Source organism: Opisthocomus hoazin, chromosome 31, assembly GCF_030867145.1.
Source record: "Opisthocomus hoazin isolate bOpiHoa1 chromosome 31, bOpiHoa1.hap1, whole genome shotgun sequence".
Taxonomy (NCBI): domain Eukaryota; kingdom Metazoa; phylum Chordata; class Aves; order Opisthocomiformes; family Opisthocomidae; genus Opisthocomus; species Opisthocomus hoazin.
The window spans coordinates 2,582,543-2,649,220 of NC_134444.1; positions in this window are offsets into that span (position 1 = coordinate 2,582,543).

Here is a 66,678-nt window from a genome sequence, read left to right on the forward strand (position 1 = left end):
GCCAGAAAAAAAAGGAGGCCGCGAAGGGGTGGGAGGCTGCAGAGGGGTGGGAGGCCGGGGGTAAGAGTAGAGGCCAGGAAAAAAAGGAGGCCGGGAAGGGGTGGGAGGCTGCAGAGGGGTGGGAGGCAATGGGCCAGAGTAGAGGCCAGGAAGAAAAAGAAGGACAGGAAGGGGTGGGAGTCTGCAGAGGGTTGGGAGGCAATGGGCGAGAGTAAAGGTTAGGAAATAAAGGAGGCCGGGAAGGGGTGGGAGGCCGGTGAGATGCGAGTAGGGGCCAGAAAGTCTCTTTTCTTCTCGCTTCTTCCCTGTATTTATCTTTCTTTTCTGCCTTCTTTATTCCTCTAATTCAAGTTCTATCTCGATCCCTGTGTTCTCCTTCCACTCATCATATTCTAGCCTTTTCTCTGTCCTATTCTTGCATATAGTGTGCAGTGGAGGATTCTTGTCTAGGAAGCGACGTCTCGTATGAGCTCTAAGACACCCACATGCATTTTGGTGCTGGGCACCAATGACGCACAGGAGCAGTGCCATGGGCAGATGAGGCTGAGCAACAGCTTTCCAGGCTAGCTCTTTCTGCCTGCCAGCTATCTGCAGACGTTCGCATTTTCAGAGCAGGGCTGCCGGAGGCCCCCTGCACGGACCCCCAAAACTACATTTGAAGTTTGAGGGAGCAAGACAAGCAAGCAGCCCCAGTCTCTGTGCCTCTGTGCGAGCAGTGCCATGGGCAGATGAGGCTGAGCAACAGCTTTCCAGGCTAGCTCTTTCTGCCTGCCAGCTATCTGCAGACGTTCGCATTTTCAGAGCAGGACTGCGAATGGAGCCCAACAGGGACCCCCTATCCCCGCTCTACGTTTGAGGTTTACCGCCCCCCAATGCTGTCCTGCTCTCTGTCCCTTTCCTCTCTCTGTTATTCTGTCCTGTTCCCTGTGTCTGTTTTTTAATTCCTCCCTCTCTGTCCCTCAGCCCAGTGCTTTTTTTTCCCTTCTTCTTCTTTGCTGCCCAGCCGAGGCTTTTCCCCCTGCGTGTCTGTTCTGCTCCCCTGTCTGTTATTTTTGCCTGTCTTTCACTTTATCCTACCTCCCTGTCCCCTTTTTCTCTCTCATTATCACCTTGTCTCGCTCCCTGTCCCTGTCTTTCTCTGACAATTTGTCCTGCTCCTTGTCCTTCTCTCCATTTGCTGTTATTTCCCGTTCTTCTTCTGACCTTTCCTTCCTTCTTTTTCTATCCTACTGCCCCAGTGCCTCTTTTGCCACCGCTGTCCTGCTCCCTGGCCCTTGTTTCCTCTCACTGTTCCTCTGTCCTGCTTCCTGTCCCCGGTTTTTCTCTTTCTCTATCCTGCTGCCTGTCTGGTCTTTTCTTAGTGTACATCCCTGTCCAGCCGGCTCTCCCTTTTTGCCTTTCTCTCCTTCTCTGTCCTGCTTCCCGGCCCGTTCTTGTCTTCCTCTCTCTCTGTCCTCTAGCCCCTTGCTGGTTTGTGTTGGGATTCCAACCCTAACCACCCCCTTCTTCGTCTGACCCTTTCTTTGTTTCTTAGTACCTTTTTTCCTGTTGCCTGTCCTTTTTCTCTCTCTGTCAGTGTGTCCTGCACTGCGTGGGACGGGGGTGGGAGGCTGAAAAACGGTGGGAAGCTGATGGGGGGGGATTCAGGCTGGAAAGAGGTAGGAGGTTGCAGAGGGGTTGGAAGCTGAATGAAGTAGAGGCCAGAAAAATGAGAGGTGGGGGCTGACGAGGGGTGGGAGGCTGGAGGTGTGGCCAAGGAGGGGGGAGTAGAGGCCAGCAGTAAAAGGAGGCCGGGAAGGGGTGGGAGGCTGCAGAGGGGAGGGAGGCCAGAGTCAAGAGTAGAGGTCAGCAAAAAAAGGAGGCCGGGAAGGGGTGGGAGGCTGCAGAGGGGTGGGAGGCAATGGGCGAGAGTAGAGGCCAGGAAGAAAAAGGAGGTAGAGAAGGGGTGGGAGGCTGCAGAGTGGTGGGAGGCCGGGGGCGAGAGTAGAGGCCAGGAAAAAAAGGAGGCCGGGAAGGGGTGGGAGGCTGCAGAGGGGAGGGAGGCAATGGGCGAGAGTAGAGGCCAGGAAGAAAAAAGGTGCCAGGAAGGGGTGGGAGGCTGCAGAGGGGTGGGAGGCCGGGGGCAAGAGTAGAGGCCAGGAAGAAAAAAGAGGCCGGGAAGGGGTGGGAGGCTGCAGAGAGGTGGGAGGCCAAGGGCGACAGTAGAGGCCAGAAAAAAAAGGAGGCCGGAAAGGGGTGGGAGGCTGCAGAGTGGTGGGAGGCCGGGGGTAAGAGTAGAGGCCAGGAAAAAAAGGAGACCGGGAAGTGGTGGGAGGCTGCAGAGGGGAGGGAGGCTGGGGGCGAGAGTAGAGGCCAGGAAAAATAGGAGGCCGGAAAAGGGTGGGAGGCTGCAGAGGGGTGGGAGGCCAGGGGCGAGAGTAGAGGCCAGAAAAAAAAAGGAGGCCGGAAAGGGGTGGGAGGCTGAAGAGAGGAGGGAGGCCAGAGTCAAGAGTAGAGGTCAGCAAAAAAAGGAGGCCGGGAAGGGGTGGGAGGCTGCAGAGGGGAGGGAGGCAATGGGCGAGAGTAGAGGCCAGGAAGAAAAAAGGTGCCAGGAAGGGTGGGAGGCTGCAGAGGGGTGGGAGGCCGGGGGCGAGAGTAGAGGCCTGGAAGAAAAAAGAGGCCGGGAAGGGGTGGGAGGCTGCAGAGTGGTGGGAGGCCAGGGGCGAGAGTAGAGGCCACGGAAAAAAGGAGGCCGCGAAGGGGTGGGAGGCTCCAGAGGGGTGGGAGGCCGGGGGCAAGAGTAGAGGCCAGAAAAAAAAGGAGGCCGGGAAGGGGTGGGAGGCTGCAGAGAGGTGGGAGGCCAAGGGCGACAGTAGAGGCCAGAAAAAAAAGGAGGCCGGAAAGGGGTGGGAGGCTGCAGAGGGGTGGGAGGCCGGGGGTAAGGGTAGAGGCCAGGAAAAAAAGGAGACCGGGAAGTGGTGGGAGGCTGCAGAGGGCAGGGAGGCTGGGGGCGAGAGTAGAGGGTAGGAAAAAGAGGAGGCCGGAAAAGGGTGGGAGGCTGCAGAGGGGTGGGAGGCCAGGGGCGAGAGTAGAGGCCAGAAAAAAAAGGAGGCCGGAAAGGGGTGGGAGGCTGCAGAGGGGTGGGAGGCCGGGGGTAAGAGTAGAGGCCAGGAAAAAAAGGAGGCCGGGAAGGGGTGGGAGGCTGCAGAGGGGTGGGAGGCAATGGGCCAGAGTAGAGGCCAGGAAGAAAAAGAAGGACAGGAAGGGGTGGGAGTCTGCAGAGGGTTGGGAGGCAATGGGCGAGAGTAAAGGTTAGGAAATAAAGGAGTCCGGGAAGGGGTGGGAGGCCGGTGAGATGCGAGTAGGGGCCAGAAAGTCTCTTTTCTTCTCGCTTCTTCCCTGTATTTATCTTTCTTTTCTGCCTTCTTTATTCCTCTAATTCAAGTTCTATCTCGATCCCTGTGTTCTCCTTCCACTCATCATATTCTAGCCTTTTCTCTGTCCTATTCTTGCATATAGTGTGCAGTGGAGGATTCTTGTCTAGGAAGCGACGTCTCGTATGAGCTCTAAGACACCCACATGCATTTTGGTGCTGGGCACCAATGACGCACAGGAGCAGTGCCATGGGCAGATGAGGCTGAGCAACAGCTTTCCAGGCTAGCTCTTTCTGCCTGCCAGCTATCTGCAGACGTTCGCATTTTCAGAGCAGGGCTGCCGGAGGCCCCCTGCACGGACCCCCAAAGCTACGTTTGAAGTTTGAGGGGGCAAGACAAGCAAGCAGCCCCAGTCTCTGTGCCTCTGTGCGAGCAGTGCCATGGGCAGATGAGGCTGAGCAACAGCTTTCCAGGCTAGCTCTTTCTGCCTGTGAGCTATCTGCAGACGTTCGCATTTTCAGAGCAGGGCTGCCGCAGGCCCCCTGCACGGACCCCCAAAGCTACGTTTGAAGTTTGAGGGGGCAAGACAAGCAAGCAGCCCCAGTCTCTGTGCCTCTGTGCGAGCAGTGCCATGGGCAGATGAGGCTGAGCAACAGCTTTCCAGGCTAGCTCTTTCTGCCTGCCAGCTATCTGCAGACGTTCGCATTTTCAGAGCAGGACTGCGAATGGAGCCCAACAGGGACCCCCTATCCCCGCTCTACTTTTGAGGTTTACCGCCCCCCAATGCTGTCCTGCTCTCTGTCCCTTTCCTCTCTCTGTTATTCTGTCCTGTTCCCTGTGTCTGTTTTTTAATTCCTCCCTCTCTGTCCCTCAGCCCAGTGCTTTTTTTTCCCTTCTTCTTCTTTGCTGCCCAGCCGAGGCTTTTCCCCCTGCGTGTCTGTTCTGCTCCCCTGTCTGTTATTTTTGCCTGTCTTTCACTTTATCCTACCTCCCTGTCCCCTTTTTCTCTCTCATTATCACCTTGTCTCGCTCCCTGTCCCTGTCTTTCTCTGACAATTTGTCCTGCTCCTTGTCCTTCTCTCCATTTGCTGTTATTTCCCGTTCTTCTTCTGACCTTTCCTTCCTTCTTTTTCTATCCTACTGCCCCAGTGCCTCTTTTGCCACCGCTGTCCTGCTCCCTGGCCCTTGTTTCCTCTCACTGTTCCTCTGTCCTGCTTCCTGTCCCCGGTTTTTCTCTTTCTCTATCCTGCTGCCTGTCTGGTCTTTTCTTAGTGTACATCCCTGTCCAGCCGGCTCTCCCTTTTTGCCTTTCTCTCCTTCTCTGTCCTGCTTCCCGGCCCGTTCTTGTCTTCCTCTCTCTCTGTCCTCTAGCCCCTTGCTGGTTTGTGTTGGGATTCCAACCCTAACCACCCCCTTCTTCGTCTGACCCTTTCTTTGTTTCTTAGTACCTTTTTTCCTGTTGCCTGTCCTTTTTCTCTCTCTGTCAGTGTGTCCTGCACTGCGTGGGACGGGGGTGGGAGGCTGAAAAACGGTGGGAAGCTGATGGGGGGGGATTCAGGCTGGAAAGAGGTAGGAGGTTGCAGAGGGGTTGGAAGCTGAATGAAGTAGAGGCCAGAAAAATGAGAGGTGGGGGCTGACGAGGGGTGGGAGGCTGGAGGTGTGGCCAAGGAGGGGGGAGTAGAGGCCAGCAGTAAAAGGAGGCCGGGAAGGGGTGGGAGGCTGCAGAGGGGAGGGAGGCCAGAGTCAAGAGTAGAGGTCAGCAAAAAAAGGAGGCCGGGAAGGGGTGGGAGGCTGCAGAGGGGTGGGAGGCCGGGGGCGAGAGTAGAGGCCAGGAAGAAAAAGGAGGTAGAGAAGGGGTGGGAGGCTGCAGAGTGGTGGGAGGCCGGGGGCGAGAGTAGAGGCCAGGAAAAAAAGGAGGCCGGGAAGGGGTGGGAGGCTGCAGAGGGGAGGGAGGCAATGGGCGAGAGTAGAGGCCAGGAAGAAAAAAGGTGCCAGGAAGGGGTGGGAGGCTGCAGAGGGGTGGGAGGCCGGGGGCAAGAGTAGAGGCCAGGAAGAAAAAAGAGGCCGGGAAGGGGTGGGAGGCTGCAGAGAGGTGGGAGGCCAAGGGCGAGAGTAGAGGCCAGAAAAAAAAGGAGGCCGGAAAGGGGTGGGAGGCTGCAGAGGGGTGGGAGGCCGGGGGTAAGAGTAGAGGCCAGGAAAAAAAGGAGACCGGGAAGTGGTGGGAGGCTGCAGAGGGGAGGGAGGCTGGGGGCGAGAGTAGAGGCCAGGAAAAATAGGAGGCCGGAAAAGGGTGGGAGGCTGCAGAGGGGTGGGAGGCCAGGGGCGAGAGTAGAGGCCAGAAAAAAAAGGAGGCCGGAAAGGGGTGGGAGGCTGAAGAGGGGAGGGAGGCCAGAGTCAAGAGTAGAGGTCAGCAAAAAAAGGAGGCCGGGAAGGGGTGGGAGGCTGCAGAGGGGAGGGAGGCAATGGGCGAGAGTAGAGGCCAGGAAGAAAAAAGGTGCCAGGAAGGGGTGGGAGGCTGCAGAGGGGTGGGAGGCCGGGGGCGAGAGTAGAGGCCTGGAAGAAAAAAGAGGCCGGGAAGGGGTGGGAGGCTGCAGAGTGGTGGGAGGCCAGGGGGTAAGAGTAGAGGCCACGGAAAAAAGGAGGCCGCGAAGGGGTGGCAGGCTCCAGAGGGGTGGGAGGCCGGGGGCAAGAGTAGAGGCCAGAAAAAAAAGGAGGCCGGGAAGGGGTGGGAGGCTGCAGAGAGGTGGGAGGCCAAGGGCGACAGTAGAGGCCAGAAAAAAAAGGAGGCCGGAAAGGGGTGGGAGGCTGCAGAGGGGTGGGAGGCCGGGGGTAAGAGTAGAGGCCAGGAAAAAAAGGAGGCCGGGAAGGGGTGGGAGGCTGCAGAGGGGTGGGAGGCAATGGGCCAGAGTAGAGGCCAGGAAGAAAAAGAAGGACAGGAAGGGGTGGGAGTCTGCAGAGGGTTGGGAGGCAATGGGCGAGAGTAAAGGTTAGGAAATAAAGGAGTCCGGGAAGGGGTGGGAGGCCGGTGAGATGCGAGTAGGGGCCAGAAAGTCTCTTTTCTTCTCGCTTCTTCCCTGTATTTATCTTTCTTTTCTGCCTTCTTTATTCCTCTAATTCAAGTTCTATCTCGATCCCTGCGTTCTCCTTCCACTCATCATATTCTAGCCTTTTCTCTGTCCTATTCTTGCATATAGTGTGCAGTGGAGGATTCTTGTCTAGGAAGCGACGTCTCGTATGAGCTCTAAGACACCCACATGCATTTTGGTGCTGGGCACCAATGACGCACAGGAGCAGTGCCATGGGCAGATGAGGCTGAGCAACAGCTTTCCAGGCTAGCTCTTTCTGCCTGCCAGCTATCTGCAGACGTTCGCATTTTCAGAGCAGGGCTGCCGGAGGCCCCCTGCACGGACCCCCAAAGCTACGTTTGAAGTTTGAGGGGGCAAGACAAGCAAGCAGCCCCAGTCTCTGTGCCTCTGTGCGAGCAGTGCCATGGGCAGATGAGGCTGAGCAACAGCTTTCCAGGCTAGCTCTTTCGGCCTGCCAGCTATCTGCAGACGTTCGCATTTTCAGAGCAGGGCTGCCGGAGGCCCCCTGCACGGACCCCCAAAGCTACGTTTGAAGTTTGAGGGGGCAAGACAAGCAAGCAGCCCCAGTCTCTGTGCCTCTGTGCGAGCAGTGCCATGGGCAGATGAGGCTGAGCAACAGCTTTCCAGGCTAGCTCTTTCTGCCTGCCAGCTATCTGCAGACGTTCGCATTTTGGGAGCAGGGCTGCCGGAGGCCCCCTGCACGGACCCCCAAAGCTACGTTTGAAGTTTGAGGGGGCAAGACAAGCAAGCAGCCCCAGTCTCTGTGCCTCGGTGCGAGCAGTGCCATGGGCAGATGAGGCTGAGCAACAGCTTTCCAGGCTAGCTTTTTCTGCCTGCGAGCTATTTGCAGACGTTCGCATTTTCAGAGCAGGGCTGCCGCAGGCCCCCTGCACGGACCCCCAAAACTACATTTGAAGTTTGAGGGGGCAAGACAAGCAAGCAGCCCCAGTCTCTGTGCCTCTGTGCGAGCAGTGCCATGGGCAGATGAGGCTGAGCAACAGCTTTCCAGGCTAGCTCTTTCTGCCTGCCAGCTATCTGCAGACGTTCGCATTTTCAGAGCAGGACTGCGAATGGAGCCCAACAGGGACCCCCTATCCCCGCTCTACGTTTGAGGTTTACCGCCCCCCAATGCTGTCCTGCTCTCTGTCCCTTTCCTCTCTCTGTTATTCTGTCCTGTTCCCTGTGTCTGTTTTTTAATTCCTCCCTCTCTGTCCCTCAGCCCAGTGCTTTTTTTTCCCTTCTTCTTCTTTGCTGCCCAGCCGAGGCTTTTCCCCCTGCGTGTCTGTTCTGCTCCCCTGTCTGTTATTTTTGCCTGTCTTTCACTTTATCCTACCTCCCTGTCCCCTTTTTCTCTCTCATTATCACCTTGTCTCGCTCCCTGTCCCTGTCTTTCTCTGACAATTTGTCCTGCTCCTTGTCCTTCTCTCCATTTGCTGTTATTTCCCGTTCTTCTTCTGACCTTTCCTTCCTTCTTTTTCTATCCTACTGCCCCAGTGCCTCTTTTGCCACCGCTGTCCTGCTCCCTGGCCCTTGTTTCCTCTCACTGTTCCTCTGTCCTGCTTCCTGTCCCCGGTTTTTCTCTTTCTCTATCCTGCTGCCTGTCTGGTCTTTTCTTAGTGTACATCCCTGTCCAGCCGGCTCTCCCTTTTTGCCTTTCTCTCCTTCTCTGTCCTGCTTCCTGGCCCGTTCTTGTCTTCCTCTCTCTCTGTCCTCTAGCCCCTTGCTGGTTTGTGTTGGGATTCCAACCCTAACCACCCCCTTCTTCGTCTGACCCTTTCTTTGTTTCTTAGTACCTTTTTTCCTGTTGCCTGTCCTTTTTCTCTCTCTGTCAGTGTGTCCTGCACTGCGTGGGACGGGGGTGGGAGGCTGAAAAACGGTGGGAAGCTGATGGGGGGGGATTCAGGCTGGAAAGAGGTAGGAGGTTGCAGAGGGGTTGGAAGCTGAATGAAGTAGAGGCCAGAAAAATGAGAGGTGGGGGCTGACGAGGGGTGGGAGGCTGGAGGTGTGGCCAAGGAGGGGGGAGTAGAGGCCAGCAGTAAAAGGAGGCCGGGAAGGGGTGGGAGGCTGCAGAGGGGAGGGAGGCCAGAGTCAAGAGTAGAGGTCAGCAAAAAAAGGAGGCCGGGAAGGGGTGGGAGGCTGCAGAGGGGTGGGAGGCAATGGGCGAGAGTAGAGGCCAGGAAGAAAAAGGAGGTAGAGAAGGGGTGGGAGGCTGCAGAGTGGTGGGAGGCCGGGGGCGAGAGTAGAGGCCAGGAAAAAAAGGAGGCCGGGAAGGGGTGGGAGGCTGCAGAGGGGTGGGAGGCCGGGGGTAAGAGTAGAGGCCAGGAAAAAAAGGAGGCCGGGAAGGGGTGGGAGGCTGCAGAGGGGTGGGAGGCAATGGGCCAGAGTAGAGGCCAGGAAGAAAAAGAAGGACAGGAAGGGGTGGGAGTCTGCAGAGGGTTGGGAGGCAATGGGCGAGAGTAAAGGTTAGGAAATAAAGGAGTCCGGGAAGGGGTGGGAGGCCGGTGAGATGCGAGTAGGGGCCAGAAAGTCTCTTTTCTTCTCGCTTCTTCCCTGTATTTATCTTTCTTTTCTGCCTTCTTTATTCCTCTAATTCAAGTTCTATCTCGATCCCTGTGTTCTCCTTCCACTCATCATATTCTAGCCTTTTCTTTGTCCTATTCTTGCATATAGTGTGCAGTGGAGGATTCTTGTCTAGGAAGCGACGTCTCGTATGAGCTCTAAGACACCCACATGCATTTTGGTGCTGGGCACCAATGACGCACAGGAGCAGTGCCATGGGCAGATGAGGCTGAGCAACAGCTTTCCAGGCTAGCTCTTTCTGCCTGCCAGCTATCTGCAGACGTTCGCATTTTCAGAGCAGGGCTGCCGCAGGCCCCCTGCACGGACCCCCAAAGCTACGTTTGAAGTTTGAGGGGGCAAGACAAGCAAGCAGCCCCAGTCTCTGTGCCTCTGTGCGAGCAGTGCCATGGGCAGATGAGGCTGAGCAACAGCTTTCCAGGCTAGCTCTTTCTGCCTGCCAGCTATCTGCAGACGTTCGCATTTTGGGAGCAGGGCTGCCGGAGGCCCCCTGCACGGACCCCCAAAGCTACGTTTGAAGTTTGAGGGGGCAAGACAAGCAAGCAGCCCCAGTCTCTGTGCCTCTGTGCGAGCAGTGCCATGGGCAGATGAGGCTGAGCAACAGCTTTCCAGGCTAGCTTTTTCTGCCTGCGAGCTATTTGCAGACGTTCGCATTTTCAGAGCAGGGCTGCCGGAGGCCCCCTGCACGGACCCCCAAAACTACATTTGAAGTTTGAGGGGGCAAGACAAGCAAGCAGCCCCAGTCTCTGTGCCTCTGTGCGAGCAGTGCCATGGGCAGATGAGGCTGAGCAACAGCTTTCCAGGCTAGCTCTTTCTGCCTGCCAGCTATCTGCAGACGTTCGCATTTTCAGAGCAGGGCTGCCGGAGGCCCCCTGCACGGACCCCCAAAGCTACGTTTGAAGTTTGAGGGGGCAAGACAAGCAAGCAGCCCCAGTCTCTGTGCCTCTGTGCGAGCAGTGCCATGGGCAGATGAGGCTGAGCAACAGCTTTCCAGGCTAGCTCTTTCTGCCTGCCAGCTATCTGCAGACGTTCGCATTTTCAGAGCAGGGCTGCCGCAGGCCCCCTGCACGGACCCCCAAAGCTACGTTTGAAGTTTGAGGGGGCAAGACAAGCAAGCAGCCCCAGTCTCTGTGCCTCTGTGCGAGCAGTGCCATGGGCAGATGAGGCTGAGCAACAGCTTTCCAGGCTAGCTTTTTCTGCCTGCGAGCTGTCTGCAGACGTTCGCATTTTCAGAGCAGGGCTGCCGGAGGCCCCCTGCACGGACCCCCAAAGCTACGTTTGAAGTTTGAGGGGGCAAGACAAGCAAGCAGCCCCAGTCTCTGTGCCTCTGTGCGAGCAGTGCCATGGGCAGATGAGGCTGAGCAACAGCTTTCCAGGCTAGCTCTTTCTGCCTGCCAGCTATCTGCAGACGTTCGCATTTTCAGAGCAGGACTGCGAATGGAGCCCAACAGGGACCCCCTATCCCCGCTCTACGTTTGAGGTTTACCGCCCCCCAATGCTGTCCTGCTCTCTGTCCCTTTCCTCTCTCTGTTATTCTGTCCTGTTCCCTGTGTCTGTTTTTTAATTCCTCCCTCTCTGTCCCTCAGCCCAGTGCTTTTTTTTCCCTTCTTCTTCTTTGCTGCCCAGCCGAGGCTTTTCCCCCTGCGTGTCTGTTCTGCTCCCCTGTCTGTTATTTTTGCCTGTCTTTCACTTTATCCTACCTCCCTGTCCCCTTTTTCTCTCTCATTATCACCTTGTCTCGCTCCCTGTCCCTGTCTTTCTCTGACAATTTGTCCTGCTCCTTGTCCTTCTCTCCATTTGCTGTTATTTCCCGTTCTTCTTCTGACCTTTCCTTCCTTCTTTTTCTATCCTACTGCCCCAGTGCCTCTTTTGCCACCGCTGTCCTGCTCCCTGGCCCTTGTTTCCTCTCACTGTTCCTCTGTCCTGCTTCCTGTCCCCAGTTTTTCTCTTTCTCTATCCTGCTGCCTGTCTGGTCTTTTCTTAGTGTACATCCCTGTCCAGCCGGCTCTCCCTTTTTGCCTTTCTCTCCTTCTCTGTCCTGCTTCCCGGCCCGTTCTTGTCTTCCTCTCTCTCTGTCCTCTAGCCCCTTGCTGGTTTGTGTTGGGATTCCAACCCTAACCACCCCCTTCTTCGTCTGACCCTTTCTTTGTTTCTTAGTACCTTTTTTCCTGTTGCCTGTCCTTTTTCTCTCTCTGTCAGTGTGTCCTGCACTGCGTGGGACGGGGGTGGGAGGCTGAAAAACGGTGGGAAGCTGATGGGGGGGGATTCAGGCTGGAAAGAGGTAGGAGGTTGCAGAGGGGTTGGAAGCTGAATGAAGTAGAGGCCAGAAAAATGAGAGGTGAGGGCTGACGAGGGGTGGGAGGCTGGAGGTGTGGCCAAGGAGGGGGGAGTAGAGGCCAGCAGTAAAAGGAGGCCGGGAAGGGGTGGGAGGCTGCAGAGGGGAGGGAGGCCAGAGTCAAGAGTAGAGGTCAGCAAAAAAAGGAGGCCGGGAAGGGGTGGGAGGCTGCAGAGGGGTGGGAGGCAATGGGCGAGAGTAGAGGCCAGGAAGAAAAAGGAGGTAGAGAAGGGGTGGGAGGCTGCAGAGTGGTGGGAGGCCGGGGGCGAGAGTAGAGGCCAGGAAAAAAAGGAGGCCGGGAAGGGGTGGGAGGCTGCAGAGGGGAGGGAGGCAATGGGCGAGAGTAGAGGCCAGGAAGAAAAAAGGTGCCAGGAAGGGGTGGGAGGCTGCAGAGGGGTGGGAGGCCGGGGGCAAGAGTAGAGGCCAGGAAGAAAAAAGAGGCCGGGAAGGGGTGGGAGGCTGCAGAGAGGTGGGAGGCCAAGGGCGACAGTAGAGGCCAGAAAAAAAAGGAGGCCGGAAAGGGGTGGGAGGCTGCAGAGTGGTGGGTGGCCGGGGGTAAGAGTAGAGGCCAGGAAAAAAAGAAGACCGGGAAGTGGTGGGAGGCTGCAGAGGGGAGGGAGGCTGGGGGCGAGAGTAGAGGCCAGGAAAAATAGGAGGCCGGAAAAGGGTGGGAGGCTGCAGAGGGGTGGGAGGCCAGGGGCGAGAGTAGAGGCCAGAAAAAAAAGGAGGCCGGAAAGGGGTGGGAGGCTGAAGAGGGGAGGGAGGCCAGAGTCAAGAGTAGAGGTCAGCAAAAAAAAGGAGGCCGGGAAGGGGTGGGAGGCTGCAGAGCGGAGGGAGGCAATGGGCGAGAGTAGAGGCCAGGAAGAAAAAAGGTGCCAGGAAGGGGTGGGAGGCTGCAGAGGGGTGGGAGGCCGGGGGCGAGAGTAGAGGCCAGGGAAAAAAGGAGGCAGCGAAGGGGTGGGAGGCTCCAGAGGGGTGGGAGGCCGGGGGCAAGAGTAGAGGCCAGAAAAAAAAGGAGACCGGGAAGTGGTGGGAGGCTGCAGAGGGGTGGGAGGCTGGGGGCGAGAGTAGAGGCCAGGAAAAATAGGAGGCCGGAAAAGGGTGGGAGGCTGCAGAGGGGTGGGAGGCCAGGGGCGAGAGTAGAGGCCAGAAAAAAAAGGAGGCCGGAAAGGAGTGGGAGGCTGAAGAGGGGAGGGAGGCCAGAGTCAAGAGTAGAGGTCAGCAAAAAAAGGAGGCCGGGAAGGGGTGGGAGGCTGCAGAGGGGAGGGAGGCAATGGGCGAGAGTAGAGGCCAGGAAGAAAAAAGGTGCCAGGAAGGGGTGGGAGGCTGCAGAGGGGTGGGAGGCCGGGGGCAAGAGTAGAGGCCAGGAAGAAAAAAGAGGCCGGGAAGGGGTGGGAGGCTGCAGAGAGGTGGGAGGCCAAGGGCGACAGTAGAGGCCAGAAAAAAAAGGAGGCCGGAAAGGGGTGGGAGGCTGCAGAGTGGTGGGTGGCCGGGGGTAAGAGTAGAGGCCAGGAAAAAAAGGAGACCGGGAAGTGGTGGGAGGCTGCAGAGGGGAGGGAGGCTGGGGGCGAGAGTAGAGGCCAGAAAAAAAAGGAGGCCGGAAAGGGGTGGGAGGCTGCAGAGGGGAGGGAGGCAATGGGCGAGAGTAGAGGCCAGGAAGAAAAAAGGTGCCAGGAAGGGGTGGGAGGCTGCAGAGGGGTGGGAGGCCGGGGGGGAGAGTAGAGGCCAGGAAGAAAAAAGAGGCCGGGAAGGGGTGGGAGGCTGCAGAGTGGTGGGAGGCCAGGGGCGAGAGTAGAGGCCAGGAAGAAAAAAGGAGGCCGCGAAGGGGTGGGAGGCTCCAGAGGGATGGGATGCCGGGGGCAATAGCAGAGGCCAGAAAAAAAAGGAGGCCGGGAAGGGGTGGGAGGCTGCAGAGAGGTGGGAGGCCAAGGGCGACAGTAGAGGCCAGAAAAAAAAGGAGGCCGGAAAGGGGTGGGAGGCTGCAGAGGGGTGGGAGGCCGGGGGTAAGAGTAGAGGCCAGGAAAAAAAGGAGACCGGGAAGTGGTGGGAGGCTGCAGAGGGGAGGGAGGCTGGGGGCGAGAGTAGAGGCCAGGAAAAATAGGAGGCCGGAAAAGGGTGGGAGGCTGCAGAGGGGTGGGAGGCCAGGGGCGAGAGTAGAGGCCAGAAAAAAAAGGAGGCCGGAAAGGGGTGGGAGGCTGAAGAGGGGAGGGAGGCCAGAGTCAAGAGTAGAGGTCAGCAAAAAAAGGAGGCCGGAAAGGGGAGGGAGGCTGCAGAGGGGAGGGAGGCAATGGGCGAGAGTAGAGGCCAGGAAGAAAAAAGGTGCCAGGAAGGGGTGGGAGGCTGCAGAGTGGTGGGAGGCCAGGGGCGAGAGTAGAGGCCAGGAAGAAAAAAAGAGGCCGGGAAGGGGTGGGAGGCTGCAGAGTGGTGGGAGGCCAGGGGCGAGAGTAGAGGCCAGGAAAAAAAGGAGGCCGCGAAGGGGTGGGAGGCTGCAGAGGGGTGGGAGGCCGGGGGCAAGAGTAGAGGCCAGAAAAAAAAGGAGGCCGGGAAGGGGTGGGAGGCTGCAGAGAGGTGGGAGGCCAAGGGCGACAGTAGAGGCCAGAAAAAAAAGGAGGCCGGAAAGGGGTGGGAGGCTGCAGAGGGGTTGGAGGCCGGGGATAAGAGTAGAGGCCAGGAAAAAAAGGAGGCCGGGAAGGGGTGGGAGGCTGCAGAGGGGTGGGAGGCAATGGGCCAGAGTAGAGGCCAGGAAGAAAAAGAAGGACAGGAAGGGGTGGGAGTCTGCAGAGGGTTGGGAGGCAATGGGCGAGAGTAAAGGTTAGGAAATAAAGGAGGCCGGGAAGGGGTGGGAGGCCGGTGAGATGCGAGTAGGGGCCAGAAAGTCTCTTTTCTTCTCGCTTCTTCCCTGTATTTATCTTTCTTTTCTGCCTTCTTTATTCCTCTAATTCAAGTTCTATCTCGATCCCTGTGTTCTCCTTCCACTCATCATATTCTAGCCTTTTCTCTGTCCTATTCTTGCATATAGTGTGCAGTGGAGGATTCTTGTCTAGGAAGCGACGTCTCGTATGAGCTCTAAGACACCCACATGCATTTTGGTGCTGGGCACCAATGACGCACAGGAGCAGTGCCATGGGCAGATGAGGCTGAGCAACAGCTTTCCAGGCTAGCTCTTTCTGCCTGCCAGCTATCTGCAGACGTTCGCATTTTCAGAGCAGGGCTGCCGGAGGCCCCCTGCACGGACCCCCAAAGCTACGTTTGAAGTTTGAGGGGGCAAGACAAGCAAGCAGCCCCAGTCTCTGTGCCTCTGTGCGAGCAGTGCCATGGGCAGATGAGGCTGAGCAACAGCTTTCCAGGCTAGCTCTTTCTGCCTGTGAGATATCTGCAGACGTTCGCATTTTCAGAGCAGGACTGCGAATGGAGCCCAACAGGGACCCCCTATCCCCGCTCTACGTTTGAGGTTTACCGCCCCCCAATGCTGTCCTGCTCTCTGTCCCTTTCCTCTCTCTGTTATTCTGTCCTGTTCCCTGTGTCTGTTTTTTAATTCCTCCCTCTCTGTCCCTCAGCCCAGTGCTTTTTTTTCCCTTCTTCTTCTTTGCTGCCCAGCCGAGGCTTTTCCCCCTGCGTGTCTGTTCTGCTCCCCTGTCTGTTATTTTTGCCTGTCTTTCACTTTATCCTACCTCCCTGTCCCCTTTTTCTCTCTCATTATCACCTTGTCTCGCTCCCTGTCCCTGTCTTTCTCTGACAATTTGTCCTGCTCCTTGTCCTTCTCTCCATTTGCTGTTATTTCCCGTTCTTCTTCTGACCTTTCCTTCCTTCTTTTTCTATCCTACTGCCCCAGTGCCTCTTTTGCCACCGCTGTCCTGCTCCCTGGCCCTTGTTTCCTCTCACTGTTCCTCTGTCCTGCTTCCTGTCCCCGGTTTTTCTCTTTCTCTATCCTGCTGCCTGTCTGGTCTTTTCTTAGTGTACATCCCTGTCCAGCCGGCTCTCCCTTTTTGCCTTTCTCTCCTTCTCTGTCCTGCTTCCCGGCCCGTTCTTGTCTTCCTCTCTCTCTGTCCTCTAGCCCCTTGCTGGTTTGTGTTGGGATTCCAACCCTAACCACCCCCTTCTTCGTCTGACCCTTTCTTTGTTTCTTAGTACCTTTTTTCCTGTTGCCTGTCCTTTTTCTCTCTCTGTCAGTGTGTCCTGCACTGCGTGGGACGGGGGTGGGAGGCTGAAAAACGGTGGGAAGCTGATGGGGGGGGATTCAGGCTGGAAAGAGGTAGGAGGTTGCAGAGGGGTTGGAAGCTGAATGAAGTAGAGGCCAGAAAAATGAGAGGTGGGGGCTGACGAGGGGTGGGAGGCTGGAGGTGTGGCCAAGGAGGGGGGAGTAGAGGCCAGCAGTAAAAGGAGGCCGGGAAGGGGTGGGAGGCTGCAGAGGGGAGGGAGGCCAGAGTCAAGAGTAGAGGTCAGCAAAAAAAGGAGGCCGGGAAGGGGTGGGAGGCTGCAGAGGGGTGGGAGGCCAGGGGCGAGAGTAGAGGCCAGGAAGAAAAAGGAGGTAGAGAAGGGGTGGGAGGCTGCAGAGTGGTGGGAGGCCGGGGGCGAGAGTAGAGGCCAGGAAAAAAAGGAGGCCGGGAAGGGGTGGGAGGCTGCAGAGGGGAGGGAGGCAATGGGCAAGAGTAGAGGCCAGGAAGAAAAAAGGTGCCAGGAAGGGGTGGGAGGCTGCAGAGGGGTGGGAGGCCGGGGGCAAGAGTAGAGGCCTGGAAGAAAAAAGAGGCCGGGAAGGGGTGGGAGGCTGCAGAGTGGTGGGAGGCCAGGGGCGAGAGTAGAGGCCAGGAAGAAAAAAGGTGCCAGGAAGGGGTGGGAGGCTGCAGAGGGGTGGGAGGCCGGGGGCAAGAGTAGAGGCCTGGAAGAAAAAAGAGGCCGGGAAGGGGTGGGAGTCTGCAGAGGGTTGGGAGGCAATGGGCGAGAGTAAAGGTTAGGAAATAAAGGAGGCCGGGAAGGGGTGGGAGGCCGGTGAGATGCGAGTAGGGGCCAGAAAGTCTCTTTTCTTCTCGCTTCTTCCCTGTATTTATCTTTCTTTTCTGCCTTCTTTATTCCTCTAATTCAAGTTCTATCTCGATCCCTGCGTTCTCCTTCCACTCATCATATTCTAGCCTTTTCTCTGTCCTATTCTTGCATATAGTGTGCAGTGGAGGATTCTTGTCTAGGAAGCGACGTCTCGTATGAGCTCTAAGACACCCACATGCATTTTGGTGCTGGGCACCAATGACGCACAGGAGCAGTGCCATGGGCAGATGAGGCTGAGCAACAGCTTTCCAGGCTAGCTCTTTCTGCCTGCCAGCTATTTGCAGACGTTCGCATTTTCAGAGCAGGGCTGCCGGAGGCCCCCTGCACGGACCCCCAAAGCTACGTTTGAAGTTTGAGGGGGCAGGACAAGCAAGCAGCCCCAGTCTCTGTGCCTCTGTGCGAGCAGTGCCATGGGCAGATGAGGCTGAGCAACAGCTTTCCAGGCTAGCTCTTTCTGCCTGTGAGATATCTGCAGACGTTCGCATTTTCAGAGCAGGGCTGCTGGAGGCCCCCTGCACGGACCCCCAAAGCTACGTTTGAAGTTTGAGGGGGCAAGACAAGCAAGCAGCCCCAGTCTCTGTGCCTCTGTGCGAGCAGTGCCATGGGCAGATGAGGCTGAGCAACAGCTTTCCAGGCTAGCTCTTTCTGCCTGCCAGCTATCTGCAGACGTTCGCATTTTCAGAGCAGGGCTGCCGGAGGCCCCCTGCACGGACCCCCAAAGCTACGTTTGAAGTTTGAGGGGGCAAGACAAGCAAGCAGCCCCAGTCTCTGTGCCTCTGTGCGAGCAGTGCCATGGGCAGATGAGGCTGAGCAACAACTTTCCAGGCTAGCTCTTTCTGCCTGTGAGATATCTGCAGACGTTCGCATTTTCAGAGCAGGGCTGCTGGAGGCCCCCTGCACGGACCCCCAAAGCTACGTTTGAAGTTTGAGGGGGCAAGACAAGCAAGCAGCCCCAGTCTCTGTGCCTCTGTGCGAGCAGTGCCATGGGCAGATGAGGCTGAGCAACAGCTTTCCAGGCTAGCTCTTTCTGCCTGCCAGCTATCTGCAGACGTTCGCATTTTCAGAGCAGGGCTGCCGCAGGCCCCCTGCACGGACCCCCAAAGCTACGTTTGAAGTTTGAGGGGGCAAGACAAGCAAGCAGCCCCAGTCTCTGTGCCTCTGTGTGAGCAGTGCCATGGGCAGATGAGGCTGAGCAACAGCTTTCCAGGCTAGCTCTTTCTGCCTGCCAGCTATCTGCAGACGTTCGCATTTTCAGAGCAGGGCTGCCGGAGGCCCCCTGCACGGACCCCCAAAGCTACGTTTGAAGTTTGAGGGGGCAAGACAAGCAAGCAGCCCCAGTCTCTGTGCCTCTGTGCGAGCAGTGCCATGGGCAGATGAGGCTGAGCAACAGCTTTCCAGGCTAGCTCTTTCTGCCTGCCAGCTATCTGCAGACGTTCGCATTTTCAGAGCAGGGCTGCCGGAGGCCCCCTGCACGGACCCCCAAAGCTACGTTTGAAGTTTGAGGGGGCAAGACAAGCAAGCAGCCCCAGTCTCTGTGCCTCTGTGCGAGCAGTGCCATGGGCAGATGAGGCTGAGCAACAACTTTCCAGGCTAGCTCTTTCTGCCTGTGAGATATCTGCAGACGTTCGCATTTTCAGAGCAGGGCTGCTGGAGGCCCCCTGCACGGACCCCCAAAGCTACGTTTGAAGTTTGAGGGGGCAAGACAAGCAAGCAGCCCCAGTCTCTGTGCCTCTGTGCGAGCAGTGCCATGGGCAGATGAGGCTGAGCAACAGCTTTCCAGGCTAGCTCTTTCTGCCTGCCAGCTATCTGCAGACGTTCGCATTTTCAGAGCAGGGCTGCCGCAGGCCCCCTGCACGGACCCCCAAAGCTACGTTTGAAGTTTGAGGGGGCAAGACAAGCAAGCAGCCCCAGTCTCTGTGCCTCTGTGTGAGCAGTGCCATGGGCAGATGAGGCTGAGCAACAGCTTTCCAGGCTAGCTCTTTCTGCCTGCCAGCTATCTGCAGACGTTCGCATTTTCAGAGCAGGGCTGCCGGAGGCCCCCTGCACGGACCCCCAAAGCTACGTTTGAAGTTTGAGGGGGCAAGACAAGCAAGCAGCCCCAGTCTCTGTGCCTCTGTGCGAGCAGTGCCATGGGCAGATGAGGCTGAGCAACAGCTTTCCAGGCTAGCTCTTTCTGCCTGCCAGCTATCTGCAGACATTCGCATTTTCAGAGCAGGGCTGCCGGAGGCCCCCTGCACGGACCCCCAAAGCTACGTTTGAAGTTTGAGGGGGCAAGACAAGCAAGCAGCCCCAGTCTCTGTGCCTCTGTGCGAGCAGGGCCATGGGCAGATGAGGCTGAGCAACAGCTTTCCAGGCTAGCTCTTTCTGCCTGCCAGCTATCTGCAGACGTTCGCATTTTCAGAGCAGGACTGCGAATGGAGCCCAACAGGGACCCCCTATCCCCGCTCTACGTTTGAGGTTTACCGCCCCCCAATGCTGTCCTGCTCTCTGTCCCTTTCCTCTCTCTGTTATTCTGTCCTGTTCCCTGTGTCTGTTTTTTAATTCCTCCCTCTCTGTCCCTCAGCCCAGTGCTTTTTTTTCCCTTCTTCTTCTTTGCTGCCCAGCCGAGGCTTTTCCCCCTGCGTGTCTGTTCTGCTCCCCTGTCTGTTATTTTTGCCTGTCTTTCACTTTATCCTACCTCCCTGTCCCCTTTTTCTCTCTCATTATCACCTTGTCTCGCTCCCTGTCCCTGTCTTTCTCTGACAATTTGTCCTGCTCCTTGTCCTTCTCTCCATTTGCTGTTATTTCCCGTTCTTCTTCTGACCTTTCCTTCCTTCTTTTTCTATCCTACTGCCCCAGTGCCTCTTTTGCCACCGCTGTCCTGCTCCCTGGCCCTTGTTTCCTCTCACTGTTCCTCTGTCCTGCTTCCTGTCCCCGGTTTTTCTCTTTCTCTATCCTGCTGCCTGTCTGGTCTTTTCTTAGTGTACATCCCTGTCCAGCCGGCTCTCCCTTTTTGCCTTTCTCTCCTTCTCTGTCCTGCTTCCCGGCCCGTTCTTGTCTTCCTCTCTCTCTGTCCTCTAGCCCCTTGCTGGTTTGTGTTGGGATTCCAACCCTAACCACCCCCTTCTTCGTCTGACCCTTTCTTTGTTTCTTAGTACCTTTTTTCCTGTTGCCTGTCCTTTTTCTCTCTCTGTCAGTGTGTCCTGCACTGCGTGGGACGGGGGTGGGAGGCTGAAAAACGGTGGGAAGCTGATGGGGGGGGATTCAGGCTGGAAAGAGGTAGGAGGTTGCAGAGGGGTTGGAAGCTGAATGAAGTAGAGGCCAGAAAAATGAGAGGTGGGGGCTGACGAGGGGTGGGAGGCTGGAGGTGTGGCCAAGGAGGGGGGAGTAGAGGCCAGCAGTAAAAGGAGGCCGGGAAGGGGTGGGAGGCTGCAGAGGGAAGGGAGGCCAGAGTCAAGAGTAGAGGTCAGCAAAAAAAGGAGGCCGGGAAGGGGTGGGAGGCTGCAGAGGGGTGGGAGGCAATGGGCGAGAGTAGAGGCCAGGAAGAAAAAGGAGGTAGAGAAGGGGTGGGAGGCTGCAGAGTGGTGGGAGGCCGGGGGCGAGAGTAGAGGCCAGGAAAAAAAGGAGGCCGGGAAGGGGTGGGAGGCTGCAGAGGGGAGGGAGGCAATGGGCGAGAGTAGAGGCCAGGAAGAAAAAAGGTGCCAGGAAGGGGTGGGAGGCTGCAGAGGGGTGGGAGGCCGGGGGCAAGAGTAGAGGCCAGGAAGAAAAAAGAGGCCGGGAAGGGGTGGGAGGCTGCAGAGAGGTGGGAGGCCAAGGGCGACAGTAGAGGCCAGAAAAAAAAGGAGGCCGGAAAGGGGTGGGAGGCTGCAGAGGGGTGGGAGGCCGGGGGTAAGAGTAGAGGCCAGGAAAAAAAGGAGACCGGGAAGTGGTGGGAGGCTGCAGAGGGGAGGGAGGCTGGGGGCGAGAGTAGAGGCCAGGAAAAATAGGAGGCCGGAAAAGGGTGGGAGGCTGCAGAGGGGTGGGAGGCCAGGGGCGAGAGTAGAGGCCAGAAAAAAAAGGAGGCCGGAAAGGGGTGGGAGGCTGAAGAGGGGAGGGAGGCCAGAGTCAAGAGTAGAGGTCAGCAAAAAAAGGAGGCCGGGAAGGGGTGGGAGGCTGCAGAGGGGAGGGAGGCAATGGGCGAGAGTAGAGACCAGGAAGAAAAAAGGTGCCAGGAAGGGGTGGGAGGCTGCAGAGGGGTGGGAGGCCGGGGGCAAGAGTAGAGGCCTGGAAGAAAAAAGAGGCCGGGAAGGGGTGGGAGGCTGCAGAGTGGTGGGAGGCCAGGGGCGAGAGTAGAGGCCAGGAAAAAAAGGAGGCCGCGAAGGGGTGGGAGGCTGCAGAGGGGTGGGAGGCCGGGGGCAAGAGTAGAGGCCAGAAAAAAAAGGAGGCCGGGAAGGGGTGGGAGGCTGCAGAGAGGTGGGAGGCCAAGGGCGACAGTAGAGGCCAGAAAAAAAAGGAGGCCGGAAAGGGGTGGGAGGCTGCAGAGGGGTGGGAGGCCGGGGGTAAGAGTAGAGGCCAGGAAAAAAAGGAGACCGGGAAGTGGTGGGAGGCTGCAGAGGGGAGGGAGGCTGGGGGTGAGAGTAGAGGCCAGGAAAAATAGGAGGCCGGAAAAGGGTGGGAGGCTGCAGAGGGGAGGGAGGCAATGGGCGAGAGTAGAGGCCAGGAAGAAAAAGGAGGCCGGAAAGGGGTGGGAGGCTGCAGAGGGGTGGGAGGCCGGGGGTAAGAGTAGAGGCCAGGAAAAAAAGGAGGCCGGGAAGGGGTGGGAGGCTGCAGAGGGATGGGAGGCAATGGGCCAGAGTAGAGGCCAGGAAGAAAAAGAAGGACAGGAAGGGGTGGGAGTCTGCAGAGGGTTGGGAGGCAATGGGCGAGAGTAAAGGTTAGGAAATAAAGGAGGCCGGGAAGGGGTGGGAGGCCGGTGAGATGCGAGTAGGGGCCAGAAAGTCTCTTTTCTTCTCGCTTCTTCCCTGTATTTATCTTTCTTTTCTGCCTTCTTTATTCCTCTAATTCAAGTTCTATCTCGATCCCTGTGTTCTCCTTCCACTCATCATATTCTAGCCTTTTCTCTGTCCTATTCTTGCATATAGTGTGCAGTGGAGGATTCTTGTCTAGGAAGCGACGTCTCGTATGAGCTCTAAGACACCCACATGCATTTTGGTGCTGGGCACCAATGACGCACAGGAGCAGTGCCATGGGCAGATGAGGCTGAGCAACAGCTTTCCAGGCTAGCTCTTTCTGCCTGCCAGCTGTCTGCAGACGTTCGCATTTTCAGAGCAGGGCTGCCGGAGGCCCCCTGCACGGACCCCCAAAGCTACGTTTGAAGTTTGAGGGGGCAAGACAAGCAAGCAGCCCCAGTCTCTGTGCCTCTGTGCGAGCAGTGCCATGGGCAGATGAGGCTGAGCAACAGCTTTCCAGGCTAGCTCTTTCTGCCTGTGAGCTATCTGCAGACGTTCGCATTTTCAGAGCAGGGCTGCCGCAGGCCCCCTGCACGGACCCCCAAAGCTACGTTTGAAGTTTGAGGGGGCAAGACAAGCAAGCAGCCCCAGTCTCTGTGCCTCTGTGCGAGCAGTGCCATGGGCAGATGAGGCTGAGCAACAGCTTTCCAGGCTAGCTCTTTCTGCCTGCCAGCTATCTGCAGACGTTCGCATTTTCAGAGCAGGGCTGCCGCAGGCCCCCTGCACGGACCCCCAAAGCTACGTTTGAAGTTTGAGGTGGCAAGACAAGCAAGCAGCCCCAGTCTCTGTGCCTCTGTGCGAGCAGTGCCATGGGCAGATGAGGCTGAGCAACAGCTTTCCAGGCTAGCTTTTTCTGCCTGCGAGCTGTCTGCAGACGTTCGCATTTTCAGAGCAGGGCTGCCGGAGGCCCCCTGCACGGACCCCCAAAACTACATTTGAAGTTTGAGGGAGCAAGACAAGAAAGCAGCCCCAGTCTCTGTGCCTCTGTGCGAGCAGTGCCATGGGCAGATGAGGCTGAGCAACAGCTTTCCAGGCTAGCTCTTTCTGCCTGCCAGCTATCTGCAGACGTTCGCATTTTCAGAGCAGGACTGCGAATGGAGCCCAACAGGGACCCCCTATCCCCGCTCTACGTTTGAGGTTTACCGCCCCCCAATGCTGTCCTGCTCTCTGTCCCTTTCCTCTCTCTGTTATTCTGTCCTGTTCCCTGTGTCTGTTTTTTAATTCCTCCCTCTCTGTCCCTCAGCCCAGTGCTTTTTTTTCCCTTCTTCTTCTTTGCTGCCCAGCCGAGGCTTTTCCCCCTGCGTGTCTGTTCTGCTCCCCTGTCTGTTATTTTTGCCTGTCTTTCACTTTATCCTACCTCCCTGTCCCCTTTTTCTCTCTCATTATCACCTTGTCTCGCTCCCTGTCCCTGTCTTTCTCTGACAATTTGTCCTGCTCCTTGTCCTTCTCTCCATTTGCTGTTATTTCCCGTTCTTCTTCTGACCTTTCCTTCCTTCTTTTTCTATCCTACTGCCCCAGTGCCTCTTTTGCCACCGCTGTCCTGCTCCCTGGCCCTTGTTTCCTCTCACTGTTCCTCTGTCCTGCTTCCTGTCCCCGGTTTTTCTCTTTCTCTATCCTGCTGCCTGTCTGGTCTTTTCTTAGTGTACATCCCTGTCCAGCCAGCTCTCCCTTTTTGCCTTTCTCTCCTTCTCTGTCCTGCTTCCCAGCCCGTTCTTGTCTTCCTCTCTCTCTGTCCTCTAGCCCCTTGCTGGTTTGTGTTGGGATTCCAACCCTAACCACCCCCTTCTTCGTCTGACCCTTTCTTTGTTTCTTAGTACCTTTTTTCCTGTTGCCTGTCCTTTTTCTCTCTCTGTCAGTGTGTCCTGCACTGCGTGGGACGGGGGTGGGAGGCTGAAAAACGGTGGGAAGCTGATGGGGGGGGATTCAGGCTGGAAAGAGGTAGGAGGTTGCAGAGGGGTTGGAAGCTGAATGAAGTAGAGGCCAGAAAAATGAGAGGTGGGGGCTGACGAGGGGTGGGAGGCTGGAGGTGTGGCCAAGGAGGGGGGAGTAGAGGCCAGCAGTAAAAGGAGGCCGGGAAGGGGTGGGAGGCTGCAGAGGGGAGGGAGGCCAGAGTCAAGAGTAGAGGTCAGCAAAAAAAGGAGGCCGGGAAGGGGTGGGAGGCTGAAGAGGGGTGGGAGGCAATGGGCGAGAGTAGAGGCCAGGAAGAAAAAGGAGGTAGAGAAGGGGTGGGAGGCTGCAGAGTGGTGGGAGGCCGGGGGCGAGAGTAGAGGCCAGGAAAAAAAGGAGGCCGGGAAGGGGTGGGAGGCTGCAGAGGGGTGGGAGGCCGGGGGTAAGAGTAGAGGCCAGGAAAAAAAGGAGGCCGGGAAGGGGTGGGAGGCTGCAGAGGGGTGGGAGGCAATGGGCCAGAGTAGAGGCCAGGAAGAAAAAGAAGGACAGGAAGGGGTGGGAGTCTGCAGAGGGTTGGGAGGCAATGGGCGAGAGTAAAGGTTAGGAAATAAAGGAGTCCGGGAAGGGGTGGGAGGCCGGTGAGATGCGAGTAGGGGCCAGAAAGTCTCTTTTCTTCTCGCTTCTTCCCTGTATTTATCTTTCTTTTCTGCCTTCTTTATTCCTCTAATTCAAGTTCTATCTCGATCCCTGTGTTCTCCTTCCACTCATCATATTCTAGCCTTTTCTCTGTCCTATTCTTGCATATAGTGTGCAGTGGAGGATTCTTGTCTAGGAAGCGACGTCTCGTATGAGCTCTAAGACACCCACATGCATTTTGGTGCTGGGCACCAATGACGCACAGGAGCAGTGCCATGGGCAGATGAGGCTGAGCAACAGCTTTCCAGGCTAGCTCTTTCTGCCTGCCAGCTATCTGCAGACGTTCGCATTTTCAGAGCAGGGCTGCCGGAGGCCCCCTGCACGGACCCCCAAAGCTACGTTTGAAGTTTGAGGGGGCAAGACAAGCAAGCAGCCCCAGTCTCTGTGCCTCTGTGCGAGCAGTGCCATGGGCAGATGAGGCTGAGCAACAGCTTTCCAGGCTAGCTCTTTCTGCCTGCCAGCTATCTGCAGACGTTCGCATTTTCAGAGCAGGGCTGCCGGAGGCCCCCTGCACGGACCCCCAAAGCTACGTTTGAAGTTTGAGGGGGCAAGACAAGCAAGCAGCCCCAGTCTCTGTGCCTCTGTGCGAGCAGTGCCATGGGCAGATGAGGCTGAGCAACAGCTTTCCAGGCTAGCTCTTTCTGCCTGCCAGCTATCTGCAGACGTTCGCATTTTGGGAGCAGGGCTGCCGGAGGCCCCCTGCACGGACCCCCAAAGCTACGTTTGAAGTTTGAGGGGGCAAGACAAGCAAGCAGCCCCAGTCTCTGTGCCTCTGTGCGAGCAGTGCCATGGGCAGATGAGGCTGAGCAACAGCTTTCCAGGCTAGCTTTTTCTGCCTGCGAGCTATTTGCAGACGTTCGCATTTTCAGAGCAGGGCTGCCGGAGGCCCCCTGCACGGACCCCCAAAACTACATTTGAAGTTTGAGGGGGCAAGACAAGCAAGCAGCCCCAGTCTCTGTGCCTCTGTGCGAGCAGTGCCATGGGCAGATGAGGCTGAGCAACAGCTTTCCAGGCTAGCTCTTTCTGCCTGCCAGCTATCTGCAGACGTTCGCATTTTCAGAGCAGGGCTGCCGCAGGCCCCCTGCACGGACCCCCAAAGCTACGTTTGAAGTTTGAGGGGGCAAGACAAGCAAGCAGCCCCAGTCTCTGTGCCTCTGTGCGAGCAGTGCCATGGGCAGATGAGGCTGAGCAACAGCTTTCCAGGCTAGCTCTTTCTGCCTGCCAGCTATCTGCAGACGTTCGCATTTTCAGAGCAGGGCTGCCGCAGGCCCCCTGCACGGACCCCCAAAGCTACGTTTGAAGTTTGAGGGGGCAAGACAAGCAAGCAGCCCCAGTCTCTGTGCCTCTGTGCGAGCAGTGCCATGGGCAGATGAGGCTGAGCAACAGCTTTCCAGGCTAGCTTTTTCTGCCTGCGAGCTGTCTGCAGACGTTCGCATTTTCAGAGCAGGGCTGCCGGAGGCCCCCTGCACGGACCCCCAAAACTACGTTTGAAGTTTGAGGGGGCAAGACAAGCAAGCAGCCCCAGTCTCTGTGCCTCTGTGCGAGCAGTGCCATGGGCAGATGAGGCTGAGCAACAGCTTTCCAGGCTAGCTCTTTCTGCCTGCCAGCTATCTGCAGACGTTCGCATTTTCAGAGCAGGACTGCGAATGGAGCCCAACAGGGACCCCCTATCCCCGCTCTACGTTTGAGGTTTACCGCCCCCCAATGCTGTCCTGCTCTCTGTCCCTTTCCTCTCTCTGTTATTCTGTCCTGTTCCCTGTGTCTGTTTTTTAATTCCTCCCTCTCTGTCCCTCAGCCCAGTGCTTTTTTTTCCCTTCTTCTTCTTTGCTGCCCAGCCGAGGCTTTTCCCCCTGCGTGTCTGTTCTGCTCCCCTGTCTGTTATTTTTGCCTGTCTTTCACTTTATCCTACCTCCCTGTCCCCTTTTTCTCTCTCATTATCACCTTGTCTCGCTCCCTGTCCCTGTCTTTCTCTGACAATTTGTCCTGCTCCTTGTCCTTCTCTCCATTTGCTGTTATTTCCCGTTCTTCTTCTGACCTTTCCTTCCTTCTTTTTCTATCCTACTGCCCCAGTGCCTCTTTTGCCACCGCTGTCCTGCTCCCTGGCCCTTGTTTCCTCTCACTGTTCCTCTGTCCTGCTTCCTGTCCCCGGTTTTTCTCTTTCTCTATCCTGCTGCCTGTCTGGTCTTTTCTTAGTGTACATCCCTGTCCAGCCGGCTCTCCCTTTTTGCCTTTCTCTCCTTCTCTGTCCTGCTTCCCGGCCCGTTCTTGTCTTCCTCTCTCTCTGTCCTCTAGCCCCTTGCTGGTTTGTGTTGGGATTCCAACCCTAACCACCCCCTTCTTCGTCTGACCCTTTCTTTGTTTCTTAGTACCTTTTTTCCTGTTGCCTGTCCTTTTTCTCTCTCTGTCAGTGTGTCCTGCACTGCGTGGGACGGGGGTGGGAGGCTGAAAAACGGTGGGAAGCTGATGGGGGGGGATTCAGGCTGGAAAGAGGTAGGAGGTTGCAGAGGGGTTGGAAGCTGAATGAAGTAGAGGCCAGAAAAATGAGAGGTGGGGGCTGACGAGGGGTGGGAGGCTGGAGGTGTGGCCAAGGAGGGGGGAGTAGAGGCCAGCAGTAAAAGGAGGCCGGGAAGGGGTGGGAGGCTGCAGAGGGGAGGGAGGCCAGAGTCAAGAGTAGAGGTCAGCAAAAAAAGGAGGCCGGGAAGGGGTGGGAGGCTGCAGAGGGGTGGGAGGCAATGGGCGAGAGTAGAGGCCAGGAAGAAAAAGGAGGTAGAGAAGGGGTGGGAGGCTGCAGAGTGGTGGGAGGCCGGGGGCGAGAGTAGAGGCCAGGAAAAAAAGGAGGCCGGGAAGGGGTGGGAGGCTGCAGAGGGGAGGGAGGCAATGGGCGAGAGTAGAGGCCAGGAAGAAAAAAGGTGCCAGGAAGGGGTGGGAGGCTGCAGAGGGGTGGGAGGCCGGGGGCAAGAGTAGAGGCCAGGAAGAAAAAAGAGGCCGGGAAGGGGTGGGAGGCTGCAGAGAGGTGGGAGGCCAAGGGCGACAGTAGAGGCCAGAAAAAAAAGGAGGCCGGAAAGGGGTGGGAGGCTGCAGAGGGGTGGGAGGCCGGGGGTAAGAGTAGAGGCCAGGAAAAAAAGGAGGCCGGGAAGGGGTGGGAGGCTGCAGAGGGGAGGGAGGCTGGGGGCGAGAGTAGAGGCCAGGAAAAATAGGAGGCCGGAAAGGGGTGGGAGGCTGCAGAGGGGTGGGAGGCTGGGGGCGAGAGTAGAGGCCAGGAAAAATAGGAGGCCGGAAAAGGGTGGGAGGCTGCAGAGGGGTGGGAGGCCGGGGGTAAGGGTAGAGGCCAGGAAAAAAAGGAGACCGGGAAGTGGTGGGAGGCTGCAGAGGGGAGGGAGGCTGGGGGCGAAAGTAGAGGCCAGGAAAAATAGGAGGCCGGAAAAGGGTGGGAGTCTGCAGAGGGGTGGGAGGCCAGGGGCGAGAGTAGAGGCCAGAAAAAAAAGGAGGCCGCGAAGGGGTGGGAGGCTGCAGAGGGGTGGGAGGCCGGGGGTAAGAGTAGAGGCCAGGAAAAAAAGGAGGCCGGGAAGGGGTGGGAGGCTGCAGAGGGGTGGGAGGCAATGGGCCAGAGTAGAGGCCAGGAAGAAAAAGAAGGACAGGAAGGGGTGGGAGTCTGCAGAGGGTTGGGAGGCAATGGGCGAGAGTAAAGGTTAGGAAATAAAGGAGGCCGGGAAGGGGTGGGAGGCCGGTGAGATGCGAGTAGGGGCCAGAAAGTCTCTTTTCTTCTCGCTTCTTCCCTGTATTTATCTTTCTTTTCTGCCTTCTTTATTCCTCTAATTCAAGTTCTATCTCGATCCCTGTGTTCTCCTTCCACTCATCATATTCTAGCCTTTTCTCTGTCCTATTCTTGCATATAGTGTGCAGTGGAGGATTCTTGTCTAGGAAGCGACGTCTCGTATGAGCTCTAAGACACCCACATGCATTTTGGTGCTGGGCACCAATGACGCACAGGAGCAGTGCCATGGGCAGATGAGGCTGAGCAACAGCTTTCCAGGCTAGCTCTTTCTGCCTGCCAGCTATCTGCAGACGTTCGCATTTTCAGAGCAGGGCTGCCGGAGGCCCCCTGCACGGACCCCCAAAACTACATTTGAAGTTTGAGGGAGCAAGACAAGCAAGCAGCCCCAGTCTCTGTGCCTCTGTGCGAGCAGTGCCATGGGCAGATGAGGCTGAGCAACAGCTTTCCAGGCTAGCTCTTTCTGCCTGCCAGCTATCTGCAGACGTTCGCATTTTCAGAGCAGGGCTTCCGCAGGCCCCCTGCACGGACCCCCAAAGCTACGTTTGAAGTTTGAGGGGGCAAGACAAGCAAGCAGCCCCAGTCTCTGTGCCTCGGTGCGAGCAGTGCCATGGGCAGATGAGGCTGAGCAACAGCTTTCCAGGCTAGCTTTTTCTGCCTGTGAGCTGTCTGCAGACGTTCGCATTTTCAGAGCAGGGCTGCCGGAGGCCCCCTGCACGGACCCCCAAAACTACGTTTGAAGTTTGAGGGGGCAAGACAAGCAAGCAGCCCCAGTCTCTGTGCCTCTGTGCGAGCAGTGCCATGGGCAGATGAGGCTGAGCAACAGCTTTCCAGGCTAGCTCTTTCTGCCTGCCAGCTATCTGCAGACGTTCGCATTTTCAGAGCAGGACTGCGAATGGAGCCCAACAGGGACCCCCTATCCCCGCTCTACGTTTGAGGTTTACCGCCCCCCAATGCTGTCCTGCTCTCTGTCCCTTTCCTCTCTCTGTTATTCTGTCCTGTTCCCTGTGTCTGTTTTTTAATTCCTCCCTCTCTGTCCCTCAGCCCAGTGCTTTTTTTTCCCTTCTTCTTCTTTGCTGCCCAGCCGAGGCTTTTCCCCCTGCGTGTCTGTTCTGCTCCCCTGTCTGTTATTTTTGCCTGTCTTTCACTTTATCCTACCTCCCTGTCCCCTTTTTCTCTCTCATTATCACCTTGTCTCGCTCCCTGTCCCTGTCTTTCTCTGACAATTTGTCCTGCTCCTTGTCCTTCTCTCCATTTGCTGTTATTTCCCGTTCTTCTTCTGACCTTTCCTTCCTTCTTTTTCTATCCTACTGCCCCAGTGCCTCTTTTGCCACCGCTGTCCTGCTCCCTGGCCCTTGTTTCCTCTCACTGTTCCTCTGTCCTGCTTCCTGTCCCCGGTTTTTCTCTTTCTCTATCCTGCTGCCTGTCTGGTCTTTTCTTAGTGTACATCCCTGTCCAGCCGGCTCTCCCTTTTTGCCTTTCTCTCCTTCTCTGTCCTGCTTCCCGGCCCGTTCTTGTCTTCCTCTCTCTCTGTCCTCTAGCCCCTTGCTGGTTTGTGTTGGGATTCCAACCCTAACCACCCCCTTCTTCGTCTGACCCTTTCTTTGTTTCTTAGTACCTTTTTTCCTGTTGCCTGTCCTTTTTCTCTCTCTGTCAGTGTGTCCTGCACTGCGTGGGACGGGGGTGGGAGGCTGAAAAACGGTGGGAAGCTGATGGGGGGGGATTCAGGCTGGAAAGAGGTAGGAGGTTGCAGAGGGGTTGGAAGCTGAATGAAGTAGAGGCCAGAAAAATGAGAGGTGAGGGCTGACGAGGGGTGGGAGGCTGGAGGTGTGGCCAAGGAGGGGGGAGTAGAGGCCAGCAGTAAAAGGAGGCCGGGAAGGGGTGGGAGGCTGCAGAGGGGAGGGAGGCCAGAGTCAAGAGTAGAGGTCAGCAAAAAAAGGAGGCCGGGAAGGGGTGGGAGGCTGCAGAGGGGTGGGAGGCAATGGGCGAGAGTAGAGGCCAGGAAGAAAAAGGAGGTAGAGAAGGGGTGGGAGGCTGCAGAGTGGTGGGAGGCCGGGGGCGAGAGTAGAGGCCAGGAAAAAAAGGAGGCCGGGAAGGGGTGGGAGGCTGCAGAGGGGAGGGAGGCAATGGGCGAGAGTAGAGGCCAGGAAGAAAAAAGGTGCCAGGAAGGGGTGGGAGGCTGCAGAGGGGTGGGAGGCCGGGGGCAAGAGTAGAGGCCAGGAAGAAAAAAGAGGCCGGGAAGGGGTGGGAGGCTGCAGAGAGGTGGGAGGCCAAGGGCGACAGTAGAGGCCAGAAAAAAAAGGAGGCCGGAAAGGGGTGGGAGGCTGCAGAGGGGTGGGAGGCCGGGGGTAAGAGTAGAGGCCAGGAAAAAAAGGAGACCGGGAAGTGGTGGGAGGCTGCAGAGGGGAGGGAGGCTGGGGGCGAGAGTAGAGGCCAGGAAAAATAGGAGGCCGGAAAAGGGTGGGAGGCTGCAGAGGGGTGGGAGGCCAGGGGCGAGAGTAGAGGCCAGAAAAAAAAGGAGGCCGGAAAGGGGTGGGAGGCTGAAGAGGGGAGGGAGGCCAGAGTCAAGAGTAGAGGTCAGCAAAAAAAGGAGGCCGGGAAGGGGTGGGAGGCTGCAGAGGGGAGGGAGGCAATGGGCGAGAGTAGAGGCCAGGAAGAAAAAAGGTGCCAGGAAGGGTGGGAGGCTGCAGAGTGGTGGGAGGCCGGGGGCGAGAGTAGAGGCCTGGAAGAAAAAAGAGGCCGGGAAGGGGTGGGAGGCTGCAGAGTGGTGGGAGGCCAGGGGCGAGAGTAGAGGCCACGGAAAAAAGGAGGCCGCGAAGGGGTGGGAGGCTCCAGAGGGGTGGGAGGCCGGGGGCAAGAGTAGAGGCCAGAAAAAAAAGGAGGCCGGGAAGGGGTGGGAGGCTGCAGAGAGGTGGGAGGCCAAGGGCGACAGTAGAGGCCAGAAAAAAAAGGAGGCCGGAAAGGGGTGGGAGGCTGCAGAGGGGTGGGAGGCCGGGGGTAAGGGTAGAGGCCAGGAAAAAAAGGAGACCGGGAAGTGGTGGGAGGCTGCAGAGGGGAGGGAGGCTGGGGGCGAGAGTAGAGGCCAGGAAAAATAGGAGGCCGGAAAAGGGTGGGAGGCTGCAGAGGGGTGGGAGGCCAGGGGCGAGAGTAGAGGCCAGAAAAAAAAGGAGGCCGCGAAGGGGTGGGAGGCTGCAGAGGGGTGGGAGGCCGGGGGTAAGAGTAGAGGCCAGGAAAAAAAGGAGGCCGGGAAGGGGTGGGAGGCTGCAGAGGGGTGGGAGGCAATGGGCCAGAGTAGAGGCCAGGAAGAAAAAGAAGGACAGGAAGGGGTGGGAGTCTGCAGAGGGTTGGGAGGCAATGGGCGAGAGTAAAGGTTAGGAAATAAAGGAGGCCGGGAAGGGGTGGGAGGCCGGTGAGATGCGAGTAGGGGCCAGAAAGTCTCTTTTCTTCTCGCCTCTTCCCTGTATTTATCTTTCTTTTCTGCCTTCTTTATTCCTCTAATTCAAGTTCTATCTCGATCCCTGTGTTCTCCTTCCACTCATCATATTCTAGCCTTTTCTCTGTCCTATTCTTGCATATAGTGTGCAGTGGAGGATTCTTGTCTAGGAAGCGACGTCTCGTATGAGCTCTAAGACACCCACATGCATTTTGGTGCTGGGCACCAATGACGCACAGGAGCAGTGCCATGGGCAGATGAGGCTGAGCAACAGCTTTCCAGGCTAGCTCTTTCTGCCTGCCAGCTATCTGCAGACGTTCGCATTTTCAGAGCAGGGCTGCCGGAGGCCCCCTGCACGGACCCCCAAAACTACATTTGAAGTTTGAGGGAGCAAGACAAGCAAGCAGCCCCAGTCTCTGTGCCTCTGTGCGAGCAGTGCCATGGGCAGATGAGGCTGAGCAACAGCTTTCCAGGCTAGCTCTTTCTGCCTGCCAGCTATCTGCAGACGTTCGCATTTTCAGAGCAGGGCTTCCGCAGGCCCCCTGCACGGACCCCCAAAGCTACGTTTGAAGTTTGAGGGGGCAAGACAAGCAAGCAGCCCCAGTCTCTGTGCCTCGGTGCGAGCAGTGCCATGGGCAGATGAGGCTGAGCAACAGCTTTCCAGGCTAGCTTTTTCTGCCTGTGAGCTGTCTGCAGACGTTCGCATTTTCAGAGCAGGGCTGCCGGAGGCCCCCTGCACGGACCCCCAAAACTACGTTTGAAGTTTGAGGGGGCAAGACAAGCAAGCAGCCCCAGTCTCTGTGCCTCTGTGCGAGCAGTGCCATGGGCAGATGAGGCTGAGCAACAGCTTTCCAGGCTAGCTCTTTCTGCCTGCCAGCTATCTGCAGACGTTCGCATTTTCAGAGCAGGACTGCGAATGGAGCCCAACAGGGACCCCCTATCCCCGCTCTACGTTTGAGGTTTACCGCCCCCCAATGCTGTCCTGCTCTCTGTCCCTTTCCTCTCTCTGTTATTCTGTCCTGTTCCCTGTGTCTGTTTTTTAATTCCTCCCTCTCTGTCCCTCAGCCCAGTGCTTTTTTTTCCCTTCTTCTTCTTTGCTGCCCAGCCGAGGCTTTTCCCCCTGCGTGTCTGTTCTGCTCCCCTGTCTGTTATTTTTGCCTGTCTTTCACTTTATCCTACCTCCCTGTCCCCTTTTTCTCTCTCATTATCACCTTGTCTCGCTCCCTGTCCCTGTCTTTCTCTGACAATTTGTCCTGCTCCTTGTCCTTCTCTCCATTTGCTGTTATTTCCCGTTCTTCTTCTGACCTTTCCTTCCTTCTTTTTCTATCCTACTGCCCCAGTGCCTCTTTTGCCACCGCTGTCCTGCTCCCTGGCCCTTGTTTCCTCTCACTGTTCCTCTGTCCTGCTTCCTGTCCCCGGTTTTTCTCTTTCTCTATCCTGCTGCCTGTCTGGTCTTTTCTTAGTGTACATCCCTGTCCAGCCGGCTCTCCCTTTTTGCCTTTCTCTCCTTCTCTGTCCTGCTTCCCGGCCCGTTCTTGTCTTCCTCTCTCTCTGTCCTCTAGCCCCTTGCTGGTTTGTGTTGGGATTCCAACCCTAACCACCCCCTTCTTCGTCTGACCCTTTCTTTGTTTCTTAGTACCTTTTTTCCTGTTGCCTGTCCTTTTTCTCTCTCTGTCAGTGTGTCCTGCACTGCGTGGGACGGGGGTGGGAGGCTGAAAAACGGTGGGAAGCTGATGGGGGGGGATTCAGGCTGGAAAGAGGTAGGAGGTTGCAGAGGGGTTGGAAGCTGAATGAAGTAGAGGCCAGAAAAATGAGAGGTGGGGGCTGACGAGGGGTGGGAGGCTGGAGGTGTGGCCAAGGAGGGGGGAGTAGAGGCCAGCAGTAAAAGGAGGCCGGGAAGGGGTGGGAGGCTGCAGAGGGGAGGGAGGCCAGAGTCAAGAGTAGAGGTCAGCAAAAAAAGGAGGCCGGGAAGGGGTGGGAGGCTGCAGAGGGGTGGGAGGCCGGGGGCGAGAGTAGAGGCCAGGAAGAAAAAGGAGGTAGAGAAGGGGTGGGAGGCTGCAGAGTGGTGGGAGGCCGGGGGCGAGAGTAGAGGCCAGGAAAAAAAGGAGGCCGGGAAGGGGTGGGAGGCTGCAGAGGGGAGGGAGGCCAGGGGCGAGAGTAGAGGCCAGAAAAAAAAAGGAGGCCGGAAAGGGGTGGGAGGCTGAAGAGGGGAGGGAGGCCAGAGTCAAGAGTAGAGGTCAGCAAAAAAAGGAGGCCGGGAAGGGGTGGGAGGCTGCAGAGGGGAGGGAGGCAATGGGCGAGAGTAGAGGCCAGGAAGAAAAAAGGTGCCAGGAAGGGTGGGAGGCTGCAGAGGGGTGGGAGGCCGGGGGCGAGAGTAGAGGCCTGGAAGAAAAAAGAGGCCGGGAAGGGGTGGGAGGCTGCAGAGTGGTGGGAGGCCAGGGGCGAGAGTAGAGGCCACGGAAAAAAGGAGGCCGCGAAGGGGTGGGAGGCTGCAGAGGGGTGGGAGGCCGGGGGCAAGAGTAGAGGCCAGAAAAAAAAGGAGGCCGGGAAGGGGTGGGAGGCTGCAGAGAGGTGGGAGGCCAAGGGCGACAGTAGAGGCCAGAAAAAAAAGGAGGCCGGAAAGGGGTGGGAGGCTGCAGAGGGGTGGGAGGCCGGGCGTAAGAGTAGAGGCCAGGAAAAAAAGGAGACCGGGAAGTGGTGGGAGGCTGCAGAGGGGAGGGAGGCTGGGGGCGAGAGTAGAGGCCAGGAAAAATAGGAGGCCGGAAAAGGGTGGGAGGCTGCAGAGGGGTGGGAGGCCAGGGGCGAGAGTAGAGGCCAGAAAAAAAAGGAGGCCGGAAAGGGGTGGGAGGCTGAAGAGGGGAGGGAGGCCAGAGTCAAGAGTAGAGGTCAGCAAAAAAAGGAGGCCGGGAAGGGGTGGGAGGCTGCAGAGGGGAGGGAGGCAATGGGCGAGAGTAGAGGCCAGGAAGAAAAAAGGTGCCAGGAAGGGTGGGAGGCTGCAGAGGGGTGGGAGGCCGGGGGCGAGAGTAGAGGCCTGGAAGAAAAAAGAGGCCGGGAAGGGGTGGGAGGCTGCAGAGTGGTGGGAGGCCAGGGGCGAGAGTAGAGGCCACGGAAAAAAGGAGGCTGCGAAGGGGTGGGAGGCTCCAGAGGGGTGGGAGGCCGGGGGCAAGAGTAGAGGCCAGAAAAAAAAGGAGGCCGGGAAGGGGTGGGAGGCTGCAGAGAGGTGGGAGGCCAAGGGCGACAGTAGAGGCCAGAAAAAAAAGGAGGCCGGAAAGGGGTGGGAGGCTGCAGAGGGGTGGGAGGCCGGGGGTAAGGGTAGAGGCCAGGAAAAAAAGGAGACCGGGAAGTGGTGGGAGGCTGCAGAGGGGAGGGAGGCTGGGGGCGAGAGTAGAGGCCAGGAAAAATAGGAGGCCGGAAAAGGGTGGGAGGCTGCAGAGGGGTGGGAGGCCAGGGGCGAGAGTAGAGGCCAGAAAAAAAAGGAGGCCGCGAAGGGGTGGGAGGCTGCAGAGGGGTGGGAGGCCGGGGGTAAGAGTAGAGGCCAGGAAAAAAAGGAGGCCGGGAAGGGGTGGGAGGCTGCAGAGGGGTGGGAGGCAATGGGCCAGAGTAGAGGCCAGGAAGAAAAAGAAGGACAGGAAGGGGTGGGAGTCTGCAGAGGGTTGGGAGGCAATGGGCGAGAGTAAAGGTTAGGAAATAAAGGAGGCCGGGAAGGGGTGGGAGGCCGGTGAGATGCGAGTAGGGGCCAGAAAGTCTCTTTTCTTCTCGCCTCTTCCCTGTATTTATCTTTCTTTTCTGCCTTCTTTATTCCTCTAATTCAAGTTCTATCTCGATCCCTGTGTTCTCCTTCCACTCATCATATTCTAGCCTTTTCTCTGTCCTATTCTTGCATATAGTGTGCAGTGGAGGATTCTTGTCTAGGAAGCGACGTCTCGTATGAGCTCTAAGACACCCACATGCATTTTGGTGCTGGGCACCAATGACGCACAGGAGCAGTGCCATGGGCAGATGAGGCTGAGCAACAGCTTTCCAGGCTAGCTCTTTCTGCCTGCCAGCTATCTGCAGACGTTCGCATTTTCAGAGCAGGGCTGCCGGAGGCCCCCTGCACGGACCCCCAAAACTACATTTGAAGTTTGAGGGAGCAAGACAAGCAAGCAGCCCCAGTCTCTGTGCCTCTGTGCGAGCAGTGCCATGGGCAGATGAGGCTGAGCAACAGCTTTCCAGGCTAGCTCTTTCTGCCTGCCAGCTATCTGCAGACGTTCGCATTTTCAGAGCAGGACTGCGAATGGAGCCCAACAGGGACCCCCTATCCCCGCTCTACGTTTGAGGTTTACCGCCCCCCAATGCTGTCCTGCTCTCTGTCCCTTTCCTCTCTCTGTTATTCTGTCCTGTTCCCTGTGTCTGTTTTTTATTTCCTCCCTCTCTGTCCCTCAGCCCAGTGCTTTTTTTTCCCTTCTTCTTCTTTGCTGCCCAGCCGAGGCTTTTCCCCCTGCGTGTCTGTTCTGCTCCCCTGTCTGTTATTTTTGCCTGTCTTTCACTTTATCCTACCTCCCTGTCCCCTTTTTCTCTCTCATTATCACCTTGTCTCGCTCCCTGTCCCTGTCTTTCTCTGACAATTTGTCCTGCTCCTTGTCCTTCTCTCCATTTGCTGTTATTTCCCGTTCTTCTTCTGACCTTTCCTTCCTTCTTTTTCTATCCTACTGCCCCAGTGCCTCTTTTGCCACCGCTGTCCTGCTCCCTGGCCCTTGTTTCCTCTCACTGTTCCTCTGTCCTGCTTCCTGTCCCCGGTTTTTCTCTTTCTCTATCCTGCTGCCTGTCTGGTCTTTTCTTAGTGTACATCCCTGTCCAGCCGGCTCTCCCTTTTTGCCTTTCTCTCCTTCTCTGTCCTGCTTCCCGGCCCGTTCTTGTCTTCCTCTCTCTCTGTCCTCTAGCCCCTTGCTGGTTTGTGTTGGGATTCCAACCCTAACCACCCCCTTCTTCGTCTGACCCTTTCTTTGTTTCTTAGTACCTTTTTTCCTGTTGCCTGTCCTTTTTCTCTCTCTGTCAGTGTGTCCTGCACTGCGTGGGACGGGGGTGGGAGGCTGAAAAACGGTGGGAAGCTGATGGGGGGGGATTCAGGCTGGAAAGAGGTAGGAGGTTGCAGAGGGGTTGGAAGCTGAATGAAGTAGAGGCCAGAAAAATGAGAGGTGGGGGCTGACGAGGGGTGGGAGGCTGGAGGTGTGGCCAAGGAGGGGGGAGTAGAGGCCAGCAGTAAAAGGAGGCCGGGAAGGGGTGGGAGGCTGCAGAGGGGAGGGAGGCCAGAGTCAAGAGTAGAGGTCAGCAAAAAAAGGAGGCCGGGAAGGGGTGGGAGGCTGCAGAGGGGTGGGAGGCCAGGGGCGAGAGTAGAGGCCAGGAAGAAAAAGGAGGTAGAGAAGGGGTGGGAGGCTGCAGAGTGGTGGGAGGCCGGGGGCGAGAGTAGAGGCCAGGAAAAAAAGGAGGCCGGGAAGGGGTGGGAGGCTGCAGAGGGGAGGGAGGCAATGGGCGAGAGTAGAGGCCAGGAAGAAAAAAGGTGCCAGGAAGGGGTGGGAGGCTGCAGAGGGGTGGGAGGCCGGGGGCAAGAGTAGAGGCCAGGAAGAAAAAAGAGGCCGGGAAGGGGTGGGAGGCTGCAGAGAGGTGGGAGGCCAAGGGCGACAGTAGAGGCCAGAAAAAAAAGGAGGCCGGAAAGGGGTGGGAGGCTGCAGAGGGGTGGGAGGCCGGGGGTAAGAGTAGAGGCCAGGAAAAAAAGGAGACCGGGAAGTGGTGGGAGGCTGCAGAGGGGAGGGAGGCTGGGGGCGAGAGTAGAGGCCAGGAAAAATAGGAGGCCGGAAAAGGGTGGGAGGCTGCAGAGGGGTGGGAGGCCAGGGGCGAGAGTAGAGGCCAGAAAAAAAAAGGAGGCCGGAAAGGGGTGGGAGGCTGAAGAGGGGAGGGAGGCCAGAGTCAAGAGTAGAGGTCAGCAAAAAAAGGAGGCCGGGAAGGGGTGGGAGGCTGCAGAGGGGAGGGAGGCAATGGGCGAGAGTAGAGGCCAGGAAGAAAAAAGGTGCCAGGAAGGGTGGGAGGCTGCAGAGGGGTGGGAGGCCGGGGGCGAGAGTAGAGGCCTGGAAGAAAAAAGAGGCCGGGAAGGGGTGGGAGGCTGCAGAGTGGTGGGAGGCCAGGGGCGAGAGTAGAGGCCACGGAAAAAAGGAGGCCGCGAAGGTGTGGGAGGCTGCAGAGGGGTGGGAGGCCGGGGGCAAGAGTAGAGGCCAGAAAAAAAAGGAGGCCGGGAAGGGGTGGGAGGCTGCAGAGAGGTGGGAGGCCAAGGGCGACAGTAGAGGCCAGAAAAAAAAGGAGGCCGGAAAGGGGTGGGAGGCTGCAGAGGGGTGGGAGGCCGGGGGTAAGGGTAGAGGCCAGGAAAAAAAGGAGACCGGGAAGTGGTGGGAGGCTGCAGAGGGGAGGGAGGCTGGGGGCGAGAGTAGAGGCCAGGAAAAATAGGAGGCCGGAAAAGGGTGGGAGGCTGCAGAGGGGTGGGAGGCCAGGGGCGAGAGTAGAGGCCAGAAAAAAAAGGAGGCCGGAAAGGGGTGGGAGGCTGCAGAGGGGTGGGAGGCCGGGGGTAAGAGTAGAGGCCAGGAAAAAAAGGAGGCCGGGAAGGGGTGGGAGGCTGCAGAGGGGTGGGAGGCAATGGGCCAGAGTAGAGGCCAGGAAGAAAAAGAAGGACAGGAAGGGGTGGGAGTCTGCAGAGGGTTGGGAGGCAATGGGCGAGAGTAAAGGTTAGGAAATAAAGGAGTCCGGGAAGGGGTGGGAGGCCGGTGAGATGCGAGTAGGGGCCAGAAAGTCTCTTTTCTTCTCGCTTCTTCCCTGTATTTATCTTTCTTTTCTGCCTTCTTTATTCCTCTAATTCAAGTTCTATCTCGATCCCTGTGTTCTCCTTCCACTCATCATATTCTAGCCTTTTCTCTGTCCTATTCTTGCATATAGTGTGCAGTGGAGGATTCTTGTCTAGGAAGCGACGTCTCGTATGAGCTCTAAGACACCCACATGCATTTTGGTGCTGGGCACCAATGACGCACAGGAGCAGTGCCATGGGCAGATGAGGCTGAGCAACAGCTTTCCAGGCTAGCTCTTTCTGCCTGCCAGCTATCTGCAGACGTTCGCATTTTCAGAGCAGGGCTGCCGCAGGCCCCCTGCACGGACCCCCAAAGCTACGTTTGAAGTTTGAGGGGGCAAGACAAGCAAGCAGCCCCAGTCTCTGTGCCTCTGTGCGAGCAGTGCCATGGGCAGATGAGGCTGAGCAACAGCTTTCCAGGCTAGCTCTTTCTGCCTGTGAGCTATCTGCAGACGTTCGCATTTTCAGAGCAGGGCTGCCGCAGGTCCCCTGCACGGACCCCCAAAGCTACGTTTGAAGTTTGAGGGGGCAAGACAAGCAAGCAGCCCCAGTCTCTGTGCCTCTGTGCGAGCAGTGCCATGGGCAGATGAGGCTGAGCAACAGCTTTCCAGGCTAGCTCTTTCTGCCTGCCAGCTATCTGCAGACGTTCGCATTTTCAGAGCAGGACTGCGAATGGAGCCCAACAGGGACCCCCTATCCCCGCTCTACGTTTGAGGTTTACCGCCCCCCAATGCTGTCCTGCTCTCTGTCCCTTTCCTCTCTCTGTTATTCTGTCCTGTTCCCTGTGTCTGTTTTTTAATTCCTCCCTCTCTGTCCCTCAGCCCAGTGCTTTTTTTTCCCTTCTTCTTCTTTGCTGCCCAGCCGAGGCTTTTCCCCCTGCGTGTCTGTTCTGCTCCCCTGTCTGTTATTTTTGCCTGTCTTTCACTTTATCCTACCTCCCTGTCCCCTTTTTCTCTCTCATTATCACCTTGTCTCGCTCCCTGTCCCTGTCTTTCTCTGACAATTTGTCCTGCTCCTTGTCCTTCTCTCCATTTGCTGTTATTTCCCGTTCTTCTTCTGACCTTTCCTTCCTTCTTTTTCTATCCTACTGCCCCAGTGCCTCTTTTGCCACCGCTGTCCTGCTCCCTGGCCCTTGTTTCCTCTCACTGTTCCTCTGTCCTGCTTCCTGTCCCCGGTTTTTCTCTTTCTCTATCCTGCTGCCTGTCTGGTCTTTTCTTAGTGTACATCCCTGTCCAGCCGGCTCTCCCTTTTTGCCTTTCTCTCCTTCTCTGTCCTGCTTCCCGGCCCGTTCTTGTCTTCCTCTCTCTCTGTCCTCTAGCCCCTTGCTGGTTTGTGTTGGGATTCCAACCCTAACCACCCCCTTCTTCGTCTGACCCTTTCTTTGTTTCTTAGTACCTTTTTTCCTGTTGCCTGTCCTTTTTCTCTCTCTGTCAGTGTGTCCTGCACTGCGTGGGACGGGGGTGGGAGGCTGAAAAACGGTGGGAAGCTGATGGGGGGGGATTCAGGCTGGAAAGAGGTAGGAGGTTGCAGAGGGGTTGGAAGCTGAATGAAGTAGAGGCCAGAAAAATGAGAGGTGGGGGCTGACGAGGGGTGGGAGGCTGGAGGTGTGGCCAAGGAGGGGGGAGTAGAGGCCAGCAGTAAAAGGAGGCCGGGAAGGGGTGGGAGGCTGCAGAGGGGAGGGAGGCCAGAGTCAAGAGTAGAGGTCAGCAAAAAAAGGAGGCCGGGAAGGGGTGGGAGGCTGCAGAGGGGTGGGAGGCCAGGGGCGAGAGTAGAGGCCAGGAAGAAAAAGGAGGTAGAGAAGGGGTGGGAGGCTGCAGAGTGGTGGGAGGCCGGGGGCGAGAGTAGAGGCCAGGAAAAAAAGGAGGCCGGGAAGGGGTGGGAGGCTGCAGAGGGGAGGGAGGCAATGGGCGAGAGTAGAGGCCAGGAAGAAAAAAGGTGCCAGGAACAGGTGGGAGGCTGCAGAGGGGTGGGAGGCCGGGGGCAAGAGTAGAGGCCAGGAAGAAAAAAGAGGCCGGGAAGGGGTGGGAGGCTGCAGAGAGGTGGGAGGCCAAGGGCGAGAGTAGAGGCCAGAAAAAAAAGGAGGCCGGAAAGGGGTGGGAGGCTGCAGAGGGGTGGGAGGCCGGGGGTAAGAGTAGAGGCCAGGAAAAAAAGGAGACCGGGAAGTGGTGGGAGGCTGCAGAGGGGAGGGAGGCTGGGGGCGAGAGTAGAGGCCAGGAAAAATAGGAGGCCGGAAAAGGGTGGGAGGCTGCAGAGGGGTGGGAGGCCAGAGGCGAGAGTAGAGGCCAGAAAAAAAAGGAGGCCGGAAAGGGGTGGGAGGCTGAAGAGGGGAGGGAGGCCAGAGTCAAGAGTAGAGGTCAGCAAAAAAAGGAGGCCGGGAAGGGGTGGGAGGCTGCAGAGGGTTGGGAGGCAATGGGCGAGAGTAAAGGTTAGGAAATAAAGGAGTCCGGGAAGGGGTGGTAGGCCGGTGAGATGCGAGTAGGGGCCAGAAAGTCTCTTTTCTTCTCGCTTCTTCCCTGTATTTATCTTTCTTTTCTGCCTTCTTTATTCCTCTAATTCAAGTTCTATCTCGATCCCTGTGTTCTCCTTCCACTCATCATATTCTAGCCTTTTCTCTGTCCTATTCTTGCATATAGTGTGCAGTGGAGGATTCTTGTCTAGGAAGCGACGTCTCGTATGAGCTCTAAGACACCCACATGCATTTTGGTGCTGGGCACCAATGACGCACAGGAGCAGTGCCATGGGCAGATGAGGCTGAGCAACAGCTTTCCAGGCTAGCTCTTTCTGCCTGCCAGCTATCTGCAGACGTTCGCATTTTCAGAGCAGGGCTGCCGGAGGCCCCCTGCACGGACCCCCAAAGCTACGTTTGAAGTTTGAGGGGGCAAGACAAGCAAGCAGCCCCAGTCTCTGTGCCTCTGTGCGAGCAGTGCCATGGGCAGATGAGGCTGAGCAACAGCTTTCCAGGCTAGCTCTTTCTGCCTGCCAGCTATCTGCAGACGTTCGCATTTTCAGAGCAGGGCTGCCGGAGGCCCCCTGCACGGACCCCCAAAGCTACGTTTGAAGTTTGAGGGGGCAAGACAAGCAAGCAGCCCCAGTCTCTGTGCCTCTGTGCGAGCAGTGCCATGGGCAGATGAGGCTGAGCAACAGCTTTCCAGGCTAGCTCTTTCTGCCTGCCAGCTATCTGCAGACGTTCGCATTTTGGGAGCAGGGCTGCCGGAGGCCCCCTGCACGGACCCCCAAAGCTACGTTTGAAGTTTGAGGGGGCAAGACAAGCAAGCAGCCCCAGTCTCTGTGCCTCTGTGCGAGCAGTGCCATGGGCAGATGAGGCTGAGCAACAGCTTTCCAGGCTAGCTTTTTCTGCCTGCGAGCTATTTGCAGACGTTCGCATTTTCAGAGCAGGGCTGCCGGAGGCCCCCTGCACGGACCCCCAAAACTACATTTGAAGTTTGAGGGGGCAAGACAAGCAAGCAGCCCCAGTCTCTGTGCCTCTGTGCGAGCAGTGCCATGGGCAGATGAGGCTGAGCAACAGCTTTCCAGGCTAGCTCTTTCTGCCTGCCAGCTATCTGCAGACGTTCGCATTTTCAGAGCAGGGCTGCCGGAGGCCCCCTGCACGGACCCCCAAAGCTACGTTTGAAGTTTGAGGGGGCAAGACAAGCAAGCAGCCCCAGTCTCTGTGCCTCTGTGCGAGCAGTGCCATGGGCAGATGAGGCTGAGCAACAGCTTTCCAGGCTAGCTCTTTCTGCCTGCCAGCTATCTGCAGACGTTCGCATTTTCAGAGCAGGGCTGCCGCAGGCCCCCTGCACGGACCCCCAAAGCTACGTTTGAAGTTTGAGGGGGCAAGACAAGCAAGCAGCCCCAGTCTCTGTGCCTCTGTGCGAGCAGTGCCATGGGCAGATGAGGCTGAGCAACAGCTTTCCAGGCTAGCTTTTTCTGCCTGCGAGCTGTCTGCAGACGTTCGCATTTTCAGAGCAGGGCTGCCGCAGGCCCCCTGCACGGACCCCCAAAACTACGTTTGAAGTTTGAGGGGGCAAGACAAGCAAGCAGCCCCAGTCTCTGTGCCTCTGTGCGAGCAGTGCCATGGGCAGATGAGGCTGAGCAACAGCTTTCCAGGCTAGCTCTTTCTGCCTGCCAGCTATCTGCAGACGTTCGCATTTTCAGAGCAGGACTGCGAATGGAGCCCAACAGGGACCCCCTATCCCCGCTCTACGTTTGAGGTTTACCGCCCCCCAATGCTGTCCTGCTCTCTGTCCCTTTCCTCTCTCTGTTATTCTGTCCTGTTCCCTGTGTCTGTTTTTTAATTCCTCCCTCTCTGTCCCTCAGCCCAGTGCTTTTTTTTCCCTTCTTCTTCTTTGCTGCCCAGCCGAGGCTTTTCCCCCTGCGTGTCTGTTCTGCTCCCCTGTCTGTTATTTTTGCCTGTCTTTCACTTTATCCTACCTCCCTGTCCCCTTTTTCTCTCTCATTATCACCTTGTCTCGCTCCCTGTCCCTGTCTTTCTCTGACAATTTGTCCTGCTCCTTGTCCTTCTCTCCATTTGCTGTTATTTCCCGTTCTTCTTCTGACCTTTCCTTCCTTCTTTTTCTATCCTACTGCCCCAGTGCCTCTTTTGCCACCGCTGTCCTGCTCCCTGGCCCTTGTTTCCTCTCACTGTTCCTCTGTCCTGCTTCCTGTCCCCGGTTTTTCTCTTTCTCTATCCTGCTGCCTGTCTGGTCTTTTCTTAGTGTACATCCCTGTCCAGCCGGCTCTCCCTTTTTGCCTTTCTCTCCTTCTCTGTCCTGCTTCCCGGCCCGTTCTTGTCTTCCTCTCTCTCTGTCCTCTAGCCCCTTGCTGGTTTGTGTTGGGATTCCAACCCTAACCACCCCCTTCTTCGTCTGACCCTTTCTTTGTTTCTTAGTACCTTTTTTCCTGTTGCCTGTCCTTTTTCTCTCTCTGTCAGTGTGTCCTGCACTGCGTGGGACGGGGGTGGGAGGCTGAAAAACGGTGGGAAGCTGATGGGGGGGGATTCAGGCTGGAAAGAGGTAGGAGGTTGCAGAGGGGTTGGAAGCTGAATGAAGTAGAGGCCAGAAAAATGAGAGGTGGGGGCTGACGAGGGGTGGGAGGCTGGAGGTGTGGCCAAGGAGGGGGGAGTAGAGGCCAGCAGTAAAAGGAGGCCGGGAAGGGGTGGGAGGCTGCAGAGGGGAGGGAGGCCAGAGTCAAGAGTAGAGGTCAGCAAAAAAAGGAGGCCGGGAAGGGGTGGGAGGCTGCAGAGGGGTGGGAGGCAATGGGCGAGAGTAGAGGCCAGGAAGAAAAAGGAGGTAGAGAAGGGGTGGGAGGCTGCAGAGTGGTGGGAGGCCGGGGGCGAGAGTAGAGGCCAGGAAAAAAAGGAGGCCGGGAAGGGGTGGGAGGCTGCAGAGGGGTGGGAGGCCGGGGGTAAGAGTAGAGGCCAGGAAAAAAAGGAGGCCGGGAAGGGGTGGGAGGCTGCAGAGGGGTGGGAGGCAATGGGCCAGAGTAGAGGCCAGGAAGAAAAAGAAGGACAGGAAGGGGTGGGAGTCTGCAGAGGGTTGGGAGGCAATGGGCGAGAGTAAAGGTTAGGAAATAAAGGAGTCCGGGAAGGGGTAGGAGGCCGGTGAGATGCGAGTAGGGGCCAGAAAGTCTCTTTTCTTCTCGCTTCTTCCCTGTATTTATCTTTCTTTTCTGCCTTCTTTATTCCTCTAATTCAAGTTCTATCTCGATCCCTGTGTTCTCCTTCCACTCATCATATTCTAGCCTTTTCTCTGTCCTATTCTTGCATATAGTGTGCAGTGGAGGATTCTTGTCTAGGAAGCGACGTCTCGTATGAGCTCTAAGACACCCACATGCATTTTGGTGCTGGGCACCAATGACGCACAGGAGCAGTGCCATGGGCAGATGAGGCTGAGCAACAGCTTTCCAGGCTAGCTCTTTCTGCCTGCCAGCTATCTGCAGACGTTCGCATTTTCAGAGCAGGGCTGCCGCAGGCCCCCTGCACGGACCCCCAAAGCTACGTTTGAAGTTTGAGGGGGCAAGACAAGCAAGCAGCCCCAGTCTCTGTGCCTCTGTGCGAGCAGTGCCATGGGCAGATGAGGCTGAGCAACAGCTTTCCAGGATAGCTCTTTCTGCCTGCCAGCTATCTGCAGACGTTCGCATTTTCAGAGCAGGGCTGCCGGAGGCCCCCTGCACGGACCCCCAAAGCTACGTTTGAAGTTTGAGGGGGCAAGACAAGCAAGCAGCCCCAGTCTCTGTGCCTCTGTGCGAGCAGTGCCATGGGCAGATGAGGCTGAGCAACAGCTTTCCAGGCTAGCTCTTTCTGCCTGCGAGCTGTCTGCAGACGTTCGCATTTTCAGAGCAGGGCTGCCGGAGGCCCCCTGCACGGACCCCCAAAGCTACGTTTGAAGTTTGAGGGGGCAAGACAAGCAAGCAGCCCCAGTCTCTGTGCCTCTGTGCGAGCAGTGCCATGGGCAGATGAGGCTGAGCAACAGCTTTCCAGGCTAGCTCTTTCTGCCTGCCAGCTATCTGCAGACGTTCGCATTTTCAGAGCAGGACTGCGAATGGAGCCCAACAGGGACCCCCTATCCCCGCTCTACGTTTGAGGTTTACCGCCCCCCAATGCTGTCCTGCTCTCTGTCCCTTTCCTCTCTCTGTTATTCTGTCCTGTTCCCTGTGTCTGTTTTTTAATTCCTCCCTCTCTGTCCCTCAGCCCAGTGCTTTTTTTTCCCTTCTTCTTCTTTGCTGCCCAGCCGAGGCTTTTCCCCCTGCGTGTCTGTTCTGCTCCCCTGTCTGTTATTTTTGCCTGTCTTTCACTTTATCCTACCTCCCTGTCCCCTTTTTCTCTCTCATTATCACCTTGTCTCGCTCCCTGTCCCTGTCTTTCTCTGACAATTTGTCCTGCTCCTTGTCCTTCTCTCCATTTGCTGTTATTTCCCGTTCTTCTTCTGACCTTTCCTTCCTTCTTTTTCTATCCTACTGCCCCAGTGCCTCTTTTGCCACCGCTGTCCTGCTCCCTGGCCCTTGTTTCCTCTCACTGTTCCTCTGTCCTGCTTCCTGTCCCCAGTTTTTCTCTTTCTCTATCCTGCTGCCTGTCTGGTCTTTTCTTAGTGTACATCCCTGTCCAGCCGGCTCTCCCTTTTTGCCTTTCTCTCCTTCTCTGTCCTGCTTCCCGGCCCGTTCTTGTCTTCCTCTCTCTCTGTCCTCTAGCCCCTTGCTGGTTTGTGTTGGGATTCCAACCCTAACCACCCCCTTCTTCGTCTGACCCTTTCTTTGTTTCTTAGTACCTTTTTTCCTGTTGCCTGTCCTTTTTCTCTCTCTGTCAGTGTGTCCTGCACTGCGTGGGACGGGGGTGGGAGGCTGAAAAACGGTGGGAAGCTGATGGGGGGGGATTCAGGCTGGAAAGAGGTAGGAGGTTGCAGAGGGGTTGGAAGCTGAATGAAGTAGAGGCCAGAAAAATGAGAGGTGAGGGCTGACGAGGGGTGGGAGGCTGGAGGTGTGGCCAAGGAGGGGGGAGTAGAGGCCAGCAGTAAAAGGAGGCCGGGAAGGGGTGGGAGGCTGCAGAGGGGAGGGAGGCCAGAGTCAAGAGTAGAGGTCAGCAAAAAAAGGAGGCCGGGAAGGGGTGGGAGGCTGCAGAGGGGTGGGAGGCAATGGGCGAGAGTAGAGGCCAGGAAGAAAAAGGAGGTAGAGAAGGGGTGGGAGGCTGCAGAGTGGTGGGAGGCCGGGGGCGAGAGTAGAGGCCAGGAAAAAAAGGAGGCCGGGAAGGGGTGGGAGGCTGCAGAGGGGAGGGAGGCAATGGGCGAGAGTAGAGGCCAGGAAGAAAAAAGGTGCCAGGAAGGGGTGGGAGGCTGCAGAGGGGTGGGAGGCCGGGGGCAAGAGTAGAGGCCAGGAAGAAAAAAGAGGCCGGGAAGGGGTGGGAGGCTGCAGAGAGGTGGGAGGCCAAGGGCGACAGTAGAGGCCAGAAAAAAAAGGAGGCCGGAAAGGGGTGGGAGGCTGCAGAGGGGTGGGAGGCCGGGGGTAAGAGTAGAGGCCAGGAAAAAAAGGAGACCGGGAAGTGGTGGGAGGCTGCAGAGGGGAGGGAGGCTGGGGGCGAGAGTAGAGGCCAGGAAAAATAGGAGGCCGGAAAAGGGTGGGAGGCTGCAGAGGGGTGGGAGGCCAGGGGCGAGAGTAGAGGCCAGAAAAAAAAGGAGGCCGGAAAGGGGTGGGAGGCTGAAGAGGGGAGGGAGGCCAGAGTCAAGAGTAGAGGTCAGCAAAAAAAAGGAGGCCGGGAAGGGGTGGGAGGCTGCAGAGGGGAGGGAGGCAATGGGCGAGAGTAGAGGCCAGGAAGAAAAAAGGTGCCAGGAAGGGGTGGGAGGCTGCAGAGGGGTGGGAGGCCAGGGGCGAGAGTAGAGGCCAGGGAAAAAAGGAGGCCGCGAAGGGGTGGGAGGCTCCAGAGGGGTGGGAGGCCGGGGGCAAGAGTAGAGGCCAGAAAAAAAAGGAGACCGGGAAGTGGTGGGAGGCTGCAGAGGGGTGGGAGGCTGGGGGCGAGAGTAGAGGCCAGGAAAAATAGGAGGCCGGAAAAGGGTGGGAGGCTGCAGAGGGGTGGGAGGCCAGGGGCGAGAGTAGAGGCCAGAAAAAAAAGGAGGCCGGAAAGGGGTGGGAGGCTGAAGAGGGGAGGGAGGCCAGAGTCAAGAGTAGAGGTCAGCAAAAAAAGGAGGCCGGGAAGGGGTGGGAGGCTGCAGAGGGGAGGGAGGCAATGGGCGAGAGTAGAGGCCAGGAAGAAAAAAGGTGCCAGGAAGGGGTGGGAGGCTGCAGAGGGGTGGGAGGCCGGGGGCAAGAGTAGAGGCCAGGAAGAAAAAAGAGGCCGGGAAGGGGTGGGAGGCTGCAGAGAGGTGGGAGGCCAAGGGCGACAGTAGAGGCCAGAAAAAAAAGGAGGCCGGAAAGGGGTGGGAGGCTGCAGAGTGGTGGGAGGCCGGGGGTAAGAGTAGAGGCCAGGAAAAAAAGGAGACCGGGAAGTGGTGGGAGGCTGCAGAGGGGAGGGAGGCTGGGGGCGAGAGTAGAGGCCAGAAAAAAAAGGAGGCCGGAAAGGGGTGGGAGGCTGAAGAGGGGAGGGAGGCCAGAGTCAAGAGTAGAGGTCAGCAAAAAAAGGAGGCCGGGAAGGGGTGGGAGGCTGCAGAGGGGAGGGAGGCAATGGGCGAGAGTAGAGGCCAGGAAGAAAAAAGGTGCCAGGAAGGGGTGGGAGGCTGCAGAGGGGTGGGAGGCCGGGGGGGAGAGTAGAGGCCAGGAAGAAAAAAGAGGCCGGGAAGGGGTGGGAGGCTGCAGAGTGGTGGGAGGCCAGGGGCGAGAGTAGAGGCCAGGAAGAAAAAAGGAGGCCGCGAAGGGGTGGGAGGCTCCAGAGGGATGGGAGGCCGGGGGCAAGAGCAGAGGCCAGAAAAAAAAGGAGGCCGGGAAGGGGTGGGAGGCTGCAGAGAGGTGGGAGGCCAAGGGCGACAGTAGAGGCCAGAAAAAAAAGGAGGCCGGAAAGGGGTGGGAGGCTGCAGAGGGGTGGGAGGCCGGGGGTAAGAGTAGAGGCCAGGAAAAAAAGGAGACCGGGAAGTGGTGGGAGGCTGCAGAGGGGAGGGAGGCTGGGGGCGAGAGTAGAGGCCAGGAAAAATAGGAGGCCGGAAAAGGGTGGGAGGCTGCAGAGGGGTGGGAGGCCAGGGGCGAGAGTAGAGGCCAGAAAAAAAAGGAGGCCGGAAAGGGGTGGGAGGCTGAAGAGGGGAGGGAGGCCAGAGTCAAGAGTAGAGGTCAGCAAAAAAAGGAGGCCGGAAAGGGGAGGGAGGCTGCAGAGGGGAGGGAGGCAATGGGCGAGAGTAGAGGCCAGGAAGAAAAAAGGTGCCAGGAAGGGGTGGGAGGCTGCAGAGGGGTGGGAGGCCAGGGGCGAGAGTAGAGGCCAGGGAAAAAAGGAGGCCGCGAAGGGGTGGGAGGCTCCAGAGGGGTGGGAGGCCGGGGGCAAGAGTAGAGGCCAGAAAAAAAAGGAGACCGGGAAGTGGTGGGAGGCTGCAGAGGGGAGGGAGGCTGGGGGCGAGAGTAGAGGCCAGGAAAAATAGGAGGCCGGAAAAGGGTGGGAGGCTGCAGAGGGGTGGGAGGCCAGGGGCGAGAGTAGAGGCCAGAAAAAAAAGGAGGCCGGAAAGGGGTGGGAGGCTGAAGAGGGGAGGGAGGCCAGAGTCAAGAGTAGAGGTCAGCAAAAAAAGGAGGCCGGGAAGGGGTGGGAGGCTGCAGAGGGGAGGGAGGCAATGGGCGAGAGTAGAGGCCAGGAAGAAAAAAGGTGCCAGGAAGGGGTGGGAGGCTGCAGAGGGGTGGGAGGCCGGGGGCAAGAGTAGAGGCCAGGAAGAAAAAAGAGGCCGGGAAGGGGTGGGAGGCTGCAGAGAGGTGGGAGGCCAAGGGCGACAGTAGAGGCCAGAAAAAAAAGGAGGCCGGAAAGGGGTGGGAGGCTGCAGAGTGGTGGGAGGCCGGGGGTAAGAGTAGAGGCCAGGAAAAAAAGGAGACCGGGAAGTGGCGGGAGGCTGCAGAGGGGTGGGAGGCTGGGGGCGAGAGTAGAGGCCAGAAAAAAAAGGAGGCCGGAAAGGGGTGGGAGGCTGAAGAGGGGAGGGAGGCCAGAGTCAAGAGTAGAGGTCAGCAAAAAAAGGAGGCCGGGAAGGGGTGGGAGGCTGCAGAGGGGAGGGAGGCAATGGGCGAGAGTAGAGGCCAGGAAGAAAAAAGGTGCCAGGAAGGGGTGGGAGGCTGCAGAGGGGTGGGAGGCCGGGGGGGAGAGTAGAGGCCAGGAAGAAAAAAGAGGCCGGGAAGGGGTGGGAGGCTGCAGAGTGGTGGGAGGCCAGGGGCGAGAGTAGAGGCCAGGAAGAAAAAAGGAGGCCCGCGAAGGGGTGGGAGGCTCCAGAGGGATGGGAGGCCGGGGGCAAGAGCAGAGGCCAGAAAAAAAAGGAGGCCGGGAAGGGGTGGGAGGCTGCAGAGAGGTGGGAGGCCAAGGGCGACAGTAGAGGCCAGAAAAAAAAGGAGGCCGGAAAGGGGTGGGAGGCTGCAGAGGGGTGGGAGGCCGGGGGTAAGAGTAGAGGCCAGGAAAAAAAGGAGGCCGGGAAGGGGTGGGAGGCTGCAGAGGGGTGGGAGGCAATGGGCCAGAGTAGAGGCCAGGAAGAAAAAGAAGGACAGGAAGGGGTGGGAGTCTGCAGAGGGTTGGGAGGCAATGGGCGAGAGTAAAGGTTAGGAAATAAAGGAGGCCGGGAAGGGGTGGGAGGCCGGTGAGATGCGAGTAGGGGCCAGAAAGTCTCTTTTCTTCTCGCTTCTTCCCTGTATTTATCTTTCTTTTCTGCCTTCTTTATTCCTCTAATTCAAGTTCTATCTCGATCCCTGTGTTCTCCTTCCACTCATCATATTCTAGCCTTTTCTCTGTCCTATTCTTGCATATAGTGTGCAGTGGGGGATTCTTGTCTAGGAAGCGACGTCTCGTATGAGCTCTAAGACACCCACATGCATTTTGGTGCTGGGCACCAATGACGCACAGGAGCAGTGCCATGGGCAGATGAGGCTGAGCAACAGCTTTCCAGGCTAGCTCTTTCTGCCTGCCAGCTATCTGCAGACGTTCGCATTTTCAGAGCAGGGCTGCCGGAGGCCCCCTGCACGGACCCCCAAAGCTACGTTTGAAGTTTGAGGGGGCAAGACAAGCAAGCAGCCCCAGTCTCTGTGCCTCTGTGCGAGCAGTGCCATGGGCAGATGAGGCTGAGCAACAGCTTTCCAGGCTAGCTCTTTCTGCCTGCCAGCTATCTGCAGACGTTCGCATTTTCAGAGCAGGGCTGCCGGAGGCCCCCTGCACGGACCCCCAAAGCTACGTTTGAAGTTTGAGGGGGCAAGACAAGCAAGCAGCCCCAGTCTCTGTGCCTCTGTGCGAGCAGTGCCATGGGCAGATGAGGCTGAGCAACAGCTTTCCAGGCTAGCTCTTTCTGCCTGCCAGCTATCTGCAGACGTTCGCATTTTCAGAGCAGGACTGCGAATGGAGCCCAACAGGGACCCCCTATCCCCGCTCTACGTTTGAGGTTTACCGCCCCCCAATGCTGTCCTGCTCTCTGTCCCTTTCCTCTCTCTGTTATTCTGTCCTGTTCCCTGTGTCTGTTTTTTAATTCCTCCCTCTCTGTCCCTCAGCCCAGTGCTTTTTTTTCCCTTCTTCTTCTTTGCTGCCCAGCCGAGGCTTTTCCCCCTGCGTGTCTGTTCTGCTCCCCTGTCTGTTATTTTTGCCTGTCTTTCACTTTATCCTACCTCCCTGTCCCCTTTTTCTCTCTCATTATCACCTTGTCTCGCTCCCTGTCCCTGTCTTTCTCTGACAATTTGTCCTGCTCCTTGTCCTTCTCTCCATTTGCTGTTATTTCCCGTTCTTCTTCTGACCTTTCCTTCCTTCTTTTTCTATCCTACTGCCCCAGTGCCTCTTTTGCCACCGCTGTCCTGCTCCCTGGCCCTTGTTTCCTCTCACTGTTCCTCTGTCCTGCTTCCTGTCCCCGGTTTTTCTCTTTCTCTATCCTGCTGCCTGTCTGGTCTTTTCTTAGTGTACATCCCTGTCCAGCCGGCTCTCCCTTTTTGCCTTTCTCTCCTTCTCTGTCCTGCTTCCCGGCCCGTTCTTGTCTTCCTCTCTCTCTGTCCTCTAGCCCCTTGCTGGTTTGTGTTGGGATTCCAACCCTAACCACCCCCTTCTTCGTCTGACCCTTTCTTTGTTTCTTAGTACCTTTTTTCCTGTTGCCTGTCCTTTTTCTCTCTCTGTCAGTGTGTCCTGCACTGCGTGGGACGGGGGTGGGAGGCTGAAAAACGGTGGGAAGCTGATGGGGGGGGATTCAGGCTGGAAAGAGGTAGGAGGTTGCAGAGGGGTTGGAAGCTGAATGAAGTAGAGGCCAGAAAAATGAGAGGTGGGGGCTGACGAGGGGTGGGAGGCTGGAGGTGTGGCCAAGGAGGGGGGAGTAGAGGCCAGCAGTAAAAGGAGGCCGGGAAGGGGTGGGAGGCTGCAGAGGGGAGGGAGGCCAGAGTCAAGAGTAGAGGTCAGCAAAAAAAGGAGGCCGGGAAGGGGTGGGAGGCTGCAGAGGGGTGGGAGGCAATGGGCGAGAGTAGAGGCCAGGAAGAAAAAGGAGGTAGAGAAGGGGTGGGAGGCTGCAGAGTGGTGGGAGGCCGGGGGCGAGAGTAGAGGCCAGGAAAAAAAGGAGGCCGGGAAGGTGTGGGAGGCTGCAGAGGGGAGGGAGGCAATGGGCGAGAGTAGAGGCCAGGAAGAAAAAAGGTGCCAGGAAGGGGTGGGAGGCTGCAGAGGGGTGGGAGGCCGGGGGCAAGAGTAGAGGCCAGGAAGAAAAAAGAGGCCGGGAAGGGGTGGGAGGCTGCAGAGAGGTGGGAGGCCAAGGGCGACAGTAGAGGCCAGAAAAAAAAGGAGGCCGGAAAGGGGTGGGAGGCTGCAGAGGGGTGGGAGGCCGGGGGTAAGAGTAGAGGCCAGGAAAAAAAGGAGACCGGGAAGTGGTGGGAGGCTGCAGAGGGGAGGGAGGCTGGGGGCGAGAGTAGAGGCCAGGAAAAATAGGAGGCCGGAAAAGGGTGGGAGGCTGCAGAGGGGTGGGAGGCCAGGGGCGAGAGTAGAGGCCAGAAAAAAAAAGGAGGCCGGAAAGGGGTGGGAGGCTGAAGAGGGGAGGGAGGCCAGAGTCAAGAGTAGAGGTCAGCAAAAAAAGGAGGCCGGGAAGGGGTGGGAGGCTGCAGAGGGGAGGGAGGCAATGGGCGAGAGTAGAGGCCAGGAAGAAAAAAGGTGCCAGGAAGGGTGGGAGGCTGCAGAGGGGTGGGAGGCCGGGGGCGAGAGTAGAGGCCTGGAAGAAAAAAGAGGCCGGGAAGGGGTGGGAGGCTGCAGAGTGGTGGGAGGCCAGGGGCGAGAGTAGAGGCCAGGGAAAAAAGGAGGCCGCGAAGGGGTGGGAGGCTGCAGAGGGGTGGGAGGCCGGGGGCAAGAGTAGAGGCCAGAAAAAAAAGGAGGCCGGGAAGGGGTGGGAGGCTGCAGAGAGGTGGGAGGCCAAGGGCGACAGTAGAGGCCAGAAAAAAAAGGAGGCCGGAAAGGGGTGGGAGGCTGCAGAGGGGTGGGAGGCCGGGGGTAAGTTTAGAGGCCAGGAAAAAAAGGAGACCGGGAAGTGGTGGGAGGCTGCAGAGGGGAGGGAGGCTGGGGGCGAGAGTAGAGGGTAGGAAAAAGAGGAGGCCGGAAAAGGGTGGGAGGCTGCAGAGGGGTGGGAGGCCAGGGGCGAGAGTAGAGGCCAGAAAAAAAAGGAGGCCGGAAAGGGGTGGGAGGCTGCAGAGGGGTGGGAGGCTGGGGGCAAGAGTAGAGGCCTGGAAGAAAAAAGAGGCCGGGAAGGGGTGGGAGGCTGCAGAGTGGTGGGAGGCCAGGGGCGAGAGTAGAGGCCAGGAAGAAAAAAGGTGCCAGGAAGGGGTGGGAGGCTGCAGAGGGGTGGGAGGCCGGGGGCAAGAGTAGAGGCCTGGAAGAAAAAAGAGGCCGGGAAGGGGTGGGAGTCTGCAGAGGGTTGGGAGGCAATGGGCGAGAGTAAAGGTTAGGAAATAAAGGAGGCCGGGAAGGGGTGGGAGGCCGGTGAGATGCGAGTAGGGGCCAGAAAGTCTCTTTTCTTCTCGCTTCTTCCCTGTATTTATCTTTCTTTTCTGCCTTCTTTATTCCTCTAATTCAAGTTCTATCTCGATCCCTGCGTTCTCCTTCCACTCATCATATTCTAGCCTTTTCTCTGTCCTATTCTTGCATATAGTGTGCAGTGGAGGATTCTTGTCTAGGAAGCGACGTCTCGTATGAGCTCTAAGACACCCACATGCATTTTGGTGCTGGGCACCAATGACGCACAGGAGCAGTGCCATGGGCAGATGAGGCTGAGCAACAGCTTTCCAGGCTAGCTCTTTCTGCCTGCCAGCTATCTGCAGACGTTCGCATTTTCAGAGCAGGGCTGCCGGAGGCCCCCTGCACGGACCCCCAAAGCTACGTTTGAAGTTTGAGGGGGCAAGACAAGCAAGCAGCCCCAGTCTCTGTGCCTCTGTGCGAGCAGTGCCATGGGCAGATGAGGCTGAGCAACAGCTTTCCAGGCTAGCTCTTTCTGCCTGCCAGCTATCTGCAGACGTTCGCATTTTCAGAGCAGGACTGCGAATGGAGCCCAACAGGGACCCCCTATCCCCGCTCTACGTTTGAGGTTTACCGCCCCCCAATGCTGTCCTGCTCTCTGTCCCTTTCCTCTCTCTGTTATTCTGTCCTGTTCCCTGTGTCTGTTTTTTAATTCCTCCCTCTCTGTCCCTCAGCCCAGTGCTTTTTTTTCCCTTCTTCTTCTTTGCTGCCCAGCCGAGGCTTTTCCCCCTGCGTGTCTGTTCTGCTCCCCTGTCTGTTATTTTTGCCTGTCTTTCACTTTATCCTACCTCCCTGTCCCCTTTTTCTCTCTCATTATCACCTTGTCTCGCTCCCTGTCCCTGTCTTTCTCTGACAATTTGTCCTGCTCCTTGTCCTTCTCTCCATTTGCTGTTATTTCCCGTTCTTCTTCTGACCTTTCCTTCCTTCTTTTTCTATCCTACTGCCCCAGTGCCTCTTTTGCCACCGCTGTCCTGCTCCCTGGCCCTTGTTTCCTCTCACTGTTCCTCTGTCCTGCTTCCTGTCCCCGGTTTTTCTCTTTCTCTATCCTGCTGCCTGTCTGGTCTTTTCTTAGTGTACATCCCTGTCCAGCCGGCTCTCCCTTTTTGCCTTTCTCTCCTTCTCTGTCCTGCTTCCCGGCCCGTTCTTGTCTTCCTCTCTCTCTGTCCTCTAGCCCCTTGCTGGTTTGTGTTGGGATTCCAACCCTAACCACCCCCTTCTTCGTCTGACCCTTTCTTTGTTTCTTAGTACCTTTTTTCCTGTTGCCTGTCCTTTTTCTCTCTCTGTCAGTGTGTCCTGCACTGCGTGGGACGGGGGTGGGAGGCTGAAAAACGGTGGGAAGCTGATGGGGGGGGATTCAGGCTGGAAAGAGGTAGGAGGTTGCAGAGGGGTTGGAAGCTGAATGAAGTAGAGGCCAGAAAAATGAGAGGTGGGGGCTGACGAGGGGTGGGAGGCTGGAGGTGTGGCCAAGGAGGGGGGAGTAGAGGCCAGCAGTAAAAGGAGGCCGGGAAGGGGTGGGAGGCTGCAGAGGGGAGGGAGGCCAGAGTCAAGAGTAGAGGTCAGCAAAAAAAGGAGGCCGGGAAGGGGTGGGAGGCTGCAGAGGGGTGGGAGGCAATGGGCGAGAGTAGAGGCCAGGAAGAAAAAGGAGGTAGAGAAGGGGTGGGAGGCTGCAGAGTGGTGGGAGGCCGGGGGCGAGAGTAGAGGCCAGGAAAAAAAGGAGGCCGGGAAGGGGTGGGAGGCTGCAGAGGGGAGGGAGGCAATGGGCGAGAGTAGAGGCCAGGAAGAAAAAAGGTGCCAGGAAGGGGTGGGAGGCTGCAGAGGGGTGGGAGGCCGGGGGCAAGAGTAGAGGCCAGGAAGAAAAAAGAGGCCGGGAAGGGGTGGGAGGCTGCAGAGAGGTGGGAGGCCAAGGGCGACAGTAGAGGCCAGAAAAAAAAGGAGGCCGGAAAGGGGTGGGAGGCTGCAGAGGGGTGGGAGGCCGGGGGTAAGAGTAGAGGCCAGGAAAAAAAGGAGACCGGGAAGTGGTGGGAGGCTGCAGAGGGGAGGGAGGCTGGGGGCGAGAGTAGAGGCCAGGAAAAATAGGAGGCCGGAAAAGGGTGGGAGGCTGCAGAGGGGTGGGAGGCCAGGGGCGAGAGTAGAGGCCAGAAAAAAAAAGGAGGCCGGAAAGCTGTGGGAGGCTGCAGAGGGGAGGGAGGCCAGAGTCAAGAGTAGAGGTCAGCAAAAAAAGGAGGCCGGGAAGGGGTGGGAGGCTGCAGAGGGGAGGGAGGCAATGGGCGAGAGTAGAGGCCAGGAAGAAAAAAGGTGCCAGGAAGGGTGGGAGGCTGCAGAGGGGTGGGAGGCCGGGGGCGAGAGTAGAGGCCTGGAAGAAAAAAGAGGCCGGGAAGGGGTGGGAGGCTGCAGAGTGGTGGGAGGCCAGGGGCGAGAGTAGAGGCCACGGAAAAAAGGAGGCCGCGAAGGGGTGGGAGGCTGCAGAGGGGTGGGAGGCCGGGGGCAAGAGTAGAGGCCAGAAAAAAAAGGAGGCCGGGAAGGGGTGGGAGGCTGCAGAGAGGTGGGAGGCCAAGGGCGACAGTAGAGGCCAGAAAAAAAAGGAGGCCGGAAAGGGGTGGGAGGCTGCAGAGGGGTGGGAGGCCGGGGGTAAGAGTAGAGGCCAGGAAAAAAAGGAGACCGGGAAGTGGTGGGAGGCTGCAGATGGGAGGGAGGCTGGGGGCGAGAGTAGAGGGTAGGAAAAAGAGGAGGCCGGAAAAGGGTGGGAGGCTGCAGAGGGGTGGGAGGCCAGGGGCGAGAGTAGAGGCCAGAAAAAAAAGGAGGCCGGAAAGGGGTGGGAGGCTGCAGAGGGGTGGGAGGCCGGGGGCAAGAGTAGAGGCCTGGAAGAAAAAAGAGGCCGGGAAGGGGTGGGAGGCTGCAGAGTGGTGGGAGGCCAGGGGCGAGAGTAGAGGCCAGGAAGAAAAAAGGTGCCAGGAAGGGGTGGGAGGCTGCAGAGGGGTGGGAGGCCGGGGGCAAGAGTAGAGGCCTGGAAGAAAAAAGAGGCCGGGAAGGGGTGGGAGTCTGCAGAGGGTTGGGAGGCAATGGGCGAGAGTAAAGGTTAGGAAATAAAGGAGGCCGGGAAGGGGTGGGAGGCCGGTGAGATGCGAGTAGGGGCCAGAAAGTCTCTTTTCTTCTCGCTTCTTCCCTGTATTTATCTTTCTTTTCTGCCTTCTTTATTCCTCTAATTCAAGTTCTATCTCGATCCCTGCGTTCTCCTTCCACTCATCATATTCTAGCCTTTTCTCTGTCCTATTCTTGCATATAGTGTGCAGTGGAGGATTCTTGTCTAGGAAGCGACGTCTCGTATGAGCTCTAAGACACCCACATGCATTTTGGTGCTGGGCACCAATGACGCACAGGAGCAGTGCCATGGGCAGATGAGGCTGAGCAACAGCTTTCCAGGCTAGCTCTTTCTGCCTGCCAGCTGTCTGCAGACGTTCGCATTTTCAGAGCAGGGCTGCCGGAGGCCCCCTGCACGGACCCCCAAAACTACATTTGAAGTTTGAGGGAGCAAGACAAGCAAGCAGCCCCAGTCTCTGTGCCTCTGTGCGAGCAGTGCCATGGGCAGATGAGGCTGAGCAACAGCTTTCCAGGCTAGCTCTTTCTGCCTGCCAGCTATCTGCAGACGTTCGCATTTTCAGAGCAGGGCTTCCGCAGGCCCCCTGCACGGACCCCCAAAGCTACGTTTGAAGTTTGAGGGGGCAAGACAAGCAAGCAGCCCCAGTCTCTGTGCCTCTGTGCGAGCAGTGCCATGGGCAGATGAGGCTGAGCAACAGCTTTCCAGGCTAGCTCTTTCTGCCTGCCAGCTATCTGCAGACGTTCGCATTTTGGGAGCAGGGCTGCCGGAGGCCCCCTGCACGGACCCCCAAAGCTACGTTTGAAGTTTGAGGGGGCAAGACAAGCAAGCAGCCCCAGTCTCTGTGCCTCTGTGCGAGCAGTGCCATGGGCAGATGAGGCTGAGCAACAGTTTTCCAGGCTAGTTCTTTCGGCCTGCCAGCTATCTGCAGACGTTCGCATTTTCAGAGCAGGGCTGCTGCAGGCCCCCTGCACGGACCCCCAAAGCTACGTTTGAAGTTTGAGGGGGCAAGACAAGCAAGCAGCCCCAGTCTCTGTGCCTCTGTGCGAGCAGTGCCATGGGCAGATGAGGCTGAGCAACAGCTTTCCAGGCTAGCTCTTTCTGTCTGCCAGCTATTTGCAGACGTTCGCATTTTCAGAGCAGGGCTGCCGGAGGCCCCCTGCACGGACCCCCAAAGCTACGTTTGAAGTTTGAGGGGGCAAGACAAGCAAGCAGCCCCAGTCTCTGTGCCTCTGTGCGAGCAGTGCCATGGGCAGATGAGGCTGAGCAACAGCTTTCCAGGCTAGCTCTTTCTGCCTGTGAGATATCTGCAGACGTTCGCATTTTCAGAGCAGGGCTGCTGGAGGCCCCCTGCACGGACCACCAAAGCTACGTTTGAAGTTTGAGGGGGCAAGACAAGCAAGCAGCCCCAGTCTCTGTGCCTCTGTGCGAGCAGTGCCATGGGCAGATGAGGCTGAGCAACAGCTTTCCAGGCTAGCTCTTTCTGCCTGCCAGCTATCTGCAGACGTTCGCATTTTCAGAGCAGGGCTGCCGGAGGCCCCCTGCACGGACCCCCAAAGCTACGTTTGAAGTTTGAGGGGGCAAGACAAGCAAGCAGCCCCAGTCTCTGTGCCTCTGTGCGAGCAGTGCCATGGGCAGATGAGGCTGAGCAACAACTTTCCAGGCTAGCTCTTTCTGCCTGTGAGATATCTGCAGACGTTCGCATTTTCAGAGCAGGGCTGCTGGAGGCCCCCTGCACGGACCCCCAAAGCTACGTTTGAAGTTTGAGGGGGCAAGACAAGCAAGCAGCCCCAGTCTCTGTGCCTCTGTGCGAGCAGTGCCATGGGCAGATGAGGCTGAGCAACAGCTTTCCAGGCTAGCTCTTTCTGCCTGCCAGCTATCTGCAGACGTTCGCATTTTCAGAGCAGGGCTGCCGCAGGCCCCCTGCACGGACCCCCAAAGCTACGTTTGAAGTTTGAGGGGGCAAGACAAGCAAGCAGCCCCAGTCTCTGTGCCTCTGTGCGAGCAGTGCCATGGGCAGATGAGGCTGAGCAACAGCTTTCCAGGCTAGCTCTTTCTGCCTGCCAGCTATCTGCAGACGTTCGCATTTTCAGAGCAGGGCTGCCGGAGGCCCCCTGCACGGACCCCCAAAGCTACGTTTGAAGTTTGAGGGGGCAAGACAAGCAAGCAGCCCCAGTCTCTGTGCCTCTGTGCGAGCAGTGCCATGGGCAGATGAGGCTGAGCAACAGCTTTCCAGGCTAGCTCTTTCTGCCTGCCAGCTATCTGCAGACATTCGCATTTTCAGAGCAGGGCTGCCGGAGGCCCCCTGCACGGACCCCCAAAGCTACGTTTGAAGTTTGAGGGGGCAAGACAAGCAAGCAGCCCCAGTCTCTGTGCCTCTGTGCGAGCAGTGCCATGGGCAGATGAGGCTGAGCAACAGCTTTCCAGGCTAGCTCTTTCTGCCTGCCAGCTATCTGCAGACGTTCGCATTTTCAGAGCAGGACTGCGAATGGAGCCCAACAGGGACCCCCTATCCCCGCTCTACGTTTGAGGTTTACCGCCCCCCAATGCTGTCCTGCTCTCTGTCCCTTTCCTCTCTCTGTTATTCTGTCCTGTTCCCTGTGTCTGTTTTTTAATTCCTCCCTCTCTGTCCCTCAGCCCAGTGCTTTTTTTTCCCTTCTTCTTCTTTGCTGCCCAGCTGAGGCTTTTCCCCCTGCGTGTCTGTTCTGCTCCCCTGTCTGTTATTTTTGCCTGTCTTTCACTTTATCCTACCTCCCTGTCCCCTTTTTCTCTCTCATTATCACCTTGTCTCGCTCCCTGTCCCTGTCTTTCTCTGACAATTTGTCCTGCTCCTTGTCCTTCTCTCCATTTGCTGTTATTTCCCGTTCTTCTTCTGACCTTTCCTTCCTTCTTTTTCTATCCTACTGCCCCAGTGCCTCTTTTGCCACCGCTGTCCTGCTCCCTGGCCCTTGTTTCCTCTCACTGTTCCTCTGTCCTGCTTCCTGTCCCCGGTTTTTCTCTTTCTCTATCCTGCTGCCTGTCTGGTCTTTTCTTAGTGTACATCCCTGTCCAGCCGGCTCTCCCTTTTTGCCTTTCTCTCCTTCTCTGTCCTGCTTCCCGGCCCGTTCTTGTCTTCCTCTCTCTCTGTCCTCTAGCCCCTTGCTGGTTTGTGTTGGGATTCCAACCCTAACCACCCCCTTCTTCGTCTGACCCTTTCTTTGTTTCTTAGTACCTTTTTTCCTGTTGCCTGTCCTTTTTCTCTCTCTGTCAGTGTGTCCTGCACTGCGTGGGACGGGGGTGGGAGGCTGAAAAACGGTGGGAAGCTGATGGGGGGGGATTCAGGCTGGAAAGAGGTAGGAGGTTGCAGAGGGGTTGGAAGCTGAATGAAGTAGAGGCCAGAAAAATGAGAGGTGGGGGCTGACGAGGGGTGGGAGGCTGGAGGTGTGGCCAAGGAGGGGGGAGTAGAGGCCAGCAGTAAAAGGAGGCCGGGAAGGGGTGGGAGGCTGCAGAGGGGAGGGAGGCCAGAGTCAAGAGTAGAGGTCAGCAAAAAAAGGAGGCCGGGAAGGGGTGGGAGGCTGCAGAGGGGTGGGAGGCAATGGGCGAGAGTAGAGGCCAGGAAGAAAAAGGAGGTAGAGAAGGGGTGGGAGGCTGCAGAGTGGTGGGAGGCCGGGGGCGAGAGTAGAGGCCAGGAAAAAAAGGAGGCCGGGAAGGGGTGGGAGGCTGCAGAGGGGAGGGAGGCAATGGGCGAGAGTAGAGGCCAGGAAGAAAAAAGGTGCCAGGAAGGGGTGGGAGGCTGCAGAGGGGTGGGAGGCCGGGGGCAAGAGTAGAGGCCAGGAAGAAAAAAGAGGCCGGGAAGGGGTGGGAGGCTGCAGAGAGGTGGGAGGCCAAGGGCGACAGTAGAGGCCAGAAAAAAAAGGAGGCCGGAAAGGGGTGGGAGGCTGCAGAGGGGTGGGAGGCCGGGGGTAAGAGTAGAGGCCAGGAAAAAAAGGAGACCGGGAAGTGGTGGGAGGCTGCAGAGGGGAGGGAGGCTGGGGGCGAGAGTAGAGGCCAGGAAAAATAGGAGGCCGGAAAAGGGTGGGAGGCTGCAGAGGGGTGGGAGGCCAGGGGCGAGAGTAGAGGCCAGAAAAAAAAGGAGGCCGGAAAGGGGTGGGAGGCTGAAGAGGGGAGGGAGGCCAGAGTCAAGAGTAGAGGTCAGCAAAAAAAGGAGGCCGGGAAGGGGTGGGAGGCTGCAGAGGGGAGGGAGGCAATGGGCGAGAGTAGAGACCAGGAAGAAAAAAGGTGCCAGGAAGGGGTGGGAGGCTGCAGAGGGGAAGGAGGCCGGGGGCAAGAGTAGAGGCCTGGAAGAAAAAAGAGGCCGGGAAGGGGTGGGAGGCTGCAGAGTGGTGGGAGGCCAGGGGCGAGAGTAGAGGCCAGGAAAAAAAGGAGGCCGCGAAGGGGTGGGAGGCTGCAGAGGGGTGGGAGGCCGGGGGCAAGAGTAGAGGCCAGAAAAAAAAGGAGGCCGGGAAGGGGTGGGAGGCTGCAGAGAGGTGGGAGGCCAAGGGCGACAGTAGAGGCCAGAAAAAAAAGGAGGCCGGAAAGGGGTGGGAGGCTGCAGAGGGGTGGGAGGCCGGGGGTAAGAGTAGAGGCCAGGAAAAAAAGGAGACCGGGAAGTGGTGGGAGGCTGCAGAGGGGAGGGAGGCTGGGGGCGAGAGTAGAGGCCAGGAAAAATAGGAGGCCGGGAAGGGGTGGGAGGCTGCAGAGGGGAGGGAGGCAATGGGCGAGAGTAGAGGCCAGGAAGAAAAAGGAGGCCGGAAAGGGGTGGGAGGCTGCAGAGGGGTGGGAGGCCGGGGGTAAGAGTAGAGGCCAGGAAAAAAAGGAGGCCGGGAAGGGGTGGGAGGCTGCAGAGGGATGGGAGGCAATGGGCCAGAGTAGAGGCCAGGAAGAAAAAGAAGGACAGGAAGGGGTGGGAGTCTGCAGAGGGTTGGGAGGCAATGGGCGAGAGTAAAGTTTAGGAAATAAAGGAGGCCGGGAAGGGGTGGGAGGCCGGTGAGATGCGAGTAGGGGCCAGAAAGTCTCTTTTCTTCTCGCTTCTTCCCTGTATTTATCTTTCTTTTCTGCCTTCTTTATTCCTCTAATTCAAGTTCTATCTCGATCCCTGTGTTCTCCTTCCACTCATCATATTCTAGCCTTTTCTCTGTCCTATTCTTGCATATAGTGTGCAGTGGAGGATTCTTGTCTAGGAAGCGACGTCTCGTATGAGCTCTAAGACACCCACATGCATTTTGGTGCTGGGCACCAATGACGCACAGGAGCAGTGCCATGGGCAGATGAGGCTGAGCAACAGCTTTCCAGGCTAGCTCTTTCTGCCTGCCAGCTGTCTGCAGACGTTCGCATTTTCAGAGCAGGGCTGCCGGAGGCCCCCTGCACGGACCCCCAAAGCTACGTTTGAAGTTTGAGGGGGCAAGACAAGCAAGCAGCCCCAGTCTCTGTGCCTCTGTGCGAGCAGTGCCATGGGCAGATGAGGCTGAGCAACAGCTTTCCAGGCTAGCTCTTTCTGCCTGCCAGCTATCTGCAGACGTTCGCATTTTGGGAGCAGGGCTGCCGGAGGCCCCCTGCACGGACCCCCAAAGCTACGTTTGAAGTTTGAGGGGGCAAGACAAGCAAGCAGCCCCAGTCTCTGTGCCTCTGTGCGAGCAGTGCCATGGGCAGATGAGGCTGAGCAACAGCTTTCCAGGCTAGCTCTTTCTGCCTGTGAGCTATCTGCAGACGTTCGCATTTTCAGAGCAGGGCTGCCGCAGGCCCCCTGCACGGACCCCCAAAGCTACGTTTGAAGTTTGAGGGGGCAAGACAAGCAAGCAGCCCCAGTCTCTGTGCCTCTGTGCGAGCAGTGCCATGGGCAGATGAGGCTGAGCAACAGCTTTCCAGGCTAGCTCTTTCTGCCTGCCAGCTATCTGCAGACGTTCGCATTTTCAGAGCAGGGCTGCCGCAGGCCCCCTGCACGGACCCCCAAAGCTACGTTTAAAGTTTGAGGTGGCAAGACAAGCAAGCAGCCCCAGTCTCTGTGCCTCTGTGCGAGCAGTGCCATGGGCAGATGAGGCTGAGCAACAGCTTTCCAGGCTAGCTTTTTCTGCCTGCGAGCTGTCTGCAGACGTTCGCATTTTCAGAGCAGGGCTGCCGGAGGCCCCCTGCACGGACCCCCAAAACTACATTTGAAGTTTGAGGGAGCAAGACAAGAAAGCAGCCCCAGTCTCTGTGCCTCTGTGCGAGCAGTGCCATGGGCAGATGAGGCTGAGCAACAGCTTTCCAGGCTAGCTCTTTCTGCCTGCCAGCTATCTGCAGACGTTCGCATTTTCAGAGCAGGACTGCGAATGGAGCCCAACAGGGACCCCCTATCCCCGCTCTACGTTTGAGGTTTACCGCCCCCCAATGCTGTCCTGCTCTCTGTCCCTTTCCTCTCTCTGTTATTCTGTCCTGTTCCCTGTGTCTGTTTTTTAATTCCTCCCTCTCTGTCCCTCAGCCCAGTGCTTTTTTTTCCCTTCTTCTTCTTTGCTGCCCAGCCGAGGCTTTTCCCCCTGCGTGTCTGTTCTGCTCCCCTGTCTGTTATTTTTGCCTGTCTTTCACTTTATCCTACCTCCCTGTCCCCTTTTTCTCTCTCATTATCACCTTGTCTCGCTCCCTGTCCCTGTCTTTCTCTGACAATTTGTCCTGCTCCTTGTCCTTCTCTCCATTTGCTGTTATTTCCCGTTCTTCTTCTGACCTTTCCTTCCTTCTTTTTCTATCCTACTGCCCCAGTGCCTCTTTTGCCACCGCTGTCCTGCTCCCTGGCCCTTGTTTCCTCTCACTGTTCCTCTGTCCTGCTTCCTGTCCCCGGTTTTTCTCTTTCTCTATCCTGCTGCCTGTCTGGTCTTTTCTTAGTGTACATCCCTGTCCAGCCAGCTCTCCCTTTTTGCCTTTCTCTCCTTCTCTGTCCTGCTTCCCGGCCCGTTCTTGTCTTCCTCTCTCTCTGTCCTCTAGCCCCTTGCTGGTTTGTGTTGGGATTCCAACCCTAACCACCCCCTTCTTCGTCTGACCCTTTCTTTGTTTCTTAGTACCTTTTTTCCTGTTGCCTGTCCTTTTTCTCTCTCTGTCAGTGTGTCCTGCACTGCGTGGGACGGGGGTGGGAGGCTGAAAAACGGTGGGAAGCTGATGGGGGGGGATTCAGGCTGGAAAGAGGTAGGAGGTTGCAGAGGGGTTGGAAGCTGAATGAAGTAGAGGCCAGAAAAATGAGAGGTGGGGGCTGACGAGGGGTGGGAGGCTGGAGGTGTGGCCAAGGAGGGGGGAGTAGAGGCCAGCAGTAAAAGGAGGCCGGGAAGGGGTGGGAGGCTGCAGAGGGGAGGGAGGCCAGAGTCAAGAGTAGAGGTCAGCAAAAAAAGGAGGCCGGGAAGGGGTGGGAGGCTGCAGAGGGGTGGGAGGCAATGGGCGAGAGTAGAGGCCAGGAAGAAAAAGGAGGTAGAGAAGGGGTGGGAGGCTGCAGAGTGGTGGGAGGCCGGGGGCGAGAGTAGAGGCCAGAAAAAAAAGGAGGCCGCGAAGGGGTGGGAGGCTGCAGAGGGGTGGGAGGCCGGGGGTAAGAGTAGAGGCCAGGAAAAAAAGGAGGCCGGGAAGGGGTGGGAGGCTGCAGAGGGGTGGGAGGCAATGGGCCAGAGTAGAGGCCAGGAAGAAAAAGAAGGACAGGAAGGGGTGGGAGTCTGCAGAGGGTTGGGAGGCAATGGGCGAGAGTAAAGGTTAGGAAATAAAGGAGTCCGGGAAGGGGTAGGAGGCCGGTGAGATGCGAGTAGGGGCCAGAAAGTCTCTTTTCTTCTCGCTTCTTCCCTGTATTTATCTTTCTTTTCTGCCTTCTTTATTCCTCTAATTCAAGTTCTATCTCGATCCCTGTGTTCTCCTTCCACTCATCATATTCTAGCCTTTTCTCTGTCCTATTCTTGCATATAGTGTGCAGTGGAGGATTCTTGTCTAGGAAGCGACGTCTCGTATGAGCTCTAAGACACCCACATGCATTTTGGTGCTGGGCACCAATGACGCACAGGAGCAGTGCCATGGGCAGATGAGGCTGAGCAACAGCTTTCCAGGCTAGCTCTTTCTGCCTGCCAGCTATCTGCAGACGTTCGCATTTTCAGAGCAGGGCTGCCGGAGGCCCCCTGCACGGACCCCCAAAGCTACGTTTGAAGTTTGAGGGGGCAAGACAAGCAAGCAGCCCCAGTCTCTGTGCCTCTGTGCGAGCAGTGCCATGGGCAGATGAGGCTGAGCAACAGCTTTCCAGGCTAGCTCTTTCTGCCTGCCAGCTATCTGCAGACGTTCGCATTTTCAGAGCAGGGCTGCCGGAGGCCCCCTGCACGGACCCCCAAAGCTACGTTTGAAGTTTGAGGGGGCAAGACAAGCAAGCAGCCCCAGTCTCTGTGCCTCTGTGCGAGCAGTGCCATGGGCAGATGAGGCTGAGCAACAGCTTTCCAGGCTAGCTCTTTCTGCCTGCCAGCTATCTGCAGACGTTCGCATTTTGGGAGCAGGGCTGCCGGAGGCCCCCTGCACGGACCCCCAAAGCTACGTTTGAAGTTTGAGGGGGCAAGACAAGCAAGCAGCCCCAGTCTCTGTGCCTCTGTGCGAGCAGTGCCATGGGCAGATGAGGCTGAGCAACAGCTTTCCAGGCTAGCTTTTTCTGCCTGCGAGCTATTTGCAGACGTTCGCATTTTCAGAGCAGGGCTGCCGGAGGCCCCCTGCACGGACCCCCAAAACTACATTTGAAGTTTGAGGGGGCAAGACAAGCAAGCAGCCCCAGTCTCTGTGCCTCTGTGCGAGCAGTGCCATGGGCAGATGAGGCTGAGCAACAGCTTTCCAGGCTAGCTCTTTCTGCCTGCCAGCTATCTGCAGACGTTCGCATTTTCAGAGCAGGGCTGCCGGAGGCCCCCTGCACGGACCCCCAAAGCTACGTTTGAAGTTTGAGGGGGCAAGACAAGCAAGCAGCCCCAGTCTCTGTGCCTCTGTGCGAGCAGTGCCATGGGCAGATGAGGCTGAGCAACAGCTTTCCAGGCTAGCTCTTTCTGCCTGCCAGCTATCTGCAGACGTTCGCATTTTCAGAGCAGGGCTGCCGCAGGCCCCCTGCACGGACCCCCAAAGCTACGTTTGAAGTTTGAGGGGGCAAGACAAGCAAGCAGCCCCAGTCTCTGTGCCTCTGTGCGAGCAGTGCCATGGGCAGATGAGGCTGAGCAACAGCTTTCCAGGCTAGCTCTTTCTGCCTGCCAGCTATCTGCAGACGTTCGCATTTTCAGAGCAGGTCTGCCGGAGGCCCCCTGCACGGACCCCCAAAGCTACGTTTGAAGTTTGAGGGGGCAAGACAAGCAAGCAGCCCCAGTCTCTGTGCCTCTGTGCGAGCAGTGCCATGGGCAGATGAGGCTGAGCAACAGCTTTCCAGGCTAGCTCTTTCTGCCTGCCAGCTATCTGCAGACGTTCGCATTTTGGGAGCAGGGCTGCCGGAGGCCCCCTGCACGGACCCCCAAAGCTACGTTTGAAGTTTGAGGGGGCAAGACAAGCAAGCAGCCCCAGTCTCTGTGCCTCGGTGCGAGCAGTGCCATGGGCAGATGAGGCTGAGCAACAGCTTTCCAGGCTAGCTTTTTCTGCCTGCGAGCTATTTGCAGACGTTCGCATTTTCAGAGCAGGGCTGCCGGAGGCCCCCTGCACGGACCCCCAAAACTACATTTGAAGTTTGAGGGGGCAAGACAAGCAAGCAGCCCCAGTCTCTGTGCCTCTGTGCGAGCAGTGCCATGGGCAGATGAGGCTGAGCAACAGCTTTCCAGGCTAGCTCTTTCTGCCTGCCAGCTATCTGCAGACGTTCGCATTTTCAGAGCAGGGCTGCCGGAGGCCCCCTGCACGGACCCCCAAAGCTACGTTTGAAGTTTGAGGGGGCAAGACAAGTAAGCAGCCCCAGTCTCTGTGCCTCTGTGCGAGCAGTGCCATGGGCAGATGAGGCTGAGCAACAGCTTTCCAGGCTAGCTCTTTCTGCCTGCCAGCTATCTGCAGACGTTCGCATTTTCAGAGCAGGGCTGCCGCAGGCCCCCTGCACGGACCCCCAAAGCTACGTTTGAAGTTTGAGGGGGCAAGACAAGCAAGCAGCCCCAGTCTCTGTGCCTCTGTGCGAGCAGTGCCATGGGCAGATGAGGCTGAGCAACAGCTTTCCAGGCTAGCTTTTTCTGCCTGCGAGCTGTCTGCAGACGTTCGCATTTTCAGAGCAGGGCTGCCGGAGGCCCCCTGCACGGAGCCCCAAAACTACGTTTGAAGTTTGAGGGGGCAAGACAAGCAAGCAGCCCCAGTCTCTGTGCCTCTGTGCGAGCAGTGCCATGGGCAGATGAGGCTGAGCAACAGCTTTCCAGGCTAGCTCTTTCTGCCTGCCAGCTATCTGCAGACGTTCGCATTTTCAGAGCAGGACTGCGAATGGAGCCCAACAGGGACCCCCTATCCCCGCTCTACGTTTGAGGTTTACCGCCCCCCAATGCTGTCCTGCTCTCTGTCCCTTTCCTCTCTCTGTTATTCTGTCCTGTTCCCTGTGTCTGTTTTTTAATTCCTCCCTCTCTGTCCCTCAGCCCAGTGCTTTTTTTTCCCTTCTTCTTCTTTGCTGCCCAGCCGAGGCTTTTCCCCCTGCGTGTCTGTTCTGCTCCCCTGTCTGTTATTTTTGCCTGTCTTTCACTTTATCCTACCTCCCTGTCCCCTTTTTCTCTCTCATTATCACCTTGTCTCGCTCCCTGTCCCTGTCTTTCTCTGACAATTTGTCCTGCTCCTTGTCCTTCTCTCCATTTGCTGTTATTTCCCGTTCTTCTTCTGACCTTTCCTTCCTTCTTTTTCTATCCTACTGCCCCAGTGCCTCTTTTGCCACCGCTGTCCTGCTCCCTGGCCCTTGTTTCCTCTCACTGTTCCTCTGTCCTGCTTCCTGTCCCCGGTTTTTCTCTTTCTCTATCCTGCTGCCTGTCTGGTCTTTTCTTAGTGTACATC